The sequence below is a fragment of the Setaria viridis genome, chromosome 9 (genome assembly GCF_005286985.2).
Source record: "Setaria viridis chromosome 9, Setaria_viridis_v4.0, whole genome shotgun sequence".
Classification (NCBI taxonomy): Eukaryota; Viridiplantae; Streptophyta; class Magnoliopsida; order Poales; family Poaceae; genus Setaria; species Setaria viridis.
Window position 1 is genome coordinate 11,846,304 of NC_048271.2, and position 50,496 is coordinate 11,896,799.

The 50,496-nt window shown below is 43.2% G+C and overlaps 3 protein-coding genes across 6 annotated transcripts; 1 reads left to right on the forward strand and 2 right to left on the reverse strand.

Annotated features, from left to right (window-relative positions):
• Positions 1–4,258: 4,258 nt before the first annotated feature.
• On the forward strand, positions 4,259–12,019 carry LOC117838330 (uncharacterized). Of its 4 annotated transcripts, XM_034718314.2 has the most exons (12): positions 4,261–4,556; positions 5,101–7,966; positions 8,052–8,085; positions 8,843–8,919; positions 9,666–9,725; positions 9,817–9,927; positions 10,018–10,095; positions 10,227–10,307; positions 10,399–10,543; positions 11,021–11,136; positions 11,494–11,524; positions 11,606–12,019. In XM_034718314.2, the coding sequence occupies exons 2-12, from the start codon at positions 5,123–5,125 to the stop codon at positions 11,701–11,703; spliced, it is 3,675 nt and encodes a 1,224-aa protein (XP_034574205.1). In that variant the 5' UTR covers positions 4,261–4,556; positions 5,101–5,122; the 3' UTR covers positions 11,704–12,019. The 4 variants fall into 4 exon arrangements, 3 of the variants coding, with proteins under 3 accessions (XP_034574209.1, XP_034574205.1, XP_034574206.1); XM_034718315.2 differs by having other exon boundaries at positions 4,261–7,966; XR_011897060.1 differs by lacking the exons at positions 11,494–11,524; positions 11,606–12,019 and having other exon boundaries at positions 4,260–4,556; positions 10,410–10,543.
• Positions 12,020–21,614: 9,595 nt separating this feature from the next.
• On the reverse strand, positions 21,615–25,897 carry LOC117835099 (uncharacterized). Its single transcript, XM_034714462.2, has 8 exons — positions 25,737–25,897; positions 25,535–25,666; positions 24,482–24,690; positions 23,504–23,647; positions 23,117–23,331; positions 22,784–23,042; positions 22,217–22,372; positions 21,615–22,090 (listed from the first exon to the last, which is right to left on the reverse strand). The coding sequence occupies exons 1-7, from the start codon at positions 25,816–25,818 to the stop codon at positions 22,244–22,246; spliced, it is 1,170 nt and encodes a 389-aa protein (XP_034570353.1). The 5' UTR covers positions 25,819–25,897; the 3' UTR covers positions 21,615–22,090; positions 22,217–22,243.
• A 6,197-nt stretch (positions 25,898–32,094) lies between these two features.
• Positions 32,095–34,992, reverse strand: LOC117839806 (uncharacterized). Its single transcript, XM_034720229.2, has 6 exons — positions 34,769–34,992; positions 34,597–34,686; positions 34,396–34,509; positions 34,219–34,324; positions 33,754–34,057; positions 32,095–32,523 (listed from the first exon to the last, which is right to left on the reverse strand). The coding sequence occupies exons 1-6, from the start codon at positions 34,901–34,903 to the stop codon at positions 32,451–32,453; spliced, it is 822 nt and encodes a 273-aa protein (XP_034576120.1). The 5' UTR covers positions 34,904–34,992; the 3' UTR covers positions 32,095–32,450.
• Between the last annotated feature and the right edge of the window lie 15,504 nt (positions 34,993–50,496).

A 50,496-nucleotide genomic window follows, 5' to 3' on the forward strand; every position in this document is an offset into this window, starting at 1 on the left:
CTGAGGCGGGTTCCAGCTGCCGCCTCCCCGACGGTGGAGGCGTATACGGTGGACTGCCTCTCGGCCTCCTCTCCCGTGTGAAGTCGAGGACGAGACGACTGGAGGAGCAACGTCCGTTCTCAACGTGGCTCTGCGATCCGTGCGTTGCGATGGTTTTAACTTTTAACCATGGAAAATTTCCCACCCTATAACATATCACAGGAATTTTTTTTCAAATCGTGTCCGTGATGATGTTGATGTTTCTCAGCAACTAACGACACTTTTACGGCGTATAAACGTCTTCCCTCCACATGAACTAGAGTGATGCGACTTGACTTGTTTCCCTGTCGCGTACTCGTGTATAGTCTCTTCTTATATGCGTACTCGCGTATAGTCTCTTAGAGCAACTCCAAGAGTATCCTAAAAAATTCTTCCCCAAAACTATGTATTGGGGGTTCTCCCAAAAAAAATTTCCCCCAAAAGCATATCAGTCCACAACAGATCGCTAATAAATAGCCCCCAATATTTCAAACACAGGGCACGTCATCGTATTGGGCCCATCGGAAGGGACGCGCGGGTATGCGGGAATCAGGATTGGGGGAGGAACGCCAACGCTAAAATATACGCGGTGGCAGGCTTTTTTTTAGCGTCGCTAAAAAATTGGGGAAGGTTTAGGTGGATTGTTGGAGTTCATTTTTTCTCTCTTTTTTCCTTAAAAAAGTATTGGGGGTAAGATTAGCAGCCTCTTGGAGTTGCTCTTATATGCGCAACTATTTAAGTTACATACCATCCTAATTAACTAGTAAGTTGGAAAATACAGCGTGTGTTTTGTAATTGTAAAAAAAAAGTTTTGGGGTTTTGGTTAGAACCATATCATTTTTTACCCAAGTTAATAAATCAAATCAAGTTATAGTCTATCTCTTTTTTCATGCATTATGCGTAATATCACTAAATCAACTTGTTAGAAAGCTAAGAAATTTTCTTTCTAGCAAATCTTAATTGACCCAATGTGCATAACTTTCCCCGCACAAAATGCGATGTAGTAGTTGACAATCACATAGATACGCAGATGTCAAAATCAGCTAGCACCAATTGGAAACCACTGTTACTACTTTTTTTCATGCACATTGTCATATGGAGGTTATTCTACATACAAGTGTCAAAACCCCCACATAAAAAGGAATAGCAACAATTGCAGTTATGCCACAACTTTTCCTTAAAAGTTGCCGTGTGAAGTTTACCATATGTACAAGCATCATAGGCGTGCGAAAGGAGTTAGCAACAAACTGGTATTATACTCATCACTTTTTGCAACGCGAATTGCCACATGGAATTTGGTAATATTAGTAAATCATGCTAAAAATACAGATGTGAAGTGCTCCTAGAAGGGATGCCACCAACATACAACTATTGTTTTTATAACTTTAGCTGCACATTGCCACATGAAATTTGACAATTTTAAAGAGTTGTCACAGATGAGCATCAAATGCTCACGAAAGTTTAAGTGACAACCAATAAGGTTGATATTTGCTGGATATTTATGCGTAAAATATTTATGACATTGCACAGCTGGCAATAATGATCCGTGTTGGATATTCATGCGTAAAATATTTGAGACATTACACAGTTGGCAAAAGAGGATCTTTGTTGGACAATCATAGGTAGAATATTTGAGAAGTACGTGGACTGACGTATTTTAAGAAATTTACGTAGTGGGCAGAAAGGAATTTATTGGATATTCATGCTTTGAAATAACACGTAGCTACAGTCGCATGGTGTAGGGTTGGTACCGAATTTTGAGAAAAATTTCAAGCATAAAATATTTGAGACATTACTCACCTAGCAAAAAGGATCTATGCTAATTATTTATGCGCAGGATGCTTGAGGCACTAGAAGATGCTATAGATGGATTTTGCTAGATATTCGCATCTAAAATATATGAGAAAATACATAGCATTAGTCAAGTATTGTAGGGTTGATATCGCAATTCAAGAAAGGGCTTGTCTATGCCTTACTCGACCATCTTTAGCCCATCTAGCACTCGAATTCTGAGCCACACATCCATCAGATCAACGGCTCATGTTCAGCTTCCCATCAACCCTAGCAGCCAAACGTTCTTTTTATGCTAAGAGGAGCGCGCTGCCGCCGAACTCGATCCGTTTGGCACCCCTCCGTCCGCTTGGAAGCTTCGTCTCCGACGCTGGCGAGCAGCCTCAACGAGTTGCCTGTGCCTCTGCCACTCCGTTTTTGCTACTCCGGTGAGTGTCTCCACCATGCCCTCGCCTCTACCTCGTCCTTCTTCCCCGTCTCCGGCGACTCCCACGCCGCTAGATCCGCCACCCCCGACCACCGCCGCATAACCTAGCGATGTGTGACGCTCCCGCCCTAGCACCGCCCAACCGGTTGTACGTCCTCCACCGCCCGGGCCGGTCGCGCCACCGCCACCTTGCCTTGCTGCCCTCGCGCCCGCCACCACCGCCCGACCCGCCGGCCGCCGCCTTACAGGAGAAAACCCCCAGCTCGAAAGCTGGAGCACTAACTATAGCTTGTCGGAGATTTGACGGACTTGAGGAAGATGCTTAGGGCACCGATGAATGGCAGCACAAAAGAAAATCAGCCTTTGCAAAATGCTCAAGTGTGGTTTAGCTTTTCCCTTTGAGAAAACTATGCAGCTGGCAAAGATGATCTTTGTTGGACCATATTTGAGAAGATGCGGCCGTATGGTTGGTACCCCATCTCGGGAAAATATTCACCCGCAAAATTTTCAGTCATTACACAGTTGGCAAAGATGATCTTTGGATTCTCATGTGTTAAATATTTGAGGTATTTTATTAGAGCTCACAGAGAAGACCTTTGCTAGATATTCATCACGTGTAAAATATTTGAGAAAATACACGGCGATGCTCAAATGACGAAGGGTTTGGAATTCAAGAGTTGGTGCCGCAATTCAAGAGATTTTTTTTTTAATACTACGCATCTTACGTTCAACGCGAGCACAAATCATCGGATGCTCCCGCAGGCCTACCGCCCACGCCAACACATCTAACCTCTTCCTCCCCACACCACTTATCCCATTCACCCCTCCCTCTCTCTCCATGGTGGCGCGCACAGATGCCTCATTGGCGGCGGTGCTTGCCCCTCGCAGCTCCTCCCCACACCGCGCTGCCTCGTCACCATCCGTGGCGGCGCTCGCAGATGCCTCCCGTCCACTGCTTCCATCATGGGCGACCTGACTCTTCCGCTCAAGATGGATGTGACAACGATAAAATCCATATGTTTCGTATATTTTTCATATATTTATTTCATTTGTTTCAATTGTTCGTTTCTCTTGTTGCAGATTTTGTTCACTTTTTTGGGATTTCTATTCTATTTTTTGCTTACCCCTCCCTATAGGATTTGTGATATTTCAATATTTGATTTTGCATGTTGTAATGTTTGATTTGGGATGTTAAGGTGGGAATTGGTGTTGCCATGGGGGTATCCTTCTTCCTCACTGGCTGACTTCGTGAAGGCATCGCTTTCATGTTGCAGCTCAATGAATTTGATGTTGCAGTAATCTTGTTCTGATGTTTCAACTGGATCGATGGAGATGGTGATGCCATCCATACTTGCATCCATACATGTTTCAACGAGTAAATCGATTTGTTGCGGTAATATTTGCTTGATGTTGCATTGGCTTTTTACTGAATATTGGAAGAGCAAAATGAATTGTTGCGATAGATTGATAGATTTATTCGAATGTTTCAGAATTGGATCCAGCTCTATTTTCGTGTACAACTCAACTGGATCGATGGAGATGGTGATGCTATGTTCAAGGTTGCAGTTTATGGATGTCGTATGTGCTTTTTTTTTCAAATAAGTTTTCATTGACGTGCGGCAGCGGGTGAGTTTTTTATTATATTCTCGATATTGCACAAATTATTTTATAATGTTGCGGATGCGATTTTTTACTATGCATGAGCTATTTTTCCTTATTATCATCTTCTTCAAATCTTCATCTTCTCCAAATCTTCAACCAATCATCTCTACCCTATGAGCCGTGGGATGTTGGGTCCCCTCCCTCGTGCGAGCTGCTTTATGGTGGGTGTAGGGTAGGGATGAAGCAACAGTACAGGACCGGTGGTAGGACGATGTGCGCCGGTAGGTGGTTAGGTAATAATTAACATGGAACCCACCGTTCGATGGGCACCGAACTCGGACCTGACGTTTGGGCGCTAGCAGTACCGGATTTTTTTTAGTCTTTGTAAATGCTGGCTCCCCCAACAGCCATCACGCCACCTGCTTTTGACTCACCTCACCTCGCACGAAAAAATATCGATCTGAATCTGCAATCCGCCACTGACTTCGGGGCCTTCCTGGCAGGCAAGGCCAACCTCCGCAGCTGAAGCCGAACAGTCGAACCCACACCCTCCGCCGCCCACAAAGCCGTCGCCGCGCCGCCGAGCACGCGCTCTGCTCCCGGTGATCCCCTTCCTCCACTCCTCATTGGCTGGGGCGTGGAGGCGTGGATTGGACCGGGGATCCGTCCGTACTTGGATTGGTTTCTTCTTTCACCGATAAGGAGCCCTAGCTTGCATGTACCGAATCTCTGTAATGCTTGTTAGTTTAGCTGCGATCTTCCTGGGTTTTAGTGTGGTTGTGATATAAGCTTCCAGGATCCTTGTAGTTGATCATCACAACGTTTGGTTCTTGCTCAAGGGTTAGCCGTTCTGTGTCATATATAGAAAGTAATCAAGTTGTAATCTTTAGCATTCGTACATACCTATTGGGTAACCATGCTGGTGTGTGATTCGTGCTTCCCGGTTTTGTGCTTTCTTTGATGATTTTGGAAACATTTAGGATTCTTCCATGTTAACCATGACAATGCACGGGTTCTTGCTTGTAACTTTATACTGCTTATGTAATGTACATTATTTGAACTCCTTATGTATTACAGTATGTATTATTGAAGCCCCTTATGTATTAAACATTATTGGAATTTCAACCCGTACACACTTTCTTGTTAACTTCAAAGTCCCCCCCCCCCCTTTTTTTTTCTTTGCTGCCCCTTTAATATGTAACAGCATGTTTTTCTTTCAATGCTTACTTTTATGACATTTTTTCTGCATTTTCCTGGAGCAGATAGAGATTGTGGCCAACCGGGATGTCCGAGGTAAACCCAACACCGGCAACAGAGGATCCACCTCCATTAGCGAATGGAGAATTTGCTGCTTCAGATAAGAATAATAATGCTGAGAAGTTCGGGCCTGAGGAGAGCAGGGAAGTAGCAGTGACTAGCAACAATGCTGATGAAGTGAAGAATGGCTGTGAAAATGGAACCGAGGGCGCAGCAGATGAGGTCGCAAATATTGTAGAGGCTGATGATTCGAACGGAGGTGATTCAGGTTGTGCTAATGTGGTGGTCGCTGAAGATGTTAAAATGATTGACACACAACATGAAGTCAATACTGAAGGTGCGGATGTTAAAATGGTTGATACACAGCATGAAGCCAATACTGAAGCGGAGGATGTGAAAATGGTTGACACACAACATGAAGCCAATATTGAAGCTGAGGATGTGAAAATGGATGGCACACAAGATGTAAAAATGGTTCACACACAGCATGAAGCCAATATTGAAGCTGAGGAAGATGCGTGTCAAGATAAGGAAGGAAAGAATGGGGATAATCAGCATGATAAGGCAACAGAAGGTGAGGGTATGAAGATGATTGAAGCAAAGGCTACTGCTAGAAATTCCAAGGCACAAGATAGGATGGAAGATGCGTGTCAGAAGGAAAATCACACCAATATTGAAGACAAAGACATGAAAATGGTGGACAAGGAAAACACGTGTCCAAAGGAAGATAAGGTGGGAAAGAATGAGGACAGCCAGGATGCCAAGGTAGCAGAAGCTGATGAAATGAAGATCATTAGAGCAAAGACAGATGTTAGAAATGCAGAGGTGCAAGAAAATGTGAAGAAGGAACAAACGGAGGACAAGGTTGAAGAGAACAAAAATAACACCAATAATGAAGATGATGACGTGAAAACTGTTGACAAGGAGGCTGGATATCAGAAAGAAGACGAGGGAAATAATGAGGATGGTCATGATGCCGAGTTTGCAGAAGGTGATGAAATCAGGATGGAAGAAATGGAGGACAAGGTGGAAGAGATGAAAAATAATACCAATACTGAAGATGATGACGTGGAAAATTTTGACAAGGAAGTTGCATGTCAGAAAGAAGATGAGGACAGTCACGATGCCAAGGTAGCAGAAGGTGATGAAATCAAGATGGTTGTAGCAAAAACTGATGCTGGAAATGCAGAAGTAGAAGGAAATGGGAAGGAAGAAAAGGCCGAGAAGACTGAACAGGGGAAAAATAATGCCAATATTGAAACTGAGGAGTTAATAGTTCTTGACAAGGACGATGCATGCATGAAGGAAGATAAGAAGGTAATGAATGTGGATATTCAGGATGCCAAGGAAGCAGATGGTGAGCACATGAAGATTGTTGAAGAAAAGACTGATGGTAGAATTGGAGAGGCAATAGAAAATAGGAAGAAGAGAGAAATTGAGGGCAACGCTGAAGAGAATAAAACTGATGCCAGGATTGATGCTGAGAATGTGATAATGGTTGACCAAGAAAGTGCATGTCAGAACAAAGATAAGGAGGAAAAGACTGATGATAGTCAGGATGCCAAGGCAGCAGAAGGTGAGGACATCAAGGTTGTTGAAGCAAAGAGTGATGCTGGAAATGCAGGGGTAAAGGAAAATGGGAAGAAGGAAGAAAAGGAGCAGCACAATGAAGAGAAGGCAAATGATGTCAACAATCAAGCTGATGAGGTGAAAATTGTTGACAAGGAAGATGCATGTCAGAAGGAAGACAATGGAAGAAAGAATGAGGATAGTCACCGCGCCAAGGCAGCAGGATGTGAGGAAATTATGGTGGTTGAAGCAAAGTCTACGGATGTACATGCAGAGGTTAAAGAAAATGGAAAGAAGGAAGAAGATCAGAACACGACCGAAGAGGAGCAAAATGATGACAAAGAGGAAATCATATGTGTGAAGAGGCAAGATGAAGATAGGATGGAGCCAACGGAAGTGGATAAGCAAGAAAAGCAGGATGGGTCGAACGAGGAAGAAAAAGGTGGTGTTGATAAGCTGCATGTGAGTGATAGAGAAGAAAGTGTCAAGGAGAGTCAGGAGGTATTGAAAGGTGAAGCAAAAGATAATGTGGACAAGCAAGAAATGGATGATAGAGAAGAAAATGTCAAGGAGAAACAGGATGGATTGGAAGAGGAAGGAGTTGGTTCTAGCAAGCACGAGGTAGCAAAAGATGAACAAGACGGAGCTGCTGAGAAACAAGAGGGAGAGAAACAGGATGGAAATGTTGCTGCTGAGAAGAAAGAGGAAGAGAAACAAGATGCCAAGCTGACTGCTGAGGAAAAGGACAAAACACAGGATAGAAAGGTGGCCGCTGAGAAGAAAGAGGAAGAGGAAGTGAACGAAAATGTAGCTTTTGAGAATAATGCAGAGATAGTGATTGAAATGGGAGTATCTGAGAAGGATGAGGAAATGGAAACGAACGGAAAGACTACTGCTGATAAACAAGGGGGAAAGAAAGACAGTCAGACAGATGGTATCTCTAAACAAGGGGGACAAAAGAAAAGAACCAAGCGATCAAATGCTGACATGGATGAGGCAGAAAATGGAAGTGCATCTAAAAAAGAGAAGGATGGTGAGGCAGTGGAGGAAGTTGGTGAGTCAAACAAGAATATGGAAGAAAATAAGGATGAAGCACCCAAGAGGAAGAAGGCAAGGATTGTTAGAGAAGAGGACCACAAGAAGGATAAGAAACAAAGCAGCTCTAAGTCCAGGGATGCAAAGGACTTGCTGAATACCCCAAGTCCTTATTCACTTGATCGACCGGCGCGTACGAGGAAAACAGTGGAGAGGTTGGTTGAAGTGATTGAGAAGGAACCAAGCGGAAGTTTATTTGTTGAGAAGGTTCTGTCCTCACTCATATTTTCCCTCTTGATTTCATTGACACACTGTGACCTTCCATAGTGCTTTATAAACATTTTTCATGCAGGGTCGTGGCACTCCTTTGAAGAATATACCTGGTGGTGAGGAACTATGTTGCGATATCTTACTATTTTTTGTTTCATGAGCACTGCATTTTGCATCCTTAAAATCTTACTATAGCATATACATTCATTTTTGGTAGATAAAACCTCATACAACCTCATAATGCCATTTTTTTAACTACTGCAGTGTCATAGATTATGTAGTAGTATACTTCTTGTTCTTGGCAAATCAGTAGCCCTGTGAAAGTCTGCTTATATTTGGGTGTTTCCATCTTCTATATTGTTTCGTGTGCCTGATATTTTCTTAATAATTACAACTTCATTCCTTTAAGCTGATTAGGAATTGAACATTTTGATCACATGGCCTACAAATCTACCCCCACCCCCTGCCGTAACAGTCTCCAAGCATCCTTTGCCAGCTATTGTATTTAAAGAATATATATGTATAAAATCCAACAAATTTGTGAGATTATGAAAGTATCTTTGAAGGCAATTCTACACATGCAAATTTCTTGTTTCCAAACTAAATACTTTATAAGTTATTGATAGCTGAAGTTCCAAAAGTTTGATCGAATTCTGTCCAAAACATCAAGGATTTGAGACTGGTGGGACTACTATATTTCTGCATCTTTGATTGACTCTAGATCAATTTCCTCACTTTGAAATTACATCTTATGGTTTTCACAGTTTTATGATCCGTAGCATTGATTCTTTTTACAAGTGTTGATCAGTATATACTTTATTCTTGCTCGGCAATTTACTATCTCTCCTGATTCGGGTTCTGAATATTTTACAGTTGCATACAGAATAGCAAGGAAGAAACAGACTGACCTTAAGTTTCTCCATCAAATCCTTTTTGGGAGGTTTGGAAAGGTAAATTTAAAATATAAACAATGTGCTTTTGAAATGACTGATGCAAATTTTCGCTCTGGGATTTATTTAGACAGTTAGACATATAGTAAAATCTCTGATGGGGTCAAGATAGATCTTTCACATGAAAAAAAGTTTTCTTATGTTTAACCATTATGTGGTTGTGGATCATGAATGCATATTTTATCTGACATAAATGGCATTGTCAGTAACTTCTAACTTGTGTTGATGCCCTAGGGCCCAGGTGCATATAATAAAAATATCTGTAGGAAATCTGTAACTTTGCTATGTTGATATACCTATTTGCATGCTTTCACTTGAACTTAATGCTTCCACAAGCTTAACTTATTCAAACAGCCTGTTTTAGACTTGCATCTTACTTCCTTCTATAAGCTTAGCTCATGCTGCTTTGGACTTTGGTGTTATGAAACCAAAATTGAAGCTCCAGCTTGTCCAAACTGGTTTAGTTATAAAGGGAATACTTTATTTATGAAAAAATGATTTATTGCATTTTTTATTTTATATTACAAGGCCTCCTTTTCAAGTTTTGGATAAACTAGATGTGATTACAAGCCTCTTGGTTTTCATTTTGTTTTCAAAGGAGGGACCATGTGTGTGAACCAGCTGAACTCTTTAAGACAAAATATCATGTTATGTTGTTTATTTGTTGTTTTACCACAAATCGGCATTGATGCCAAAGCTCCATTGCAAGATTATTGTCCCGACAAATTAACTGTGTAATGTTACAGGCTGCTGATTTCAAAAGCCATATACTTGAGTTCTCTGGATTTGTGTGGCACGAGAGTGATGTAAGCATGATTTTTCTTTCCAAAATTACGGGTAGTTTGTACTATTTAACTAAGATTATTGTTTTAACTTTGATAACTCTCTTTCTTGTAGGAAAAGCATAGAGCTAAGGCCAAGGAGAAGCTTGACAAATGTTCCAAAGAAACATTATTTGATCTCTGCAAACTGTTTGCTATTCCAGTTTCAAGAGTAAATAGTAAAAAGGTGCGTCTTTTATCATCTCTGACTTAATTTGTATCCGAGTTGCAGTGTGATGCACATTCTTGTTTCATTGTAACCGAGCTATCCATGCAGGAAGACATTATCATGAAGCTGCTGGACTTCATTGCTGAACCTCGCGCTAATGATGATTCCACACTTTCTGATGATCAGGTAAAGTTTGTCTCAACAATGAGTTTGTACTTTTGAGATCTACTTATGAGTTACGACAGTGAACGTTTTAAGTTTGCATCAGTGTTTCTTTCCCTACTTTTCTCTATGTTTTACAGTTTTGCCGTATGCAGGGATCAAATTCTAGGAAGCGCAAACGAGAGGGAGGAAGTGCAGCTAAGAATTCAGAGGGCACACACAAGAGATCTAGGAAGGTAACATCTTATGTTTGCCAGACACAATCTTTTTTATAACATTTCTTGCCCATTTACTTGAAAGACGGCTCATGTAGCTACATTGAGCAAGTGTTCAAGCAGAGTTTCATCATCACCAAAAAGTTCTAAGGATAAGCAGAGCTCTGCTGAGGATTCAAACTTAAGGAAGATTAAACCCATTACACCAAAGCACACGGTAAATTCTCAAAAAGAGACCAGTGGAAGAAGATCATCAGGTAGGACTATCACTTTATTATATGAGTTCACCGTATGCTAATATCCACAATACCTTAAATCTTGCCTTCCTGTATCTGAACTGCCATTATTCTGAACTTTCTAATTGATGTGATATGACCAAGAGATATCAATTTGCCTTTATCTGTGAGCATATACAGCAGATTAATTGATAGTTTTTATTGTCCCATGAACTGTCATTATCTAAAAGATGGTGAAATTGGTTTAAAATGTATCTTCTGGTTTGATTCTTACATTGATAACTTGCAGTTAGTTTAGATGTTCATTATTTTTGTGCTACTTGTATCCTTGTTGATTTGGCATTTTAATATTCACTAGCGGGATGGATATTTTGATGTATCATTCCTTGTTATGTGTCGTATGTATCTTGGAAAGTTATCTTTGTTTCAAACATGTAAAACATGTTTGGAATATATTTCAGATTCTGGCATGAATCCTAATGGTGTGCTTTTGTCCAGGCATAAGGTTGACAACAAGTAAAGGGAAATCAGCAGAAGCAGAAAAGGCCCTTCCCAGCAAGGATGAATTGCAAAATACAATTGTTGGAATTCTAAAGAAGGTCGACTTCAACACGGTGAGTTACTGCACTCAGGCAGCATAGCAATTTGTATTGAGCTCTCTAGTGGACTGCAGCTACTGTGAAATGAAATCAACATTTTACATCTTGGTTCATAAGAGAATTAAGCTGCTATGTGACAGTTGATGTAATTTCATTTGAGTTACATGAATAAAGTAATTTTCCAGCCCATCATAGACAGGAAGGATGATTTGCCCTCTTCTCTGCTCTCTTCAGAGATAACCACTGCAAATGCAGATTTGTAGTACTTTTCCTAACAATTTTTACTTAACGGTTCCACCTTTGTTGCTCTTGCCACCATAATCTCGTAGTAGGTGCCCTTGTACTAACTGCTTTGTTGATTCCATTTTCCAGGCTACATATAGTGACATCATTAAGATGCTCGGTAAGCCTCTTAAGATTACACATCAGGATTTGCATTTATCAGGGCTCCATGTTCTAAATTCTAACAAAGTGAATGTTCCAGATGAGCACTACAAGATCGACTTATCTTCGAGGAAAGAAGCTATCAAGCTCATGGTCTATGATGAGCTGATGAAGATATCGGAAGCAGACGAGGATTAATATGTAGATGAAGGTGCTGACAAGATAGAACAAGAGCATCAAGCGAAGTAGGATGAAGGCCGAGAAGCTCGCGCCCTGATAGTTGTGACAATTGTAAGTTACTGGCACAGTCGATATCATTGTTTGGTAATGTCCCCTGTTTGGGAATGTAGGATGCCGTACACCTCCAAGATGACGGCTTAAACTGCAGTGGCAGCCTTCGTTGATTAGTTCGTGCTAGCCTGAAACTCTGAACTGTTATGGTTGGGACGGAATTCTTTTGTCCTCTGCTGTAATATATGACCGATCCGTCAGTCACTTTATCCTTAGTTTCTCAGTTCTCTTTGTGCCTTTTTTACATGAGTGTTTTCTTCTGTTGAGTTTGTATATGATTAGTGCAATCCCATATCTCTGGCAAATTTCCAGTGTTTATTGCGTCACGAATTGCTATGGGGGTGCAAGTTGGTGCACTTTTATGGGCATCACAGTCGCTACCCTTATGGGGACTAATCCGTACCCTTGCAAATTGCAATTTAGGTGTACTCCACAAAGATTCTGCATTTGAAGTTTGGCAGTGAGCTTGATCTGGTGATCGAACTGGTCTTGCTGCAGATGCTGCATTTTGACCGAAAATAGGTAACGCTATACATGGCCAAATGGGCTGGGCTAAACGGGCGGCATGAGGCCCAGCCTGTATTGGCTTGGCATTAGCACGGCCTGGCCCGCCATTACACGGGCCCGTGCTAGCATGGCTCGAGGTAGCAGGCTGGACCTGGGCTGAAGAGGCGGCACGTCGGGCGGCCCGTGGCACGACCCATGTAACGGTCAGCACGACTAAGGCCCATTAACTCTGCCGCGTATAACCCCTTGGCCCGCACCAATCCTAATCCCCTCCCTGGCTCCCTCCCTCTCCACCGCAATTGCCACTCGCCTCCGCTTGTCTGCCTCCTTCCCCTCCCTGTCTCCCTCCCTCACCACCGGTCACCGCCAGTCTGCCACCAGTCATCGGCGCCGCCCTGCCTCCGCCTGTCCCTGTCTGCCTCCTTCCCCTTCTCGATCTAGATGTCGCTGGTACGCCACCGGTCATCGGCGACGCGCCGCCGCCTCCGCCTGTCTGCCTCCTTCCCCTTCTCGATCTAGATCTTGGCGTGCTTGGGTGCTCTGGCAGCGCAGGTAAGATCTCCTCCTCTGACCTCTTCTGCTCTTCTCCTATCATGTTCTCGAGATCTCACATCTTGTTCTTGTAGGTCGTTGGCCAAGCACGATGCCATCATGCTCGCATGGGTGCGGCGCGCGCCGTTAAGGAGCCTGAGCCGCCGAGGAGGCGAGGAGGAGGGAGGTCATCGGAGATGGATACTGATAAACCGACCTCCGATGACTGCTATCGACCTTGGTCGTCAGAAGAGGATGTCCTCCGGGTTGGCTTGGCCGGTGGCAGCGCTGCAGTTGCTATCGACCTTGATGGTGCTGGGCCTACTAGCGTGCCTGAGGTGCCGGCGCCGCCGGTGAGCTCCAGCGGGAAGAGGGTCAAGAACTCCATCTCTAAGGTATGGAACGACTTTGAGAAACTCTTCACCATGAGGAACGGCAAGAAGGTCAGGTATGGTACTAAGTGCCGTCATTGCAGTCATGACTACTGGCAAATCTTCTAGTGATACTAGCCATTTGTGCCGGCACATTCTTGCTTGCAGGAAGAGAAAAGAAACTGATCGCATGGCTCAATCTGTGCTAAATTTCAACCCTGATGGTTCTATCCATCACTGGGAGTACTCTGATGCTGTTGCTCGTACTGAACTTTGCTGCTTGATAGCTAGGGAGGATCTGCCTTTAGGGTTTGGAGAATCTAATGACTTTGAAGAGTACATAAACCGTGCTCATAACACTAGATTTTCTAAATCCTCTAGGGAAACTACCACCAGAGATATGGTAAAACACTTCAGTGAACGCCGTGGTAAGCTTAAGGAAATGTTAGTGTGCTCTGTTTCCTCTGTTGCTCTTACTTCTGATATATGATTTGGAAATACTAAGGAGGATTACCTTAGTGTGGTTGCTCACTTTGTTAATACGGATTGGGAATTAGAAAAAAGATTGCTAGGTCTGAGACTCATTGATGAGTCACATACTAGTGCTAACATTGCAGAGCGTGTAGCTATGGTAGTTGATGAGTATGGTTAATGATAAGATCTTCCATGTTACTCTTGATAATGCTTCTTCTAACTCTTCAACCATGTATAAGTTAACTCCTATTTTTTCTGGTTATATACTATCTGCTCTTAATTCTGATACAACTGATGAGGAGATAGAAGAAGAGCGTTCTCTTTTCATGCATCAATGCTGTGCTTGCCATATTATCAATCTTATTGTTAAATCTGGTATGAAACGTTTGAAGCCTTACATTGAGGATTTCAGAACTGCTATATCATTCTTGAATTCATTTAACCAACGCATTGCAGCATACAAAAGCTATTGCCTGAGTATGGGTGTACATCCACGTAAGTTTGGTTTGGACATGGATGTTAGATGGAACTCCACTTACCTCATGCTCAAGCATGTTGTGCCATATCGGAGTACTTTTTCTGTCTTTATCAAAACTCAATATCCTTTGCGTGGTAATGGCTTACCACTACTCACTAATAACCACTAGTATGTGGCTGAAAAGGTATTGGAATTCCTTGAACTCTTCTATGATTCAACAGTTGCTCTATCTGGTGTTTATTATCCTACATCTTATCTAATGCTACATCATATTCTTGATATTGCTGAACATTTCAATGCATATGAGAATGATGACTTGCTTAGACATGTTGTTGTTCCTATGAAAGATAAGTTTCTAAAATACTGGAGGAAAATACCTATGCTATATGCCTTTGCTTTTATTTTGGATTATAGAGCTAAGATGAAAGGCTTTCATAATGTTCTTCGATTGTTATCTAATCTTACTGGTACAGATTACTCCAGATACCCAACTGATGTGCGTGGTAAGTTAACTAAGATCTTTTCAAGGTATGAAACCAAGTTTGGTGAAGTTTGCTTGCATCAACCCCAACAGTCAGCAAGTACTGGTATTGGTAAGAAGAAAATGGCTTGGGGTAAAATTTTTAGTGGTTCTGACATGAGTAGCACTTCTAGTTCTGGTTGTGTTTGTTCTCCTTCTCAATTGGGAAGGAGGACAAGTACTAGTGCACTATTTGCAGCTGCTACATCTCTTTCGGAGCTGTCATTATACCTAGACAGTGACTGCATCGCCCAATATGATGAAGACTTCAACATTCTCAATTGGTGGCATGAGCATAAGCAAGCTTATCCTATTTTTTCTATACTTGCTAAAAAGATGTGCTAATAGTACCTGCTTCCACAATATCATCAGAATCCACTTTTAGTCTTGCTGGCAGGGTGCTTGAGGAGCGATGACGGCGGCTGACATGTGACATGGTGGAGGTGCTATATTGCTTGAAGGATTGGGAGCTGGCTGATGCTCAATTGCAGCACAACGTCGAGAAGGAGACCAAAGATCTGGAGTTGGCTTTCGAGAACATGTACCTTAATCATGATGCTGCTGCTGATGGCTAAAGGTTGTGCTTTTATCTTTTCTACTTAGTATCGCACTATTTGTGTAATGAACATTAGGACATGTAATCTTAAGACATTAATAACTCTCTAGAGCTAGGTTGTACTCCCTTTTCCTTTCTAGGGTTTCTCACGAGGTGTGAGTTTTACCTAGAAAGGTTTTTAATGAGGCAGCCACACCAAACAACTCAAATAAAATTTAATCTTTGATCTCTATGTCTCTATGAGTTATGATTTTGATAATATGTAAGTATATGTGCTGTGCATTCCCTATTTTCTTGTAATCTTGACATTCCTTGTTATTTTGGGCATATGTTGGAGGGTTTTTTATTTGGCGGGCCCATAGGCGGCCTGGTCTACCTGACGTGTCGGGCCAACCCAACCCGCATAAGGTATAAAGAGGTCGGATCTGGACCTGTAACACAGCACGGCGGGCGGCCCGACCCGGCTACCAATATAGGCTAGGCTAGGCTAGGATGGGACCGTGCCAGGCCAGGCCGCCCGTTTGGCCATGTATAGGTAACGTCACAAACAACCACACACTAATGCTGCAGGGTTGCTGGGGTGATTCTAGAGTAATCTATGGAAAGTAAAAAAATGAAAGAAAAAGAAATTAAAGTTCTCAGCTCAACTCAACCGTTAGCCACTTACTAGCTCAACTCAATCTAAAGCAACGTCAGCTCTGAGCCAGTCAAGCCTCCTTGATCTATTTATTTCGTCTGCTTCGGACGAACTCGTCGATCTCTTGTTCATCTCGTCGATCTCTAAGGATCTGTTTGGTAGAGCTCCATCTGATTCTAATTCTCTATGGAAGCTGATTCTTCAAGAGAAGCGGTTTTGTGACTGAAAGTGATTCTCTAGCCTAAACTCTTAAAATCAGGATAGAGAATCACTTTACAAAATCAGGAGACGCTACTTTTTTCAGCTCTCAACCTCTTAAAAATCAAGAGAGAATCACTTCTCTCTAAAAACTGTTAGGCAGAGCTCCTGCAGAGAAATCAGCTCCGAAGGACTGCCAAACGCATCCTAACTCGTCCAGCCCTTCACCTGTCTCGCAGGTTGGCTCCTCGAAGACAATAGTCTCCAAGCCGACGGTGGCATCTCCCCCGTTGTCCAGCCGCCGGAGCAACTCCTCCGGTGCCAACGTCGCCGGCAAATCTTGTCGCTCCTCTGGCGCTACCAATGCCACCGTGTTGTCAGATATCGCCGGCATCACTGGCTCCGTGAACGCCTCTGATGCAGTGCCGCTGTTCCTGTGCTCAAGACAGCCTTGATACGGGACACACGATTAATTGCACGGCGCGTTGCTGCGCCACCGCCTCCAGATGTTGTTGCCGTCCTTGTTGTTTCACCAGTACGTCGCCGGCAGGTTCAAAGCAAGCATCGGCGACGTCGCCGGCGGCGGCGGAGAAGAACCAGCGGCGGCAGTCGGCGGCGAGGAGGAGGAAGATTGCGTTGGAGAGCGCGAACAGCGCCGTCCTGGTCGTGACCATGGAGAAGTATGATGACAGGAAGAGCAGGGCGGGGGAAGCCATGGCTGCGAGCGCGAGGACGGCTCGCGAGGCGTTGTCGTCGGCGCCCTTCCCGAACCTTGCGTCACCACCGCCTAGGTCGCAGCGCTTCAGGCTGCTGCCATGGTGATGGTGTTCTACGTGCAGCTGCAGTAAGTGATCCATGCTTGCTCTCTGTGTGTTCTTGCAGGTGCGTCGTTGCAGGGTTTAGAGGAGGAAGGGTGTGATCCGATGCGATCGAGAAGACAGCAGCCTGCCGAGGTATTTAGAGGGGCTTGACAGTGCGACAGCTCGATGTGCAAGCAAACAATGCTGGGTGCAAACAGATTGAAGCTTCAGATTCTTGCCGGCGTACTTTCACTACTAGAAAAATGAGCATCAGTAAGAGTCTTAGTACCGTTGTATTTTAACTCGATACTAATGTGAGCATTAGTACCAGGTCTAACGGATAATTCCTAGGAACCCCGTGGCCCTCTTTACTACCGGGTGTGGGTTCCACCCAGTACTAAATGTCACCCTTTAGTACCGGGTGGACCCTTCACCTGGGTACTAAAGAGTTTCCTCACGCAAGTTTGCACCGGCCGCCTCCCTTCCCTCGAGGCGCTAGCCTTATCCTCCGCCGCTCCCTTACCATATCCATCCGCTCTGCTCCTCCACCTCCCTTACCCTCTCCCTCAGCTCCCTCTCCTTCCCCTCCATCAGCCTCCTCCCTCCCTCCCCGGCCTCCCCTCTCGCCCCCCTCCGCTCGCCCCTCACCTCGTGCCTGAGGCGAGGCACGGCGGCGATGGCGGGAGGGGCAGCGGCGGCAACAACAGGGCGGAGGGTGGTGGGGCAGAGGTAGGGCGGGCGGAGGCGGGACGGGAGGGCCCAGGGTGGTGGGGACGACGAGGCGGAGGTGGGATGGGCGGAGGGGCGGTGGGGTGAGGTGGGGGGGGGGGTGGGGAGGCGGCGGGGGTGGGCGGCTGGCAGCGGGAGGATCCCCTTTAGCACCGAATTACCAATATCGGTTACTAAAGGGATTCCAACCGGTAGTTTCCTAGCAGTGTTTTCCGGCGGCTGAATAATCTATGCAGCGCCGCCACCTAATGCAATTGCCTCGTCATCTCCATGGGTCCGGGTCCGGGAAGTGTCATGGAACTTGCTGATCCATGCTTATTATTGCTTAGTCAGGAATCAAATGCTGACAGGCCGTGCAGGTTCAGGCAAACAGACTACAGCTACAGATCCTCGCACGGAATTCACAAGTGAAAGGCTGAAAGCTACTCGGTGAATTTCACTAGTCCACCTGCAAGCTAAGCTAAGCTAAGCTAAAGCCGTTGGGTTCAATGCAAGCCGCTGACGCCGCGGAGGCCGGTGTCTCCTGCCTGATCGGATCGTGGAGCACATGCACTGCCGCATCATCCATCGACCGGTATCTGGAGGGACCAGGTGACGAGATTTATATATACTCCCTCCGTACCTGAAATTGTTGACGTCCTGGGCTCCCGTCGTGTTTTCGCAAAAGCTAACGTTCTACGCTCGCTCGACCACGCTCGTACAGGTTTACCCCTGGCGCTCGCGTCCGTTCCGCTCGCCACCGGACTTGGCATTAATTGCTCGATGCCTCGTTTCTCTTGGTCGCCGCCCGTTCTCGGCTCTCGCGTACGAGTAAAGGCCGTTGCACGCGCCTCCCTTCCTCTCCGCAGCACCCGCCTCCCTTCTTGCTCGCCTCCTCGCCGCCATCGTTTAGGCCATGAAGTCCGTCGATGCGCTCGTCTCCGTCAACGCGCTGGACTCTGATGTGGCTATGGAGTCCGTCAATGTTGTGCCGGACTCCATCGAAGTCGTCGTGCCGGACTCCGTCGAGCTCGTGCCGGACTCTGTTGATGTCATGCCGGACTCCGTCGAGGACGTCCCAGATGACGACGAGGTCGTGCACTGTCCTCGCTGCGGCACGTTGGACGCTGGCGGCGTCTTCGGAGATGCTTGCTTCCAAGCTCGCCGGAACACTCGCAGGTGTGCACGTTGTGGCCTTCTACATGAAGACTACATCTCAGCAAAGTGGCTCCATCTAATGGACAGGTTCGATTGCGAGTTCTACATTCCTGATGTGGCTAAACTTGAGATGGATGGTACTATAATCTTGTGCACTGATGAAGTTTTGAAGAAGGTGGATGAGCATATTAAGAAGCAGCAAACAAAGAGCACTAAGGTACAACACATGCATCTCACAATTTGGCCATTGCAAACCTAAGATACACGCATTTAATAATTTACATAAACTAACTTGCATCTTCTAATTTGTTTCAGCAAGACTAGCAAGTGCTTCGGCTAGCAATGAAGCTTCACAAGGGATTTGCAATGGCAGCCTTTCTTCCCTCTCTAGTCTTTGTTTCCGCAAGTGAGGAATTTTTATATTGTTGCAACCTTTAAGCTTCATTGCTTCCTTCACAACAGATTGTAGAGTTACAAAAATCCTATTTGCTTTCCATGGACTGTACTCCAAGAATGCCTACAAAACATGTGTTCAAGAAATTAGACCTTCTAAACAATCTTTCTTGTATTGAATAGCTTGAATAGCTCGAAAAAAACCCAAATCTAGAATATTAAAATCTGGAGAATTGGGTGGTTGACATATAAGCCGAATGTCAAACCCATCTTGCTTAGCAACCTCACAAAATTGAGGATCATCCACTTTTAAATGAGAAGGAGCATTGTCTTGTTGTATGAAAATCGGCTTGTTCACATCTTCTCTTGGCCACTTGGCTCTAATTGCAGCCAACACTTTATTTATCATGAAATCTCTTATCACCTCGCTTGTGATTGATTGAATTGGCTTGATTACTTGCTCTCCGCGAAGACGATTGTGACTTCCTCTAATAGCTTGTTCAAAAGTGACTAGTGGAAAGCAACCTATTTTGCCATCAAACACACATTCCCCATTTCTAAATTTTGGTCGAGCATATACACACAAGAACATGATCCTAGAGATGTAGTTCTTGTTTTTGCAAGTGCGATGTGGTTCATCTTTCTCGGGTAGCAAGTAGTACCTCTCAGATTTTTGAGAAAGGTAAACCATTTCTCATCAATAAACACAAAGTCAAACAAATCCTTAAACTTTGGATCATCAACCAAACCTTGCTCAATCATGTCCATGCACCACTTCAACCTAGTCTTCTTGTTAGCTTCAGTGAGGTAAGGTTTTATGCTACTAGAGTGGCGCTTAAGCAAACCCTTTTTCAAATACCTTTGTATCCTAGATTTGCTAATACCAATTCTACTAGACACATTTTCTATGGTCATTCTTTGCTTGAGAGGAATGTTACGCAGTTGTTCCAAATCAAGAGGGGTTGCTTTACGGCCACATCTACCTTTCTTTAGACTAGCAACCATGATCGGAATGTTTTGAGCAAGTTGGTTTTTACCTTGCTTCCATATGCGCTAAACTGATCGAATATTTACTCCAAATTGACCGGCAACAATTGTTGTATCTTGCTTTCCTAGTTTCCCATTCTTGCTTGTCATCAACAATGCTTGGTACACTTGTTTTCTAACATGTTCAGGATAGTCATGCTTCGGCAGGTGTACTTGAACGGGAGTCTCAACATCTTGTTCTAACATGTAAATATAGGAAAAAGAACAAGTACTCACGACATGATATAAATATAGGAATAAAACAAGCATTTTAATAGTACATAATCAAAATAATGGCGTTGCTTACCAGCTAGGTTTTGTACGTAATCAAAATCAACAACTCCAAATTCATCTAGTGGCAAGTTCAAATCGAATCCTATAAAAAACAAGAACATGCTCATTTAGTGACAAGAGAGGAAGAATATGCAGCAAGAGAAAAAATGGTGTTTTACATGCACAAGACAAGAAGAGGTAGTACCGTTGCCATGCTCGTCATCTTCAGGCTCGTTCAAATCAAATCCAGCATTGCCGTCGTCACCTTCATGCTCGTTGAGATCCAAGGGAAGGTTGCCATCGTCATCATCCTCTAAACGGACGTTTAGATCAAAGCCGAAGCAAGACTCAGCCATTGCGCCGTAGATGTGGAAGGAAAAAAAGTTAAGCCATGTGAGGAAGCAAGCTAGCACGGCAAGCAAGCAAGCAACAAAGTGAGGAGACGAGGCGTTTAAGCAAGCAAGCAAGCAAGGCTCAGCGCACGCAAACAAGGCGTTTAAGCAAGCGGTGCAACACGGCCGTAGCGCCAAATGAAAAAACAAACACGCCCAGCGACTTCTGCGGCTCAGCGCGCGCGCCACGACCAATCCTTCGCAAAAACTGACCTCAAAAACGCGCCACGCTGGGCCCAACATTGCCATGCAAAAAATCCCATGCAAATGAAGCCCCCAGCAAAAAATTTGTGGCTGCCAGGAATCAACCCCAGCTCGCCACTCTCACGCCTCAGTGCACTAGCCATCTGAGATGGGTAACTTTCTCGTATGAGATGCACATGCAACCATATTTAATAGGGGCAGACATGGAAAAAATACCCCCTTTCTCGTATGAGATGCACATGCAACCATATTTAATAGGCAACCATATTTAATAGGGGTAGACATGGAAAAATACCCCCTAATTAATCACTCCTTGATAAGCACAATTATATCCTAAACGTCAAGAATTTCGGGTATGGAGGGAGTATGTATCATAAGCTTTGGGATCACAGAAGCTGTCGCCTAACAGCTCGCTACCGTACGCAACACTTTTCTGAGGATTCAGGTCATGTTCCATCTCGACATCTCTGCAGTCGCATCTGCGACACGTGTACAGGAGACAGGTGGCATCTACTACTGATCTACAGGGCTCTTTTTGGTGGCTTGCTATCTCAGGTCTCGACAATCTTGAGCGTACAGGGTGGACTAGTAATACTCAAATGGTGAAAATCACCTCTAACAGTAACAGAAAGGTATAGTGTACACTGATGGGGAACCAGATGGTACAGGTACTTTTTTACAGAGAAGAACGTGAAAATCACCTCTAACAGCAAGGTATAGTGTACAGTGATGGGGAACCATATGGTACAGGTAATTCAGAGAGGAACGCACCAAAGAACAAAAAGGTGAATTCCTAATTCCTACATGGTCAGAATGCTATGTGTTTGGCTCTGCTTGAATAGAACCAAGGAACTATCCACAGTTTCACGCCAATTCCATATCCCCTGCGCGTAGATGAATGTATTCCCGTTACATCTGAATGATACTCTTCCATTATAGTAGACATGAATTCTTTGCAGTGACTTGAGAATCACTTTTGACGCCATTGCTCACCGATTTGTGTATGGTTCAGTGTGGACTGCACATATTAGTTGAGGAACATACAACAACACGATTGCGTAGGATCAACTGTAAAGAAAAGACAAACTTCTCAACAAAACACTTAATACGAAAGGACAAAATGTAGCAGTCAGCTTTGTCAAGATTTAGGGGGGGGGGGGGGGGGGGGGGGGGGGGGGGGGAGGGAGGGAGTACCATGTGAGCTAAATTTGAACCAAAAGTTTAGAAGTCGTATTTTGTCCGGCCACTTCTCAAGATTAGGCACAGCATATCGGATAACTTAGAGGTTGAGTTGTAGAAATTCCATGCCTCAAGCATCAAACGCTTCCTTGAACCTTTGAAATGGACAACCTGAAAATGAGTGTCAAGAATTAGTCTGGGTGTCACAGTTAACAGAAAACATATACAAGAACACACAACTTGCAAATTAAATAGATTAGCCTAATCCTGAGGCCCACACAAAGTTTTGCATGTGTAGAATTGATGAAGTGGTTATCAATAGGAAAGCATAGCTTAACCAGAAAAATATCATGAATTTTCAAGGCATGGTACAATTACAGTACTAAGAAGTTTATTAAATTATATGAATAGGTTCATGGAAAAGAAACGACGAAACAAATCTTTCATACTTGTCCTAGCATTATGCAAAACACAGATTCTCAGAAACATCTTTTATATTAATGGTTGACCAAAATAAATTCCATGAAGAGAAGGGAACAACATTGATCAAATAAAATCCTTACAAGTAAGAAAATGTTGTACCTTAACATCCAAGGGCATACCATGAAACTGTCCAGCACCCTCAGGTGGAGTCCAGTTATAAACAGCACAAGGCAAGAAGAGAACAGATGCTCCATTAACTTCACCTGTAAATGCTTCATGCTTAGAAAATTTTCTGAAAGCTGATGGTAGATGAGACTTCACAACCCATGCCAATGCTAATTGATCGCCAAGCATGCGAGAAGCCTTCATATATTTTAAGCTGTAAGCTTCAAGGACTTGTTTGAAGAATTCCACAGCTCTGAGAAAAAAGAGAGAGCTTAATTGATTTTGCGAGCTTTTATAACACGATCTATTGGCTAGCTGTCAACTTACTTAGTGATGCCATCCCTCGTGCCTCTTATCGCAACAAACCCAGAGTTCAAAGGTTGGCCTTTGTTATTACGAAAGGTAAGAGCCAGATGACAAAAGGGATATTTTTTGAATATATCTCCAAGATCATCGACCACTGCTATATCAGAATCAGTTAAAACAAAATGATTGAACCCTTCCACTCTATCAAGTTCCAGAAGCTTTTGCTCCAGAAATGCCTGGATATGAGGTCAAGATATATAAGCATACAACTGTTTCAGTAGAAAATAGGGTAAAGTAATGCATAAAGATGACCGGAAGATAGTAATAATATTTGGATAACATAAGTAGTTTTGAGAAATCATATGCAGAAAACCTAATCATGTGTTCAAATAAAGCAAATAGACTTACAATGTATGACTTGATCCTTTGAAGCATCAAATTTCCCCGAGAGTAATTTCCTTCAATAGGCAATAGTATAGCACTCCCTTGATTTACTGAAAATTTTGAATCAGGATCAGTCAATATGATCACATTGCTTCTTGGCATTGATACCTGCAGGATTCTACAGATAGGATCAGGTTTTAAACAACCAACATTACTATTGTTGTTGGAAATAATGTGGCACACTGCATATATTAAGTTCCAAATTAGATGCCAAAGGGATATTTGTTTTGGTGTGTACTCCCTCCATCCCAAATTGTAGGCCATTTCGGCATTTCTAGATTCATAGCTTTTGCTATGTATCTAGACATAATGTATATCTAGGTGCATAGAAAAAACTATGAACCTAGAAATATCAAAACGACCTATAATTTGGAACGAAGAGAGTAGGTAACAACAGCGTGAACTCGTATAGTACAAAGTTTGTTTTCCCTAAAAATGCAGGAGAGCTGCATTTCATTTCATTAAGAAGAGAGAATAAAATACAAAAGGGTTCAGAAGAAGCCCTTCCAAAAAAAAAACACACCCATTCATGCCCGTATGGCCGTATCTAGAAAGGGTTATGATAGTGATGTTAGTATTTGCATCAATTAGCTGCTGGTTCATTACTTCCATTTTTTGTTTCTACCGGTTACCGCACAAATAGGAAACAATCACAGCAAGAGGATGAAAGTACTAAGTTGTTAGTAACTCTAATAAATGGGAGGGTTTGCTATCATTTACTCACAAGACTCGGGACTAAACTGAAATGCTGGTCATAGGTGTCACAAAAAACAAGGATGGAAGCAGAAATCCAATTGTAATACTTATGCATGGGGTGTCTTGCAATCTATTATTCACAAATCACAAGAAAGAATAATGATTTGAGCCATCATAACGATAGTGTTAAAGTGCTGTCTATCCGTAATTACAATCCATAGAAACTTAAAGAAAAGGAAGAGCTACCTTTAAGAAACTGGTGAAAGTGTTCAGAATGGCCATGGACCTTTCGATCTTGCTATAAGAATGGTTTCCAACAGTTACAGTGTCAAATGGAACTTTGCCATCTCCATCTTGGACAGAACTGTAGGTTGTGAATACAGTAACAAAAGAAATATGTTCTCCAGAATAGTTCCCTTCACTTGATATGCCAATATTATTCAGAGCTTTAAGTCCTGAGCAAAGTGAGAAATTCATCATCAGTCCTACGAACCCAATCACTAGGTTCTGTGGTGCCAACAGGAGATAGCCGGAATACAACCTGCAACTATTAAATGATGATAAAGAACATCATAGACAACTATTAAGATTTTCAACTGTCAGAGATCTAACTGCAACAGCAACATTCTAGATTTATCTTAAACATGGTGCCCAAAGCAATGCGTTAAAGATGTTGCTTCACTGCTGATGATCTAATTGTAGAAAAAGTGTTGTTATGCTGGTTTGGCCCCTATCATAACTAAACAAACTTTCCAGTTTGTTAGGCTATAAATCCAGCTCAACACAATCCAATTTTACAGTGTCAGAGCCACATTGGGACATGAGCATATAATTGTATCATCATTTCTTTTTCTCAGAAAGATTAATACTATTGTGTAGTACACTCTCATTCTTAATTCGAGAAACATTTATTTTTTCATTAAAAAAAGTGAAGATGGTATGGTAACTCGTTCCAGAGCATGATGACTCACTTGGTTCCATAACCACATTGGGAAAAGAGCATACAGCGCAAAACAATCTGTAGAGTTTCAAACATTTTAAACTTTGCTATTATGTGCTTTTGACATTTTTGATGGACAATCTAATGTTAAATCTATACGCCCATCACAAAAATCCCAGCCTGACACAATGATATTGGTAAAGGCCTAGCAGCTCAATTTTCAAAGCAATCCTCCGTATCTATACATCAATACATGCATAGACTGCTAGAAACTACACCAAGAGGAATAGCCTCTACAGGGACAGCTAAATCCAGCACGAACGAAGGCACGGAGCTTGCCCAAAGGAGAGGAAAAACACCTTGGCACTGGAGGCGGTCAGGGCGGCCTTGTCCGGCGGCAGGGCCGATGACGAGGCGGTCAGGCCGCTTCGGCGCGGCGGGAGGTGGCAGGCACACGCCCTTCTCCGGAGCCCACGGGTGCAGCCTGGACACTGGCGCAGATTGGATCGTCAGGGGGCATTGCGACGGGAATTGGAGGAGACGAGACGAGGGGGTTCGTACCGGAGTAGATGAGCGGGACGAGGAGGAGGAGGAGCAGCGGGCGGAAGGGGATGGCGCGGATTCGGGGCCTCGGGGTCGCCATTGAGGCGGAGGAGGAACAGCGGCGGAGGAGGGCCTCTTCTCGTCGGCGGCGGAGGGCAAATGATGAGCGTGTTGCAGTTAGGCGCCGTTAGTTCCGCAGATATAGCATTTCTGTCCTCCTCGTATTTCGTTGTCACTTGGGTCGTTGGGGACTGGGCCGTTAGTCTTAGCGGGCTGGGCTTCACTCGTGCGGAAGAAGTTGGACCTTGCTTGAATACACGGTATTCTGCTAGCCCAAAAACGTGATCTTCGGCAGGTGGCCTAGTAAATCGTCTTCGCTTTACTTTTTTGTATTGTATTATATCGTTTTCGTTCTGAATCCAATCCGTTCTATGACCCTATGGACAATGGAGCATACTCGGGGAAAGCTCGGTGAATGCTGCTGGAGGATGAAAAGCTACACATGGACGGGAGAAAAGACATGCATGTGTCATGCTCATGCTCAACCTGTGAATTACCTTCCGCCATGCAGATTGCTAGGACCTAGCATGAGCATGCAATTATGGCGTGTTTTATTTATGCTTATGCTTGAGCCGGCACTAACAAATTCAACAGTATTTTAAAGGCTCATAGAGCAGAAGATGGGAAATTTAGACAAAAGCGCACACGGCTTGAAGTTCCAATCCAACCGACCCGTGTTGTCGACTTGAGTTTAATGGTGTGATCATGGTTCTGTTTGGAACAGCTTAAATCCTTCTTATGGTCAAAATAAGCTGAAACTACTAGCCAAACGGGACACTTTTTTGCAGCTTCTCCTGACCGCGCTTCTCCCCACCGCTCCCATTTGTACTAAAACGCAGAAGCTATACTAAACCCGCTTATTAAAGAAGCGCTTTTTTCATATTAGTGTAGCTTATTTAATAAGCGCTTCTCCCCACCGCTGTGCCAAACAGGGCTCATGTTGTGTGGCACATGTTGATGTTCCAATCCAACCGCTCGATATTGTTTAATGTTCTGCCTAATTTGGATCTATTCTTCTTTTAATATAATCGTTAGTTAGCCCGGTTAGTTTAAAGAAAAAGAAAAATAACGTTGAACTATACTCGGCTGGTGAGCCAAACGACCCGGTTTGAGCCTCTTAAATTAAATGAACTAATTCGAACTATTAATTAGGGCTGTCTCTTTTTTTAAGCCCCGAATGTATTTTGAGATTCAAACTTTGTAACCTTTTTAATTAACATTTAGCCTCAAAGATATTAATGCGATGTACATCCTATGGACAGATGACGTGAAACGAAAAGAAGTACAAGTAGGGTGGTGAATGACACTCTAACTTAGCCTAAAAAATTTATATATCGGATCCAACAAGCACCGGGTTCAAATATTTTATGATTTTGAGCTAAAAGATAGATAAAATCATAAAGTTGAGTTAAATTGCAAAGTAAATATGAGAGCTATAATCATAAAGCTAACTGAATTGTAAAGTAAATATGAGAGTCATAATCCATTACCACCCCGCAGAACCCGTTAAACTTGTCACGGCGGAACCTGTTAAACTTGTCACGGCGGGTGTTCGAGCATGTTTGGTTCATGTACTAAGATTGCCACCATTTACCATAAGAATCTGCCAAACATGACTAACCTTAGGTGCTCAAAATCTTAGCCACACCTTAGCAAGCCTAAGAGAATTTTGCCACACTTTTTTTGAGCTTTTACACATAGGACCTAGTTTATTAGCAATGAATCTTGCCACAAGTGTGATTTCAACCAAACACTTACCTAAGCCGGTCAAACGGGTGGATACTATATATCGCATATGCTGCAATTTCACCACTTGTCGCCTTCTACGTGTGGGAAGAGGTGGTGCATGCATGCAAGAGAGACAAAATTAATCATGTAATCCTACGTGCAAACCGTTTATAACTAAAAAAACTATAAATCATACACCGGACATCCAAATTAAATTTCGATTGCACCATTGGTTTTCTGACAATAAAAGCTTTACAACAAGATCCCACTTGACTATATTTGGACGAACTTTTTTTATTCACATTTGTTAATTAAGGTTGCATATTCTGTGAGACATATACACGTGCAACAAATTATACAAACCCATGGAACAAAATAATCATACACATCGAACAAAATATATGAACTCAAGGAACATGTTTAATTTTTTGTTCGCAGAAAATAACTATTTATTCGTGGTGTTTAAGCATTTGTTCGCAGTAGTCATAGCTAATTAATCCGTATCTAAAAATATTTTTAAAAAATATACTCCAAACATAGTCAAGTGGGTCTTGTTTTGAAGATCTTGTTATAAAAAATTTAATGGTACAATCGAAATTTGATTTGAAGGTAAAAGGATCGAGATGTCGCCTAGTGGGGGGTGAATAGGCGAGTTGACCAATTTATAAAACTTCAACCCACTCAGCAGCACTGCCCAGGCCAAACCGGTCAGACCGGTCCAGGAAGGGTGGCACACCAAGTGCTGCTTGAGTCCCTCCTTGACTTCTAGCATCAACCAAGCTTGGAGAGTGACTTCTGTAGATAATTTCCAACAGGGCAAAGAAGTTCCTACACACAAGACAAGCACACCCAAGTAGATCGAAGCAAAAGCAAAACTGATTTGCTAGAAACCAACAAATGAGACACACCAAACAAGATACGAGGATTTGTTTATCCGAAGTTCAGATTCACCGCAGATGAATTCTACGTCTCCGTTGAGGAGCCTATTGGAATATAAGTCATTTTCAACTCCCTTTCCAACAAGCCGGGTGTGACGACCGGCCCCAAATCTTACAGGTTAATCTTAATCCAAGCCCTGATCACCTGTCTTAGCTTTCCAAGCCTAAGTGTTCAACCTCCCGACCGGTCCCGACCCCTGAGACCCGAACCCTCCCCGCTTCGCTCCGGTTCCGACCCCGCCAAACCCAGCTCACCGTCGGATCCTTCTAAGTCCTTCCCAGAAACGTCCGTTCTATCTGACCGGTGGACCCGCGAGATCTTTTTCCCCCAGATCGTCCGCGACAGGCGCACTCGAGTTGCATGCCCGCTTCAGAGTCTCCCCACCGCGTGGCTCAACTTCTTCGACGCCCGCCGCTCAGCCTCGTCTCTGGCCCGCGACCGAATGGATTCTCGCGCCCCCTTCCCCAATTGCAGCGGAAGCCCCTCTGCAACCTTTCTGCAACGCCTCGCCTCTCGCGCCCATCATCACATCGCCAGATCCCGGCCGCAGAGCCCGATGTCGCCCGTCTTTTCCGTCACTTCGACACAGTCGAGCCGCCTGGTCTTCGCTACCCGACGATTCCTCCTCCGCCAACCCTGACCACAGCAGCGACAGCTCCTTTCCCCGCCCTGTCAGAAGCCGCCCGACAATCTGTTGCTCCGCGCTCGCCCGCGCGCCCGCGTCTGCCTGTCTTCTCACCTGTGCGCCCTTGATTCTAGCGTCGTTAACCCGGTCACTTCCATCAAATCTACCGCACGACGACGCCCGCCTCCGCCAAATCTCAACCACCAGCATACCCGCTCCTACGCCGCCCTGACGCCAGAGCCCAATGACCGCTGGCGTCATCCCCAAAGTCCTGCACCACCGCCCTCGTCGCTCAATCGCCGCCCCGGCAGAGCACTCCATTGCTTCTTCCCCGGCCTTCGCGCCGCTCCCCTTCTCACTCCAACGCCGCTTCCCTTCTCCCTTCCCAGCCGCTATAAAAGGGAATGCGCGAGCCCCACCGGAGTTCCCTCCGCCATTGCTGCCTTCCGCCATTTCTCTCGCTCCCTGCTCAAGCTCCTAGCGCCACACCCTAAGTTCTTGAGGAACTCTCCTCTCCGCTCCACTCCGTTTTTCCCAAACCATCCAGCCGCTTGCTCCTCCGTGCTGCGTAAGAGCTCACTTGTGATCCACAAGAAGCACCGCCGCCGCCGGAGCACTGCCGGACCTAGCCGTTGTTCAAAACCTTAGCCCCTCCACCCAAGTCTGTTTCTTCCCGACCCCAAGCTTTCCTTGTAGGAAGAAGGTAAGCTGCCGACCCCAGTCTGCTTCGCCCGACCCCTCCTATCCGCCCGACCCCGGTTCCGTTTCGCCCGACCCTATCTGTTCCGCCAACCCTTATCCGCCTCGCCCGAGGGCTCGGCTGTGATCTTTTTTTTCTTCAACCCGAGGGTGTATGTGTAAAACTTGGGAACCCTTCAGCGATTGAATCTGAGGATCCCTAGCATACCAAATCCTCTAGTTTAAGGATCAGATCATAAGTTCCTTTCCGACCCTTACCTCTTGATCTCCATCAGCTCTCTTGAACCTTCACACCCTCCTGCTCTTTGTCGCGAGTTTCTGGGCTCAGACTTGCAAGTGTTGCTGTTGAAATAACCATCTATACTAACTAATGCATTGCATTCGTGTAGAGCTACGCCTCGCCGACGGCTTCTACGAGCTGCACCCGGCGCCAGAAGACGGCGGTGTAGCTGAGCTCCTGCCCTCTGAAGCCGAAGCCGCCCCCGAAGTCGAGCAGTTCTCTTCCTCCTTGCTCGAAGGCAAGCCCCGGTTGCATGAAACCCCGATGTTCTCCAAACTTGCGCATGCCTTCCTTAAAACAATGCTTGTGCATTTACGTATAGGAGTTGTTTGAAACCCTAGATGCATGACTTAGTTTCCCATGATCTGAACACTAGCTGTTGGACCGAGTAGCTGCTTGCTTAACTAGGAGACGGTAAAAGCCGAGTGATTCCCTGTCACTCGCGAGTTGTAGGAGTTGGATGTCTACCTTTCTGTTACAACTGTAAGGACGATGGACGGGGCAGGGTTTGGGTAACTCTTTGGTGGTTGGATGATCGCCCCGTCTGTCTATGAAAACTTGCTAAGGCCCAACAGTGGTGGTGTTCGTGATCAAGTGTTTGAAAGTACTAACCTCATACTTAGTATGGGATGAGGAAGCCGAGTACCGGATTGAACCTAGACGTGAGCGGTCGCCCCATTATTCTTGGAACGGAGTTTCCCCTGCTGGTTGTCGCACGTGGTGGCAAGCGTGGTCACAGGACGGCAGAGGCCAGATCTGTGGAACCTTGCACCAAAGGAAATGGGCCCGACACGGGTTAGGGGATTGATGGGGAAGGCCGACACAGGAAGCGACCTCCGGGTGCGCGGATGTCATGAGGTTAGGTTCACCATGGATGGTTAAAGAACTCGAATCGATTCGTCTGCCTCTCACAGTTTGAGACTGCTTGATCGCTATGTCACCCTGAGTAAATGAGGAATCTGATGATGACATGGTTTTGTTGATATCTACATACCTTGTTTTGGTTCTATGATTGCCTAGAATAGGTTGCAAAACCTAGACCGGTTAATGAACTTAGAACCGGAGCTAAAACTTGAAAATAGGGTTTTACTTAGTGCTTTTGGCAAACAAACCCCTCAGCCAAAAAGCCTTGCATGTCTAGAAGTGTGGAGTAGCCTTACTCCTGTCGGTTAAGTCTTGTTGAGCTTAGTAGCTCAGCCTTCTTGTGGCTCCTGTTTTTCAGGTGTTGTTGCTGCTTCCAACCCTTCTCCCGCTGGCACTTGGCCGCCCCAGCTCCCTCCGGGTTGGACGGTCGAGTGGGATCCCTCCTCGGACGGCGAGGAGAGGGAGCAGTGATGTCCCGGCTGGCCTCACCAGGGATGTCCGACCCCGACGTTCGCTTCCGCTAGTGGTTTTGTTTCCGTTGTTTTCCTTTTGGAAACCTTGTAAAACTCTGATGTTTATTTCATAACCAAACTAAGTGGTTAAGTTGTTAACTCGGTGGATGTGTTGTATTCTCTAGAACCGCTCACCTTCGTGTGGGTCTGCTAAATGGTCCTGTCCAAGTGGTTAAATCGGAGGAAATCCGACGGCACTTCGTGTTAACTTGGCTAAAGCATCGGTGTCGCTTATTAGGCGACTTAACCATGTTTAATCAAGCTAATCCGAGGTGGATCCGCCACACCGGGTCTCTTTCAACCACTTTCCTCATCTTCACTAGATGATCTTTTTCCTTGCGGAGGCAAGATCATAGTCCTCACAAACTTGTTGCTGCTCACTACACCTTGGGAGCTAGCCGGCGACGCGTAGCCATCTAGGAGGCACACCTCCAAGAGTAACAAATGCTTCAAAGGCTTTCTCGACGTGAACCACAAGTGCTCAAGTTATGAATTGCTCTTTTCAGCTCACTAAGCTCACACAAGATTACTCCCTCAACCCAACTCAAAGATTTCTGGAGAGCTTAGTATTCCTCTACCAAGAGCTGCTAGTTGATTATCTTTTGCCGGCATTATTAGAAAACTTAACATGCCACCTTACAAAATTTCTCTTAAACGCTTATACTGCCATTTCCTTTACCAGAGCTCCTCGCAGATTATCTTTCGCCGACTTTATTAGAAAGCGTAACATGCGTCACCTTACAAAACGACTAGGGAAACCGTTTCACAAGCAGAGCCCTGACTCAAACATGCGTGCCGACAGAAGCACTACGACTCCATACATCTAAGCTATACAATAATAAAAACAAAACGGGCTCATCACATTGCTAAGGTGAGGACGTTAGGTAGGCAACAGCTGATGAGAATTCCCAACAATAATTATTAAAACAAGATTATAGTCAGCATTTAGCCCCGCAGAGAGTTTCAGGATGATCTCCATCTTCGGCTTCTCCTCCGGTCCATCTTGAGCAAGGGCGCCCAGAGCTTCAGGTAAGCACCAGCTTGTGTATGATCACCAGCGGCGCCTTCTCAATCTTTGGATTCCTGCTTCTGCAGCTTCTGTAAAGTACAACAAAAGAAGTTAGCATGCAGCACTTCGAAGCTACTACATAATTAAAAAAAGTATACAGTAGACAGATGTGACGAGTGGAACCAAGCTAAATTTCCAACACATTAAATTTTGGAGTAGGTTCAAAGATTGGACTACATGATTGGTGCGTTCTGGTGGAGGTTCACTTTGCAGTTAACTCTTAAACTTGAGCTATTGTAAATCAACTTTAATACTGCCATTGTACCACTACATGAAAGTAATCATCATATGGAATGCCATTTATACAAGTAACAATTGTTCTGATGAGTGCTGACAAACATTATTGATATTAGCTAGGCTAAAAAGGCCATCATTGACAAGATCAAACTAGTTTCAACTGCACCGCAAGTGACCAATACAGCAATCAATCAAAATTGGAAACGTACAATTGTAAAGCAGCACCACAACTATCACAAAACTCCGACCGCCAGCATGCAAGACAAGATCTAAGCCCCTAATCAGTGCATATTTCTATTGAATGTCAAATGTACTTGTGAAGATAATTAGGGAGTTGAAACGTGCATTCTTGTTCATGTTAACACAACATGGAGTTCAAGGTCAAGCTAGCAACTAACTGTTTCACAAGCGAGCAGTGCAGCAACTAATCATCAATTAGGAGTTAACAACTAACTCACTGATTCCAAATATGTGGCACAGAAATTACAAAATTTGACCAATAGTACCTCTGTTTCTCCCTTCAGTGCACATATCTATCCGAGAAACAAAGATACTTACACATACCTGCTTTATGGCCTTCTTATCAGCCTCATTGACGCCAATCATGCTGAAATACTCATCGTCGCTCATATGTTTAGTGCACTAGTAGAGAATTGGGCTTTAGTCCCGGTTGGTAGGGTGCAAAGATCCCGAAAATGCATCCGGGATAAACCAACCGGGACAAAAGGCGGGATAAAATGCCTCTCAGAGTCTTTTTTTCCCACTAGCCTTTGCAACCGGGATAAAAGGTCCCGGTTGGTGAGCCCCCCACCAGTGACCGAGTTTTAGTCCCGGTTGGTGAACCTTTTATCCCGGACTAACTTTAAACCGGGACAAAAGGGGGCGTATGGAAAGCCAATTCTCTACTAGTGGTGCCACACCGGCCAGCAAATTCTTCATGATTCCAGTCCGAAAATTCATTAAGACCCATACAGAAATGAAACTCTAATTCGTCAGCCACAGCATTAGTGACATCAACGAACCTTGCCACAGCCTTAAATATTTTAAACCGCCTCGCCTTCTCCTCCTCGTCTTGGTATGTGCGGCCATACTGCTTCATCCAGTCCTCAAACCTTGCTCTCATGGCTTCATCATTCTTCATGCCCTCCTGATCCAAAGCCACCTCATCGATGGGATTCTTACCGGGCAATGCTTTGTTGTAAGATGCCATCTCGCGTAACATGTCTTTTGAAGCCTGCATGTAACGGAGGTACGCGTCTGTTCTCATGGAGGGGTCCTCCTCCGTCCTGGCTTCAGCTTCTGTGTCCTCCTCCGTCCTGGCTTTGTCTACAAGAAAGAAACCGTGATGGTTGTGGGCTACGTAACATGCAGGAATGCTGAAGGCAAGATATTTAAAGGCTATTTAACATGCAGCAAGTATGAACATGTGACATTTGGAGGCTATGCAATATGCAGTAGAGACAAGACATCTTTAGGCAACATCATACCTGACTCATCTGTATCAATCATATTCGAAATTCCGGCAAATACAGAGAAAGCGGCAACAATTAGAGCAGCAGGAGAGCCATGAGCATGTTCCATCACAAGGTCCCTCTGCGCCACGAGAAGCAATGTGAACCACGAGTACAGAAGGTTTAGATAGAGCCGAGACAAACGAAAATTACCAAGCTGTGGAAACGCCGTGCTCCACTCCCCAACCCCATCGACGCCTGGACAACGATCCCCGGCAAGAAGTAACCAGCCCGGGCACGAATGCTCTGCGCCGTCTTGGTTGCCGCCTAGAGAAATTGATCAAGAACGAAAAACGCGTTAATAAGTGCCTGCGATTGAGACACCACGGAAACAGAGCTAGATTCGAAATTTACCAGGTTGTGAAGGCCACGGGATCCCGGAATACGTGAAATGACCGCCGCCGCCAGAAAGGGCTGGGCATCCACATGGTACACCAGGTTCCTCTGCGCCACCAGTGAATTATGAGCCGCGAGAGAAGAGATCATGCATAGATCTGTCATGAAAAACGAAAATTAAACGCGCTACCAGGCCGTGTAGAGCAGCAGCCTCGCTCCCCGCCGCCAACCCTAGGGCCCCCTGGACAGCAATCCCCGGCGAGGAGGAACAGGTCCGGGCACGGGTGGCCCCGCGAACCAGAGAGCACAGCGACCGCAGAGCCATGCTAACCACTCCGCCACCGCCGCCGCCGCCGAATCCTCCTCTTCTCGCCGCCTCGATTACCCACCGGTAGCCGCCGCCGAAGCCCTCGCTCTTCTTCTCCCTCGAACTTCTAGGGCTCAGAAAAGGATGCGGCCACTATATAAGGACGCCCTGAAAAGGCCGTGCACCAGCCTAGTTTATGCAATGCGGCCCATGCTTCCTCAGATCGGCTCACATGCACCGGTGGTCATGACCGTCAGAGTCCTCGAACCGTTTTTTTTTAAGGATGAAGAGACTGAGCAACTCCAAGAGTATTCTAAAAAATTCTTCCCCAAAATTATGTATTGGGGGTTCTTCCAAAAAAAATTTCCCCCAAAAACATAACAGTCCACAGCAGATCGCTAATAAATAGCCCCCAATATTTCAAACACAGGCCATATCATCGTATTGGGCCCATCGGAAGGGACGCGCGGGCGTGCGGGAATCAGGATTGGGGGAGGAACGCCAACGCTAAAATATACGCGGTGGCAGACTGTTTTTTAGCGTCGCTAAAAAATTGGGGAAGGTTTAGGTGGATTGTTGGAGTTCATTTTTTCTCTCTTTTTTCCTAAAAAAGATATTGGGGATAAGATTAGCAGCCTCTTGGAGTTGCTCTTAGGTCAGTCCTAAACTCCTAAGATTGTTTATGTGGTGTTTTGGAAATATAAAAATGAAACATCCATGAGAAATAGTATTATTGCAGTTTTTTTAACGAATCATACAGTACAGACGCAAACGCTCACATACACGCACGCACACTCGTCTCTACGAACACATGCACGCAACCCTACCCCTATGAACACCTCCAAAAGACTGAGCCGGCAAATTCTCGAGATTGATGAAGTCACCGCTGGCGCCTCGCTGTCATGAGGCACGTCGCCTACCACTGAAAGAATAGAGCCACACTGGTGGAAAACGGGGCTTTAGTCTTGGTTGGAGAGAGTCATATCTCAAGATAAAACAACCGGGACTAACTATTCAGGATTAAAGGAACTTTAGTCTCGGGTCAATCAACCGGAACTAAAAACCTTTTTTCTTTTTACCTTAATTTCTTTTCCATATTAATGCTAATTGTTGCTTCACTTACCCACACCTATACGTATACATCTTAGCGTACACTACTTACACGTATACGCTTGTATGTATGTCGTATATATATTTCATGATAGTATATGCATAATATTAATTATAACTATTATATATGTAGTTTATACACATTAGTATTTATACAATTACTATATATATAATTAATTGTCCTCATAATTCTTAGGATCCTCCGTGGCCCCGTGGGTTCCGATTTTTTTCTTTTCATTTTCTTTTTTTCCTCCGTTCAATCATTTTGTACACATGTGGATATTATTTGCCTATAAATTTTGTGCATAAGTTGCCTAACAACATTTTCGTAATAGTTGTGGGATAAATTGTATATATATTATAAAAGTTGTGCTACAAAATTATCACGTAAGAAAATAATCATAAAGTTATACATGTAAGTTGTATGCACAAGTTATAACGTATAAGACATAAGTTTTCCTTTAGAAGTTGTATGTAGATATTTATACGTATAAGTTGTATATGTTATGAATGTTGTGCTAAAAATTATCCTAAAAGGTTTGTAGTATAATGTTATGTGTAGAAGTTACGTGCATAAGTTTTTGTAGTATAATGTTATGTGTAGAAGTTACGTGCATAAGTTATGGTATTCCAAAAATAGAAAGCTACGGGAATCCAAACATTCCAATAAAGGAAAGTTTGGAGGGAGGGAGGGCGCTATCGGAGATCGAGCGCTGGGAGCTTCCCTAGCGTGCGCGTGCCCGTTAGCAGTCGCCGGCAGCCATTTGGATTGCAGCCGTAAAAACTGCCACAAGTTTGGCAAATGCATGAGGTAAGCATTTGGTTTGTAGCCAAATTTAATTATATCACCACCTCAGGCTATGAACTGATTGTTTCTTTAGAAGTTTATATGAAATCGTTTCATTATTACAATCATTAACCTCGTAGTTATTTTTAGAGTTTATGTTAATTCTATCGTTGCCTGAATCCGGCCCAACCATCAGCTCTGCGATCATCTAAGCCTTGAAAAAGAAAAAGAAAAATAAGTACTGAAAATATGATAGGAGTTCCCTCTCTGCTAATCTGCTTCTTTTCTCCACACCAACGCATCGCCGCCGCCGCATTCTTGAACTCGGCCACCATCTTCTTCCCGTGACTAGCAAAATTGAATTCCCATGGCCTCCGGATCTCTTTTGTTCCCTCGGTCTTTGCGCCAGAGAGACTGTTGTGCGTGCTGCCAGCCTTCATCTGCGCCAGCACAGCTATTTGTCTTCTTCAACATCGGTTGCTGACGATTTTCTCCGAAACCACGCCAGGAAGGGTCAGCGGGGGTGACCACAGCGCTCGATTTTTCAGCGCACGGCGTACGCCGAAGTTGTGGCGAATGAAACATTTGGCGAGAATAGCTACGGCGAAGCACATATAGGATCCGCCTAAGACTATATTTCTATGGCGCGCTAAACTCTGGTCATATATGTAAACTGTAAACAAACGGTGTGGTTCGTTACCAGAATTCGCCGCGCCGAAGGTCTCGCACCTAAGTTTAGTCGTGTGTTTGGGTGCTTGCCGAACTTGCGGCGCAGCCAGAGCTTCCCTCGCGAGGTTTAGTTCATTTTCTGCGCCACGCGACGCCAAAAGTCTGGCGGACGAAACACGCCATTCTGTTGCTTTACGAGAGAATGCATTGCGTGGATTCGAACAAGTCACTGTTCACACCTCTTCACATATGAACACGGTACCCTTTCACATCACATGGCACAAAAACACTAGATTGCATCACGTTAAACGGAAAGAGAAACTTCGCAAAGCAAAAGTATCTGCAGATCACAATATTGCGAGAAACTTCACAAAGCAAAAGGTAACTGCAGATCGCAATATAGAAGTCTGGCTGGGAGACAGAGGGCAGTATCATATAGATAGCACTAGTGCTTGATAAAAACAATACACCCAGAGGGAGTTTTCAGATAACATTCAGAGCAAGCACACAGCTTTCATTGAAAGCAAGTTTTCACCTATCATTCAGAGCAAGTCCGCAAGCTTTCATCCAGATTCCAGAGCGGGGTTGAAGTTGACCAGGACCCTGAACAAACAGTAGTACACACAAATTAGATAACAGACATTTGAGACGCAATCCGATCCAGAGCAACAAGCCTCCATTTAATAATACAGGCCCCAACACATCATGAGAGTCAATTTTAAAATATTTGAGAAATGCATTTCGTGCACATGTATAACTTTTCGTGCACTAGTAATACCAGGTCCCGATGTATGATATTATCAATGCTCAGTCAATGTTTGACTTAAAAGCAATACAAGGTGTCCAGAAAAGTTTAAGTGGCTTGAGCAGGATTCTGTTGGTTTGGCTTAGATCTTATGGCAAATTGCTGTTATGCCTACTTTTGGCAATACCATGAAAACAGAGCAGATAACTACTTTTGACAATATCATGGACTGCAGATGAAGGGCATTCAACGAATAAGATTACTCCAATACCATGGATTAAACCATGTTTTCAGAAACTAAGAAATAGCCAATTTAGGTGTTGCAACTATAGGAAATGAAGCACCACAACTAGCTACTTAAGAGTTAAGACTTGAGGGGGCTCAACTAGTCCACATTTATAATCAGTTGGATATGCAAAACATAAGGATAAACTGGAAGCTCAGCAAAACAGAAGCAACTAGTCCACATTTATATGCAGGCTGTGGTACAAGGCCATAAATTGCGAGCAGCAGGAGAAGCTCATCTACAGATAGCATGTCCAGAACAAAGGGATTGCAGGTAATCAGATCATCACCAAGGGATTTCACTGCCTACTGTAGAAAAAGCATACTGAAATGATATGGTGAAAATGTCAAAAACGGACAACAGATTGCACGATCACTAAGTTGGAGGGTAGTTCAGTAGGTTTCTGCAGATGCAAATTAAGGTACTAGACAAAGTGTACACCCCATATCAATGTTATAAAGGAACTGCATCATCTACTGGATGGAGTAGATAATTCTGTTAAAAAAAGGGCACCACAAGCCTAGTAGTACTGTGAAATACTGCAGCCAATAAAATTGATGTCACAAGCAATGTTCCGCAATCAATCTTTTTTGGTTACTTTCTTCTATTCTGCAACCAATTTTATGTCACAAGCTAGCAAGAAAACTAACAGTGCAAATGCATGGACACAAGACGTACTTCATTCAATCACCTAGATATCTCAGAACTTTAGCACACATCTTAAAGATTGAGACATCTGTATCTTCATGGTCTCGACAGCAAGCAAGAAAACTGTGATCTCATCTCTAGGGACTTGTGTCACAAGCAAGCAAGGGAATTGTCACAAGCAAGCCAGAGCTCATACGCAAGGATTGAACAAAACATACCTTCCATTTGATGTATGGAAAAGCTCCGTGCGTCCTAAGGATTCCGCCAATTCCTTTCCTGTAGGAAACACCCCACCTGATCCTAGCATAACCCTTCTCGCCCCAGTGTGGACCCCAACTGTTCTTAACTATCCAGAATTCCTTCCCAGTCCGTACATCTGCTTGAAGATCTTGTGAGGAAGCAAATGATTTTCGAGAATCTTAGATGGTTTTATCATTTCAATTTAACTACAAAGCAAAACGCTAATGGTGGCACTAGGGACAAACTATTCTTTGCTGAAGTGTCACATATGCAAGGAGAAAAGGCCTGGAAGGTCAACTGTTGCCGCATGATCAATATTGAAAAAAGTGATGGTATTCATACTTTATTTACAAATGGCTTCTACATGCTCATTGCAGGGGTTAATAGTACAGTTGCAGTTTTACATCAAATACTAGAGTACGGAAGAATATTCGTTTATCCGTATCCAATATAGAATTCATATTTTCAAATCATTAGACCCCTTGAGTGTATGTTTTTACGATAGTTATTAAACTGAGGTTAGTTTGTTTACCGTTATGTATGTTCAAGTACTTAGCGTCATTCATGACCCTTGCAGTTTATGTTCTTGTAACTGTTTCATACACATGGATGTACTTCATTTATACAATTTCCTTGCGTTATACTCAGCTAGTGTTACATCTGTCCGTGCATGGTTGGCCATTTGGCGCTAATTCCTCTCGTAATATCTTAATTCTTAACCTGCATTATGCACAGGTCTCTATTGATTGGATATATTCAATTTTCTTTACCTTCAACTACTTGGTTCTTGTTAACATCTGTTTGTGCATGGTAGATGTTTGGTAGTTATTTGACAGATGCATTGTTTCTCTATGAAGATGGTGGTCACTGCTATGGTTGCAAAAACAACGGGAATCCTTTTTATGCAGCACCCCAATGATTGTGACAGCCCTAGTAATTAAGCAACTAAATTAGACAATCATCGAAGTGATTAAGAAACTAAATCAAAAGATTCAACAAAGGGATTAAGGAATAAATTAGAGCTAACTCCAAATTGCTAAGAGTAAGATCCAAAAATACCTTAGATTTTGAACCAAGTGTTAAAAACTCCCTCATGTTGAGAATAACTTGTGAAGCAAATAAAAACAAATTTTAAATAAGGACTTAAACATTGGCTAATATAAAAGTGGTAGAACTTTCCAACTTGAGCAACCTTTCTAAATTGCACTTTTCTTGAAAATGAGCGGAGAGTGTTCCAAAATCAAGTAGACGATCGGTCAAATTTCAAATCTAACTCCAAAACAGCTTTGGTCGATGCTCTACCAAAGATCCCACCATCCAACTTCCAAGCCCATCGAGTTTCTCATATGTGGCCTTTATAAAACTTATAGCGCATACTTTGTTCTCAAGCTTTCACTTTTGGAGATTCAACCGCCTAATTCAAATTTCTGAGAAAACACATGTTATACACGACACCTTCGCACGACACGCATCACGAGAATCATCATGCATATTTAAGCATCATGAACATCCTTTTGTGCATAGTTGGCCATTATAAGCATCATTTGTGCATAAATGAATGTTTTGGCCATGCATTGTTAAGTGCCCAGAAATTCGTCTTTTATTGGTGAAAAATCAAATTTGTGAATGAACCCTAATTTCTTCCATACAACTGTGCCCCCAAATATTTTATTTAAATATTAGACACCATTTAATAATTTTGAATATTTTTACCAAATTTTTCAAAGATGTTTGCTTGGGTTAAAAATTCATTTAAATTTCAATTTTAGCTGTTTTGTTTTGTCAATTTTGTGAAAACCATAACAACTTTTGGGTTGATTATTGTTGCATTGGATTCTTGGTGATTTTAGCTTTCCAACGAGTATTTTTGGGCAAGTTTTGGACACCTGTAGCTAGGTCGTTTAAGGGAGCAAAGTTGAACCATTTTATTTCTTGGCTGGATCCACTCGTCAGGTCACCTTCTCTTTCCTCGTCACCAGGACACACGCCGGTTGGCCATGCAGAGCTCCGATGCCACCTGGCCGGCGGTCACCAGAGCTCCCCTCCCCGCCAATCTGCGCGCCCCATGGTGAGTCACTCCACCCATCCTTATCCTCGCCGTTCCCCTCCTATTTAAGGATCGGTTCACCTCTCCTCCAATCCTCCATGTACAGACCGCAAAGCTCCATTGTTTCCCCAAGTTTCGCTGCCCAAATTCGTTGCCGTGGTGAGCTCCCAGCTCGATTCCTCGCGGCAATAGCATCCCCACGCCGTCGCGCCTCCGTTTTGCCCCTTCCCGGGCTCCCTTCCTCGTCGGGCCATCCCCTCCATGGGCGCCCCCTCGACACTGTTCTTGGTGGCCGTGTACCTCCCTGCGCCGCTCTCCTCCAGGCGCCTCCTCCCCTGCTGGTGAGCTTCCTAGCCCAAGGTGCCGCCCCTCTTCCTCTTCCAAGCCGCCCCCTCTCTTTCCCCACTGCCGACCCAAGTTCATGGCCGGCCGTGCCTGTTCCCGTGCGTGTTGTTTCTGTTTGGGGCGTAAGGACTTGTGTGGATAAGATGAGAGAAGTGTAGGAGGTTATGGGTGAAATTCAAGGACTTTTGTGCGATTAACCCGTAGATCTAGGGGCTAGATCATAAGTTTGCCTCGATTTTTCTTTATTTCCTAGATCTAAAAAGGCTAAAACTTTGAAAATTCGTAGTAAATTGTAGAAATATTGTAAAATAGCAAATGAAGATGTTTTGGAATCCTTGTGAGTAGAACTATGCAGTAGAGTCATAATATAATATGTGTTAGTAGAAAGTTTCTAATGTTTTTATTTATCTTTACAAAGTGCGTTTTAAAATCCTTTTAAGTTGGTTGGATGCATATTTTGAGTTATAGAAGTCCAAATATTGTTATTCCAGTTGTGTTGGTCTTGTGATGATACTCTCTAGCTAAGAAAAATATTAAACATGCAAGTGGTGTGCTGTTTTTATCATGTTTTGATTTAATAGGCAATTTTAGCTTGTTTTGCTTGTCATTTTCATTTCTAAAGTTATGGTGCTCCAATTGCTGTCAAATTTTTAAAGTAGGCTATAAATGATGCTCTTGTGCTGTGGTAAAATTTCATGTTTATCGGTGCATATATGACTGAGTTATCACTTTAAATTGTTTATTGCTTGATAAATGATTTTAAATAAGGTATAAATTTTTATGTAGGTGTAAAAAATAGAAAATATGGTTCCACTACCTTTGTATGATGATGTTGTGTCATGTGGAATCTTAATATGGCCATATGTTTACAGAAAATGTTGAGTTCTAGATTTATCTTGCTCTAACATGCTTTATTGTTATATAAAATTATTTTTATTATAGTAATTAAATTGCTAAACCTGAGCATATAATATTTTTTTATAGAAGTCATGTTTTGTCATCATCTATCATCCATAAAAATCTCAGCTCAAAAATGAGATGTTTGCCCCATCACCTATAATTAATATATATGTTTACTATATAATTGGATAATGAAAGTTTGCTAGTAGATGCATATACTTAAGGCATGTGATGCTTTTAATAGTTGTTTTTTAGGGGTACATATGATGCTAATTTATGATAAGCAGTGGTTAAGTTTTGAATATAACTTATATGTATGCTCTCATGTTAACATAACAACTAATGATTATGTTGCTTATATAAGTTCTTCATCCTTACTTTAATTCTTGCTTAAGGTATTTAGGATGTTCCATGTTACCTATAACTAATGCTAATTAACTATGTTCATAGTGGTTGTGAGCTATGTGTTTAACTTATGCATATGTTACCTTATTAAAGAACTAAATGAAGAACCTTGTTGCATATGTGCTGAAATGGCTGCTAGAGCAGTTCTGTTGTGGTAATATTTTTGTGATGCAAATGATGTTCTCTTATGAATGTGTGTAATACAAAAGTTGTAGGTAACTTCATAATCTATATTGTGTTAAATTTTCATGACCATAGATCTGATGGTTTAGGAGCTATAGATTTTACTACAAGTTCATTGTCAAGTTTTGCATGCTCTCTGTACAGGTCTGAATGATTATGTTGTTTGACTTAGCTAAGCTTTGAATCATATCTTATAGATAATAGAAGAAGTGTAGTGATTTTTAGGAGCTTATAGAATTGTTAAAGATCACCCCTTTTGGTGGTCTAAATCTCCAGTTAGGAGTTTGTGAAGTGGAATGACAGAATCTGTCCTAATCTGGATAAAGACATCTTCTTTGTGATGTTTGACCTGGTTAACTTTGGAATTAGCTTGTGGTGTTTATAATAAAGTTGTGCAAGGTTTTCTAAGCTTTCTAAAAATTCTAGAACCACCTTATTGTGAAAGCTAGAACTCAACTTATTGCTGTCTAAAGTTGCATGTCAAATTCAACACATATTTTGGACAGAATTGTTGCTTTGTGTGTTTAAGGCTAAATAATTGTTGAATCACCTAAAGATGATAAGAACAAAGTTGTATATAACTTAATAATATTTCTATAAAGTTAAGGATCATGCTTGTTGGATGATTAGAACTTCAGTTATACATTTCTGAAGTTGATATTAGTTTTCTGTCCTTATCGGTACAAATCTGAGATATTGGCATATTTGATCATGTTAACCTATGAATTAGCTTTTCAAATGAATAACAAAGTTTTAGATAATTTTATTAAGTTTACATAAAGTCTAGGATCACCCTTGTCGGATGCTTATATCTCTAGTTATAGATAAAACAAGTGACTACTGTGCTGCTATCTAGATTTTGTGTATGTGCTTAAGTTATTAGCTTTAACTTGATGTTACCTTGTGTGTTTGTTAGTTAGCTCATATCACTATTAGAGTTAACTTGATCTACCTGAGGATTTTATAAATGTGTTATATAATGTTGGTCAAGCACTTAACTAATAAATGGTCATGTATACATGTTGTTACAAAATAACCTTGCTGCATAGCTTACTAGAACCTTAGTGATGTTGGTGTGTGACTTGCTTGTGTATGAGTGATTTAAAAACAAATGTAATATATTTTGATCACCTTCAACTTGCTGGTTATGTGATGCACTTATGTATGCCATGTTGATAAGCACCATCATTCTAGTTCTTGTATGATGCTATGCTTAATTAGCTCTTAACTGTTAAATCTTGCAATAGCTTGACTTGAGTTAACTAGTGTGCCATGCTTGTTATGCTTGCTATCTTTATGGAGACTTGAGTGATAGTTAGTTAAATAATTTTCTCGCCAAGTACTTATTTCATGTGGTGTAACCTTGTGCTTGTCCTGAATGCTTTTATGCAATGCATCTCATGTTACCATTCTTCGTATTCATGCATTTGCATTTTGCATCTCATCTAGATACGCTAGATAAACCACGTGAAGGACGTGATGATGGAACCGAACCCGAAGACGGTGTATGGTGGAGCTATCCCGAAGATGGAAGGACTAAGCAAGTGCCGAGATGGGAGATGCTCGCCAAGCGAGTGTCGTCTAACAAACACTAACCTAGTGTTGGATTCCAGGCAAGCCCCGGAGCACGAATTCCTATTTTTAAATACATGCAATATAATTGATTACTTTGGTTGCGCATTTACATTTCTAGGAGTTGATTGAAACCGTAGATGCATGACTTAGTATCCTTTGATCTGAACACTAGTATGATAAGCCGAGTAGTTGCAATGCTTAATAGGACTCGGTAAAAGTTGAGTGATTACTTGTCACTCGCGAGTTATAGGAGTTGATTGCTTTCCTTTTGTTACAACTATAAGGATGATGGACGGGGTCGGGCTTATGTTCGATACTCGGTGGTTTGCCCCGTCTGTCTACATGAAATTGGACTAAGGTCGAGATGTGATAGTGTTTGTGATCAAGTGTTTGAAAGTACTAATCTCATACCTAGTATGGGATGGGGAAGCCCAATACCTGATTGAACCGGGACATGAGCGGATCGCCCCACTATCTCTGGAAACTTAATTTTCCCTTAGTGCATCATGTGGTGACAAGTACGGTCATAGTACGACGTAGTCTGAGTCTATGGAGCCTTGTACCAAGGGAAATGAGCCCGACACGGGTCCGGGAATTGATGGGGACAGCTGACAAATGAAGTGAACCCGGCGTGGTACACGGATGTCGTGGGATTAGGTTTGCCATGCATGGTTAATAAATTCGAATCGATTCGTTTGCCTCTCACAGTTTGGGACTACTTGATCGCTATACTGCACCGAGTAACAAGTGGAACGATATGATGATAATATTGATGTCTGTACTTAATTTGTATTGATAACTTTGCTTGATTAGATCAGGTTGCTTACCTAGAATGGTTAATCAACTAGAACTTGATGCCAAAACTTGAAAGTAAGGACCTACTTTAGATGCTTTTGGCAAAACAAACCCCTCAGCCAAAAAGCCTTGCATGTCTAGGAGTCGGTGGAGTAGTTACCACCTGACGGGTAAGCCTTTGAGTATTAGTATACTCAGCCTTACTTGTGGCTTCTTTTTCAGGTGTGGTTGCTGATGTTGTCTTGTTTGGACCCGTCCTCGGTCGGTGAGGATCGTGGTGTTTGATGTCATGGTTGGCTTCGCCATGATATATAATATCGACGCTTAGCTTCCGCTTAAATTTTATCTTCCGCTATTGAACACCTTGCAAACTTGGTTGACTTTCGAACTCTGATGTAATAAATTATTGCACTATGTTAATCGGGATGGATTGTTGTAATCTTGGGGACTAACACTCACCTTCGTATGAGCCTGCTTTATCTTCGATCCTGTTAAGTGGTTTATTAGATGAAATCCGACAGACGTCTGAGTTGACTCGATTAAAGTGTAAGATCGCGTGTCAGGCGACTCGAGTACACTTTAGCCGGGTTAATTTGGACGGTTCCGCCACAATGATACTAGTGCATTTATTGGCGGTCACTTGGATAGATGTTTACCAAATCTGATTACGTAGGATGACTCACTTTTTTCTAGTTTTTCTTTCAAGAGCTTTTTTAACACTTTTTTATTGCTAATTGCACATGCTCCCCCAATGCACAGGATGACAGCAGCAGCGACGACGACTACGGTGGCGACGATGACGACGACGATGATGACGAGGCTTTTTCATGTGGAGGAAGGCGAACACGGCCTTTGTTACACACATGGGTAGAACATGTCCTTCGGGAGTTGTGAGTCCAAGGGGACAAGTATGGGTACGCAGTATCTTCTACCATATAAGTTGCACTGTGATGTTTCTTAACTGATGTTCCCAGTTTTTGGTTATTTTATCCATGGTTTCAGAAGCAAGCGAGGTCGAAGGAACGCTCAAGCACCTGCTATGTTATTTTTTTTAGTTAACTGATCTTGCTTAGTTATTTTGTTGTGAACACTTTTTGTTAATGTGAGAAAAGGAACCTCCTATGAAAACCTCCTACAAACCGCCTGCAGATCCGAAGCTCGCTCCCCCACACCGGCAGCCACTCGTCTTCACTGCCACACCAGTGGCTGCTTATCCCCTAGTGCGGAGGTCCAGCAGCCGCTCATTGCCCACCGCAGGCTCGGCGGCCGCTCGTCCCTCTCTGCACTTCGTCACGCTCGAGGCCGGCTGTGGAAGCCTCGGAGTCGATTCGCCTTCCTGCTTCGGTAGCGGAGCTTTTCTGCTCGGCAAGGTCCGCTACATGAATCGAGGACCTCGATTTGCCTCCTTCTGCTTGCCTCGCCTCTTTCGTCAAGTCTCGATTTGCTGCTAGCTGAGGTCGATTCATGGGAGGAGGAGCTTGATTTTCCTTTCCTCCATGCACCCACCCGAGCTGGAGCGGCAAGAAGCTCCACCAAACGGGTTATTCATGGAGCTAAATCGGTTGGGAGCGGGAGCATCGTGAAGCAGGAGCTAGAGTGGTGGGGAGCAGGTTTGGAGCGGTGCCAAACACACCATACATGATTCATTTTTCTAATCTCTCATCGAGAGAACAGGGTGCTGTCTTCCTTAATTTGTTAGCATCATAATGTCACCGTGTATCTTTTGCTTTCTCTTCCTTTTCTTACCCTGGAGGTTGAACCCCCAGCCTTTAAAGAACTGCTTGAAATGCTTTAGTTTCTTCTGGATCCTTCAGATTCAATCAGCATGTCAAGGCTTATTCCATATTTATTGAACTACTAGTGGGACAAATCAGGGTGGTTCACCCATGATAGTTCATTAGGGGTAAACACTGCCGGGAAGATAGCTGTTTGATTTCGGTGGTAAGGATAAGGGGGATTATGATCAGAAACTTCAGTTGGGAACCTATACGCTATAGCCCTAGGAAAAAATCCTCCCAGCTTTTACGGATCAGAATCCTATCTATTTATTTCAAGAGTGGGAAGGGTTTGGTTGTTTGACCAGGTGAATCTTCCATCTGCCATGTGAATCTTCATTAACTCCCGCGTCTGCGCACTCCTCCAGTGTTTTTTCTGAGTCAGGAAAGGTTCCTTGTTTTTACTGCAAAAGGAGGCTAGCTCAACCAAAAATACATTGAACATTCTGCATTTGTGTTGCTAATTATTTTTTGATTATTGAAATCCAGAATATACCAGAGGAGTGCAAATTGAAAGTCTTACCAAAAAGAAGTTGAGATATGCCTCGCAAAAGCCGTTCCTCAGACTTGGACTCTGCCTGTCAGAAAGCAGGTGTTCTTTCCTACAAAACTATTATGCTAGTCAATTTGTAAAGTTGACCTTGAAATATTATTTTTGAGGTATTAATACTCAATTGCTCATGCATCCACTACTGGTCTTGTTGCAATTTTTATGCTATGCTTTTCAGCATTCCAAGTTTCCAACTCCCAAAGATTATGAGTTTTCATGGCTTGAGGAATGTCTAAATCAAAAGGATATTGTACCTCAAGTGTGTAATCAGGGTCAGGACGAGACATGTATCTTTCATGCACTGACATGCACAGCTGAAATGGAGTTCAAGAGGCAGGCTGCAAATCGGAAGCCACCTGAGTCATCTAAAGTGAAATTCTTAGCTAATGATTTTGCTGCTGAGTTTGATAGAGAAGGTATGCTCTCGCCTCTGATACTGATAACTTGCTTTTAAACGGAATTCACAATTCTAATAAATCATGTCATATACACAGGATTGGCACATGATTTGAGAGAAGGGCTCAAATTCTTTAAAGAGAAGGGTGTCTTGACTCTCGGTAAAGATGTGGAAAGCGTCAAGTACTAGATAAAAGACTATCAACCCAGAAAGTTGCGGTTCAAAGAAATTCAAAGGCTTATCAAAGAGGGAAGGCCAATTGTTGGAGGGATTGATGTGGATTCAAGTTTGGACAACTCGGTCCAAATGATATTTTTTATTATGACCCCCAAGGACACAGATGGTGAGGGGCATGCGGTGGTCTTTATTGGATATGGTTGGCGTGCTGGCAGCGCTTATCTCATATTTTTAAATAGTTATGGTACTAAAAAATTCAGCTCATCAGGTTTCGAACGAGTTTATTTGGATCACGTTCATATACTTCATACTATCCATGTGTGACCTCTTTATCTGAATGTAATAGTACTGTAAGTTAACATACCACTATAATTGCCAGGATCTTACTGTTGACGTCCATACAGTACAACCATGCCTCCAGTAAGGCTACAACGCTAGATAGCATGTTAACTTTTTTGCTATTGAATCATGCTTGTCTTGATGTAACAATGTCTCTTTTGATAAGAATGTTCATTTAGAAACAAGTGATAGAGATGAGGTGTCACCCTATTGTACATCTTGCATTGCTTGACATGCTGATGTAACAGGAATAACTGTCATTATTAGTGCATTCTTCTGATATAGTAGTAATAGCTGTCATTCTTTCGGCAGTGCTGCCATTTTGTGTAAAAAAAAATCGTCTGAATCTGCTTCGCTTCTTCCTTTAGACCACACAACCATTTCATAATTCATGCCTAATAATGACAGTTGGGCTCACATATCTGAGACAGAACAAAGACTCAATTGCTTGCTCTCGCTCTTTAGCTAGGACATTCCTCCTCAAATCCTGGAAACAAATGAAAATAAATTTAGAACCAGCTGCTAGGTTCATGGTTTAGTTGTTGCAAATACACCAAATTAGGCAGAAGGTCAATAATTTGAAAATACACACAAGATATGCGGCGTAGAACTAGGTAAGTTTTTTTTTTACTTTGTTCTAATTTGTCCATTTCCACATTGCAAGAAACAATGATTAATTAATGTTCAAAGTACTAGATAGCCACGACCTTTTGTATTTCATGCCTTTTTTCTACTCATGGGGTTCATGCAATGGATATACATTACCCTTCATTTACTATTAATATCGAGGGTTTTTATCTGAATTAAGTGCAAGGAGCAAGATGAATTGTCTTACTTGGATAGGATGATACTTAATGGTCCACCACATCCCAGTTCACCAATTAGCAAGGTTACCTACGATGAAAAGCTTCATCAATATTTGATTCAAGCTTTACTGGACCAGTATAATGCATGGTGTCAACAACCTTTTTAGGGTCTGCCCCCCCCCCCCCCCCCCCCATGTCTTGCTTTGCTGATATCCTTGTTTTATGATGTTGCACATGAACTTGAAGATCTTGTGAAGAAGCAAATGCTTTATGAGAATCTTAGGCAGTATTATCATTTCAATTTCACAACAAAGCAACAGGTTGATGATAGCACTGGCAATCAACTATTCTTTGCTGAAGTATCGCATATGCAAGGAGAGAAGGCATGGGAAGTAAAATGTTGCTGCAAGATTGGAGCTGAAGATAATGATGGCATTCATACTTTTATTTATAAACTATCTTTTACATGCTCATCACAGTGGTTACATTATATCACAAATATTAGCACGAAGGAATATTTGTCTATATTCTATACGGGATTCGTATGTTGGATGTGTTCTCCTTAGTGCTTATGCTCTATATATGGTATGGTCACACAGAGTTTGCAACGCAAATCATTAGACTTTTTAATTTGAATATATTTTTTCCAATAATGTTTACAGATTTTTGCTGAATGTAGGATAAAATGTCCAATTATTATAAAATGAGATTAGTTTATTTACCGTTAAGTTCGAGTACTCCGTGTCATTCATGACGACCCTTCAGTTTATGCTTATGGACGGTTTCATGCACATGACTACACTTCATTATACAATTTTCCTTGCCTTATACT

Bases quoted from the DNA above. Each gene is read 5' to 3' on its own strand.
- LOC117838330 (XM_034718315.2), top strand. From the start codon at position 5,123: ATGTCCGAGGTAAACCCAACACCGGCAACAGAGGATCCACCTCCATTA. The intron at 9,726-9,816 runs GTAAGCATGATT...TCTTTCTTGTAG, and splicing joins TTGTGTGGCACGAGAGTGAT to GAAAAGCATAGAGCTAAGGC. The intron at 11,137-11,493 runs GTGAGTTACTGC...TCCATTTTCCAG, and splicing joins AGAAGGTCGACTTCAACACG to GCTACATATAGTGACATCAT.
- LOC117835099 (XM_034714462.2), bottom strand. From the start codon at position 25,818: ATGGCGACCCCGAGGCCCCGAATCCGCGCCATCCCCTTCCGCCCGCTG. The intron at 23,648-24,481 runs GTAGCTCTTCCT...AGAATCCTGCAG, and splicing joins CTTTCACCAGTTTCTTAAAG to GTATCAATGCCAAGAAGCAA. The intron at 22,373-22,783 runs GTACAACATTTT...ACTCATTTTCAG, and splicing joins GTATGCCCTTGGATGTTAAG to GTTGTCCATTTCAAAGGTTC.
- LOC117839806 (XM_034720229.2), bottom strand. From the start codon at position 34,903: ATGGCTCTGCGGTCGCTGTGCTCTCTGGTTCGCGGGGCCACCCGTGCC. The intron at 34,325-34,395 runs GTAATTTTCGTT...CTCGTGGCGCAG, and splicing joins CACGGCGTTTCCACAGCTTG to AGGGACCTTGTGATGGAACA. The intron at 32,524-33,753 runs GTTCGTTGATGT...TGTACTTTACAG, and splicing joins ATATTTAAGGCTGTGGCAAG to AAGCTGCAGAAGCAGGAATC.